We start from the raw sequence: 72,089 nt of genomic DNA, 5'->3' as shown, positions 1-72,089 counted from the left end.
AATGGCTTATACAAAATAATTTGGTTAAATAATGTAACCAATATTTTAAACCTAGGCAATTATGACACGTAACAAAATAACGAAGCCTACTATACATGCCATAATTCAAAAGAAATGTTTAGTTCAAATACCCAAAAGTATTGATAGTGTGGCAGATCTTCAACGATCCTTAACTCCCGAGCAATGCCGGACGATACTATAAGACAAAAGAGAGAAAAGAAAGTAAGCTTATATAGCTTAGTAAGTAAGTATATAAATAATAATTAAAGAATCTAATATGTTTACACATTAACTCAAGTGTATCTACTTTTAATTTCAATATTTACTCCACTTTGATTGAGTTGTCTCTCCTGGGTCATGTTCACTAAATAAATCATAACTCGAGTTACAAAACTCGAAATTCAAATACGTAAAATTTTCCTGAAACTAGACTCATATAACTTCTTACTAATGTTTTTTCTAGAATTTTTGCTCCATCCAATTAGTACAGTTTATTAGTTAAAGTTTCCCCTGTTATACAGCTCGACTGATCTGACCTCTGTTCACTACGAGTTGAATTTATCCCAATACACAATTCAAATAGCCATGAAAAATGTCTCATTTAAAACTAGACTCAACAAGGAATCTATACATATAAACTATATTTCTTAATTATTTTTGTACAATTTTTAATGATTTATCAAAGTCAGAATAGGGGATCACATAGTCAATCTGAACAAGTCACACACAAATATAAATATCTCAAAATATAGAGTTCCTTTGCTTTCTATGTTTCTTTTATATGAAAATAGACTTATTGAGATTTAATTTCATATCTTATTCAGCCTCTAATTAAATTTATACTATTTTTGGTGATTTTTCAAAGTCACGTCACTACTACTGTCCAAAACAGTATTATTGTAAATTCACTCTTTCACACTTTCTTTGTATTAACCTCACTTCGCATACATATCACAATTCATTTTCACCACATTTCATACATCACAAGTATAAGTCCATGATTACAATGCCACCGTAAAATTATCCCATTGAACAAATCGGATCAATCCTCGATACTTGATGGTTTCAGCACACTGCCCCATTATCATATTTCATATAATTCGGCTCTCTTGTACACATGGTGAACACTTAGTACCACCCATGTGACCTAGCTAATTTATCTCATAGCTCTCTTGTCTACATGGTGTCCTTCACTTGGAATCACACATGCGGCCTAGCTACATTTATCTCTCCCGTAGCTCTCTTGTCTACATGGGATACATCCCGTATCACACATGTGACCTAGCTACTACATAGTATCTCGTAGATTTCTTGTACACATGATGTGCACTCAGCACCATACATGTAACGTAGCTACGCTCCATCTATATTATTCAATCTTTCCGAATGTTCAACCGGGATTTCTCTCTCTATTACTTATTTCCATTCTTCCAATAGTTGATTTATGTTTCAAAATTAGCTAAAATACATATAATAGGCTGAAATATAAAAAAGTAAATGAAGTTAATGTATTATTTACATACAAACTTACCTCGGTGCAAAATATAGAAATTTTACAATTTAGTCCAAAACCTTTTCTTTCCCCCGTTCGAGATCGATTCCATACATTTCTTAATCTATAACAACACATTTAGCTTATTTAACACTCATACTATTTATTTCAATCCAAAAATCACATTATGGAAAAATTACATTTTTTCCCCCTAACTTTTACAAAATTACGATTTTGCCCCTAGGCTCGGGAATTTAATTTCAGCCCTTATTATTATGTTTTATGACATGCTGATCATTTTTCCCTTCTATGACAACATCAAATTCTCACTCTAACACATAGTTATGAACAATAGGTATTTTTACCGATTATGCTTGCTTTTGCTCGTTTTTTTGCTAAAAATCGCTTAGAAAAGATCGTTCTCCTAACTTCAAACATTCATATTCTACCATAAAACATCAAAATACATGCATATCATTCATGGGTAAAATTTTAAACATAAACCCTAGCTCGAAATAATGGTAGAAATAGGTAGACCGAGCTACGAGGATTTCAAAAATGTAAAGAACATTAAAAACGGGGCTTGAATGCACTTACTATTGAGCTTGAAAGCTTGGGAAAAACCCTAGCTATGGAGAACATGTAAGTTTCGGCCAAGCTTGAATGAAGATGAACACATTTTTGTGTTATTTTTCTCATTTTATTTCATTTAATATACAAATGACCAAAATACCCTTACTACTAAACTTTCTTAAAATTCCATCCATGTCCTAATTTTTGTCCATATAAATTATAATGGTCTAATTGTCATTTAAGGACCTCTACTTAAAACCCCCATTTCAATCAAGTACTTTATGAACTAGAACACAGTTTTTTTTTACCTATTTCAATTTAGTCCTAAATATCAAATTAAACACCCAATCGATAAAATTTCGCAACGAAATTTTCACACAATTATGAAATCATAATATAAACACTAAAACTTAATCAAAATAATTTTTTTCAACCTCGAATTCGTGGTTTCAAAACCACTATTCCGTTTTAGCCCTAAATCAGGCTATTACATTTACAAAGGTGAACTAACCATGCGACTTAATGATGAGCAAGTTAACTTCAGTGTTGTTGAATCTATTCAATGAAAGGACAAAGAAGAATGCCATATTGTTGATGTGCTACATGCTCTAATTGAGGAAGAATTCAATGAGCAAAGCATAGTACATTCTGAAGAGTTTGTAGTGACATTTGATGTCGAATCCTTAGACAATTGTGACAGCATAGTTGAAGCTAATAATCTTGAACTCAAGCATGGATGGCAGATTGAATCCTTAGACCTAGCCAACAGAACAACCCCTATTTTCAAACCTTCTATTAAAAAAGCTCCTACTCTGGAATTGAAACCACTACCTCATCATCTTAAATATGTCTTTCTAAGTGATTACAGTACTCTTCCAGTTAATGTCTTCACAACACAAGATGTAACTCAAGAAAAGAAATTAGTCCAAATTCTCAACCAACATAAACAAGCTATTGCTTAGAGTATTGCCGATATTCAAGGTATTAGTCATTTTTTTTACATGCACAAGATCAAGTTAGAAGATGAAAGTAAGCAATTAATTGAATAGCAAAGAAGATTAAACAAAAAGATGAAGGAAGTTGTCAATAAGGAAATCATAAAATTGCATGATGCTGGAATTATTTACCAGATTTCTGATAGCAATTGGGTAAGTCTAGTGCAATACGTGCTTAAAAAGAGTGGCATCACTGTGGTTCACAACGATAAGGATGAATTAATTTCTACACGTATTCCCACTGGATGACGAGTTTGTATGGATTATCGCAAATTGAATTTGGCCACAAAGAAGGATCACTTCCCACTTCTTTTCATTGACCAAATATTGGATCGGCTTACTGGAAAGGCCTATTATTGCTTTTTAGACCACTATTTTAGGTACAATCAAATTGCTATTGCACCGAAGGATCAAGAGAAAACAACCTTCACCTACCCCTTTGGTACTTTTGCTTTTCGTCGTATGCCTTTCGGTCTTTGCAACGCACCAGCCACATTTCAAAGGTGCATGATGGCAATATTCTCAGATATGATCAAAGACCCTTTAGAGGTGTTTATGGATGATTTCTCAGTCCATGGGAATAATTTTGATTATTGCACTAACAATTTGGATAAAAAAACTGAAGCAATGTGAGGACACACATCTTCTCCTGAATTGGGAAAATGTCATTTCATGGCAACTGAAGGCATTGTGTTAGGACACCAAACCTAAGGTGGAAATCATTGAGAAATTACCTCCACCAAAAAAGTGAGAAGTATTCGCAGTTTTCTTGGACATGCGGGGTTTTACCGAAGGTTTATTAAAGATTTTTTGAAAATTACAAAGCCCTTATGCTCATTGCTAGAACAAAATCAAAAATTTTTCTTTGACGATGCATGTCTGGACGTCTTTATTCAGTTAAAAAAATAGCTAGTGAATGCACCCATTGTCGTTGCACCAGATTGGTCTCAAACTTTTGAAGTTATGTGTGATGCAAGTGACTTTGTTGTGGGTGCTGTTCTAGGACAACGAAAGGGAAAAAATATTTCACGCCACCTATTATGCTAGCAAAACTCTTACAGAGGCTCAACTCAATTATACCACCACAGTGAAAGAACTGCTGGCTATAGTCTTTGCTTTTAACAAGTTTCGTTCCTATCTTGTCGGTACAAAGGTTACTATATTCACTGATCATTCAGCGTTAAGATATCTCTTTGCGAAAAAGGATATCAAACCAAGACTGATACGTTGGATATTACTGTTGCAAAAATTTGACATCAAGATAAAAGACCGTAAAGGTTCAGAGAATCAAGTTGTAGACCATCTGTCTCGATTGGAAGTTGGTAGCAAAGACAAAAACATACTTCAAATTTTTGACGAATTCCCATATGAGAAGTTATTTGCCGTAGATGCAACTCCTTGGTATGCGGACTTTGTTAATTATCTAGTGTGTAGAAAACTCCCATTAGGTGTCACAGGCCATAAAAAAGAAAGATTTCTTCGTGATTAGTGAAGTATCATTGGAATGAACCGTTTTTATTCAAGGTATGTTGATCGTGTGATTCGTAACAAGTAATAAATATTTATAATGGAGATCAAACCTGGACTAACTATTATCACGACGAAAAGGCAAGCGCACCTATAGAACAATAGTATAGTAATGGCAAGACCGGGATATCGTACCCAAGGGAACCAAAAGTACTAGTAATAACTATCTTTTTATTATTTAACCTAGAAATAAAGAGGGGTTGTTTATTAAACTAATTAACTAAACTAATTAACTAACTAAACTAAAGAAAAGAGAAAATTTGGAAAAAGACTTGAAGAAAAGTAATTGATAAAGACAACACCCAAGGAGGAATCCACCTAGATTTCACTTGTTATCTGACTCTGAACCAGACGATTTATTCACTTGACTTGATCCGTGAGACTCCCTAACCTATATATTATCTCTTTCGAGACTAATAACACCTAACCCTCAGTTGAATTAATCAAAATTTCTTTCTTAATTAAAACCACTAGGGAAGCAGTAAATCGATCTATGGACTCCCATATTAGGTTTCACCCTAATCTGGTAAAATCTCGTAACACTATTTCTAGGCATTCGATCAACTCCGCTTAATTATGCCAAATCTACTCTTAGACAGGGACTTTTGCTCCTCTGCATAAGCACATCAAATCATGAATTAATACCCGAAATATTAACTCAAGCATTAAGAACACATAATTAAGAGTAAATCAAGTATTTATCATACAGTTCAGATAATAATAACAAGATCCATCATAGGTTTCAACCCCCTTAGGTATCTAAGGGGTTTAGTTCATAATAAAATAAGAGTACATCTCAAAAGTATGAAAATAACAAAACATAAATAAAACTCTAAAACTTATGAAGGAATTCTGAGAGAGATCTTCAGTCTTGAAGTAGCTCCGGCTTTTGGGATGGGTCGTCTGGCTTCCTTTAAGTAATTCCCAGCGTGTGGTTCTGTACTCCCGAAAAGTTCTGGAGGAGAGCCCCCTTTCTAAGTCATACTTAGGGTGTTTATATAGGCTTTGGATTGACTTTCTTCTTCCCTAAGTATCATTTTCCGTGTAAAATACAACTCTTTGAAAAAGGGACACGCCCGTGTGCCACGGCCGTGTGACGTGTTTGCCAGGCTATGTTCGATAGGTGTTAGTGCACCAGTTCTATATCCCGACATAATGAAATGTTGCAGCAGCCAATTATGGAGGTTGAATTATTCGATGCTTGGGGTATGGATTTTATGGAACTATTTTCGAGTTCATTTGGAATCTTTATATATTAGTAGCTATTGACTACGTCTCGAACTAGGTTGAAGCTATTGCAGTTTCAAAGGATGATGAAATGACAGTGCTAAAATTTTTTCACAAGCATATACTCACCTTCTTTGGCACACCAAAGGTATTGATTAGTGATCAGGGTACACACTTTCATTGCAACCAAGTGGCAACTGCACTGAAGAGATATAGAGTTAAGCATAGAATGGCTACAACTTATCATCAACCAATGGACAAGATGAAGTATCGTATCAACAAATTAAGAACATTCTTGAGAAGGTTGTAAACCCTTCGAGGAAAGATTGATCTTTCCAATTGGATGATGTTTTATACACATTATGGATAGCATACAAAACTCTATTACGGATGTCGTCGCATTAATTGGTTTTTGGGAAAGCATGTCACTTGCCAGTTGAACTGGAACACAAAGCAATATGGGCAATTAAGCAAATGAACATGGACTATGAAGTGGTTGAAAAGAAAAGACTATTGGATATCAATGAAATAGAGGAGATTAGGAGAAATGCTTATGAAAACGTTGCAATTTACAAGGAAAAGACCAAACAATGGCATGAGAAAATTATTTTACAATGATAATTTATCATTGGTCAACAGGTTTTATTATTCAATTCTCGACTCAAATTGCACCTAGGTAAATTCCGTTCACGTTGGTCTAGACCTTTTGAAGTTGTCGATGTATTTCCTCATGGTGCAATCACAATTCAAGATTTACGTGATGTACACCAATTCAAAGTAAATGGATAGAGGCTGAAACCCGATTTTAGCAACAGTGATCAAAAGTAGCCAGAGACAATTAAATTAGTCGAAAAGTTTTAATTTTTAATTAGTACTCCGTGATTTTAGTTTATTTTATTTATGTTTTGTTAAAGTTTATTTTCATTCCTTTCTTCAGAATAATTAGGTACCATTGTCGACATATTGAAATCTTATTGTCAACGCATTCTATAAGTCTATTGATTGCGTGATATTCGTAACAGGTTTTAAAGATTTATAAATGAATCGTTCTTGAGACTAACTTATTATCATGATTAAGGCAAGTCTACCTATCGAACAGTAGTATAGCTCAGCAAGATCGGATTGTCAAACCCAAAGGAACTACGAGTACTAGTATTTACTTTCTTTTTATTATCTAGCCTAAAAATTAAGAGGTTTGGTTATCTAAACTAATTACTAACTAAGAATGTTTAGAAATAAAACTCGGGAAAATACTTTTGGGAAAATTCAATTGATGGAGACAATACCTAAGGAAAAATCCACCTAGACTTCACTTGTTATTTGACTTTGAATCAGACGATTTATTCATTTGACTTAATCCTTAGAAATCCCTAAGTTATATTATTATCACTCTCGAGACTAATAATGTCTAACCCTAGGTTGAATAATTGAAATCTCTTTCTAATTAACACCCTAGAATTGCATTAACTCGATCTATGGATTCCCTTATTAGGTTTTAGCCTAATCTGGAAAAATCTTGTCACCCTATCTCTAGGTGCGCAATCAACTCTGCTTAATTATGACAATTTTACTCTTAAACAAGTTCTATTCCTCCTCTGAATAAGAGCGTTAACTTGAATCAATATCCTGGAATATTAAAACAAGAATTAAGAACACATAATTAAGAACAAGTCAAATATTTATCATACAATTCAGATAATAACAACAAGATATGTCTTAGGTTTCATTCCCCTTAGGTATTTAGGGGGTTTATTTAATATTTATGAAAGAAAACATCTCGAAAGCATAAAGATAACAAAACATAAGAAAACCTAAAACTCCTGAAGGAACTTGAAGAGAGATCTCCAGTCTTGATGATGAATTCAGATCTTGAGATAGATCAATCGGCTTTCCTTGAGTAATTCCTTGCTTCCTACTCTACATCCCCTTCCTAAGTGCCTTCTCAAGTGTTTAAATAGGCTTTTGAATGCCTAAGAGCCCTAAAAATTGGCCTTTTCTGAATAGGACTAAACTTGGGCTCGGCAGGGACACGCCCGTGTGCGATTACTCCAGCCCGTGGTCAAGGATGTTAAATAGGCACGGGCGTGTGGTCTACCCGTGTAAGTCATGCTACGATCTTGCAAAATTGACACAGCCGTGTGACACACCCGTGTGAGGAAGTCCAGGCCATGTTATTTTCCCATGTGGGTCTATTTTCTCTGTTTTCAGCCCGTTTCTCGCTCTTTTTACTCTTCTATGCTCACCTAAGTATAAAACATGAAATTAAAGGATTAGGAGCATCGAATTCACGAAATCTAAGGAGAAATCATCCATAAATGCACTAAGCATGGGATAAAAATATGTATAAATTACGGTTTATCATCTGTACTGTAACAGCCCGTTTTTGGGTCAAACCAAAATAGTGGTTTCAGGACCAAAAATTTGAAGTAGAAATGTTAATTTTATTATTTCTTTAAGGTCTATAGTATGATTAAATGATTGTGTGAAAATTTTGTTAATAAATTTTATCGATAGAGTGTCCAATTTGACTAATGGGCTAAATTGTAATAGGTGCAAAATATGTGTTCTGGAAGTTAGAGGTTCTTAATTGCTATGAAATTTTCAATTACAGGTCCTTAAATGGTAATTATACCATTATACTTTAATTTGGACAAAAATGGACATGGTTCTATAAAATTTCAAAGTTTTAAGTGAAAGGCATTTTGGTCATTTGGTAAATAAAGACAAAAATAACTAATAAAAAGATGTCATCTTCCCCAATTTAGTCCCCCATGGTCGAAAATCACAAAGGAAGACATAGCTAAGGTTTGGCCAACTTCCAAGCTCAATTATAAGTCCGTCTTTGTCCCATTTTTAATGATTTTTACATTTTTGTAAATATTGTAACTTGATTTAGCTGTTCTAAGGACTAATTTGAAAGAAAATCAAAGTCTAAAATTTTACCCATGTTAAATATTTGTGTATTTTGATGTTTAATGGTAGAAAATGCATGTTTGGTGTTAGATAAACAACATTTACCAAGTGATTTTTGATGAAAATGTCAAATAGGGACCTATTTGTAAAAGTTGTAAAATGTATGTAAAAATGTGAATAAATAAAAAATATGGACTGTTATGAGCATGAACTAGGTTCGGCTAGGCTTGGGTGTGATGAAATCGAATGAAAATCATTTTTACGAGCTTAGGGACTAAAATATAAAAAGTTGAAAAGTTAGGGGTAAAAATGTAATTTTCCATAAGGTGTTTTTGAGAATAAATTGAATAATGTGATGATTGAATGAGTTAAATGTGGTATTATGGATCAAGAAAGATGAGGTTCTGACCTAGACCGGGGAAAGAACAAAGTGGTAGACTAAATCGAATTATTAGCCATTTTGTACCGAGGTAAGTTCGTATGTTAAAAATAAGCTTTAGAATAATTGTATTTAAATGCTGTAATATTGCATGAATTGTATATTTGATTATGTGAATGATTATAATTCTACGAACGAGTTTGATGATGAATCGACAAGCAAGAAATCGCGTTTGAACCTTAGGAATAGATAGGATACAAGTGACATGTCACTAGAGTCATTATGTGTTATGTGATTATGTGATCCGGGTGCTGGTCTTGTACGTCCTACCGATGGCTGAGTATACCGACATATGTTGTGGATACTTGACAGCTTGCGTGAGCAGCACCGTGTAGCTACGTCTTGACTGACAGCTTATGTGAGCAGGTCCGTTGATAGCTCTAGAGTGAGCAACTATGTGATATGAGACTTGGGTAGCTTTGGCTACATTTGTGGCACTTAGTGTGCAAATTTCCCAAGTATCTGACATTTTTTTCCTTAGTGGTTCACAGGTATGTCAAAGATGAGAATATGTGTAAGTTCATTTCGAGAAGGTTCAGGTATGTACGCAAGGTTCATGTTTATTAAATGCTTGAAATAATGAAAATGAGGTAAGTTTTGTGATGGAATGAATTATGATCATGAGACTATGGTAAATTCACATCTAATTATGTTATATTATTTGATTGTTATATGCATGGTAGGTTGTTTATTTCTTGCATACGAGCTTACTAAGCTACATAGCTTACTCCGTTTATTTTCAATGTTTTTATAGTGTTGCCAAGCTAGCTAGGATCGGAGATCATCGGAGATTCGAATCACACTATCAAACTTTCATTTTGGGTATTGATGATCTTAGTATTTTGAAAGTATGGCATGTATAAGAACTTGATCATTTTGTTATATGTGTTATTATGATTGGCCAAATGTATTGGCTTGTAATAGCTATTGGTTGATTTGGTACCTTGTTATGCTAATTGGCTCAATTTGGCTAACATGATTGTAAGCCTAAGTGTATTCATATATGTGCCAATGTCTTTAGTGATATGGTCATGGTATACTTGGTGAATGATGGAATGTGACTTATAACATGAATGTGTTATGTTAGAAATCTGATTTATTGGTGGGATGATTATCTTATGCACAAATAGGTGTCATGAAAGTAGCTAATTGAGGCTTAATGAATGTGAAATTGCATGATTAATGTTGGGACATAATAAATGTTGTGAGCATGATAGTGGATGGTATTACATTGATATGTATTAGTCTTGAATGTGGGTGTTTGGTTGTCCAAATATGCTATGTTATATGGCATCAAAGTTGTGGCAAGGTTTATGTTAATAAGGATATGCTAATAAGGGCGGCAAATGGCTTGGTAAATAGCCTTTATTTTATCCATACGAGTAGACACACGGGAGTGTGTCTAGGCCGTGTGTGACACACGGTCTGCCCCATGGGCATGTGTCTTAGCCGTGTGTCCCATGCACCTTAATTTTGAGAAACAGAATGCTCAGAATTGAGCACGTAGGTAGAGACATGGACGTGTGTCTCAGTCGTATGGATGGCACGGCCTCAAGCACGGGCATGTGTCTTGGCCGTGTAAAGTCTGCATTTATTTTGTGAAAATTTAATTATCCACATGGCCTAGCACATAGGCGTGTGACTTGGTAGTGTGCCACCAATTTGTTCATGCATTGCAAAATAGAGAGTTACACGGGTTAGGGACACGGGCATGTGTGACCACACGGGCCTGTCCCATATCCACACGGGCGTGTGACCCCTGTTTAGTGAAAAAATTTTCTAAGTTTTGTAAAATTTTCCCGAGTTGTCGGTTTAGTTCCGAACCACTTCCAATGCATGTTTTGGGCCTCGTAGGCTTGTATTAGGGACTTTATTATTAATTGCAAATGGGTTTAATTTGGGCGCAAATTTATGGCTGCGATTGTTTGTGTGGTAAGTCCGGTAATGCCTCGTACCCTGTTAGGGTGTTACATGTACTACCATTTATAACTCAATAGAATTTAGGGAAATTCAGATTCCACTGTTGGATCAAAAATCACTCAGTCGTTTGATCTTTCTGAGCGGGCACAATTTCTATTGGACACAACTATTCCCGCCAGCCTTATATCTCTCCTCAAAACAACATGCCTATCCATCTTCCTCTTTCACTCACTATAAATCCTCAGCCACTGAACTGATTATAAAGCATTCAAGCAACCATTTTTATTTCTTTTCTCTTCTAAAGATCATATCTTTTTAAATTTAAATTGTTCTCCCTCAAAAAAAGATGGCCAAAACAAGAGGTAGGTCAAAAAAGCCACCAAATCTGCTAGAGAACATGCGCCTACTGCTACCACAGTCCGTGAATTGGAATCCCCTAAGCCAGTGCAGACAAAGGACCCAGTAATCTTTTTTAATAAAGCGGCAAAAGAACAATTTCATGACAACATTATAAAGCAAATCTTCTACCCTGAACAGGTCATTTCCCTTTCGCCACAATAATTCTTGGGTAAGCAAGACTCCAAAACCATCTCAAAGTTAAACTAGGAAACTTTTTGCACTCATCCTGAAAGCTATTCTCCTTCACTGGTAAGTGAGTTTTATGCTAATCTCTACAATCATGAATTAGAGTTCATTTTCATTCGAGAAGTTTTAATACCATGGGACGCTGAAAAAATCAATGACCTGTACAAAACTAGGGTCAATGTTGACGAACACTCCGAGTTCATTGATGACATCACAAATGAAAAATGAGACCTGTTGGCAAGAGACTTGTGTGTTGAGGGAGCAGTGTAGATAGGTTTCTATCAAAAGAATTATACGATGCATCGTCACTTTCTGAAGCTACAAGGCAAAATTTGGTTTCATTTTGTCAACTGCAGACTAAAACCCTTTACTCACAACACCATAGTCACCCTCAAAAAATATGTCTAATACATTCTATTGTCAAGGGAAGAAAAATTGATGTAGGCGCAATACTTCACCAAGAAATTGCTGATTGCACCGCAAGGCAGACTGGGATATTGGTTTTCCCGTCACTGGTGATGTTATTATGTCAGCAAAGAGGAATCGTGCCCCATACTGGTGAGAAAGTCTTGGAAAATAAGGGCCCAATCAATGAAGCCTCTATAGAAAGAATGACTTTTGTCAAGGATAAGTCGATACTAAAAGAGGCAAAAACCAACAAGACAAGAAAAGGTAAAACCAAAACCAACAGGAAAGAACAAACCTGAATGCAGATACATTGTTATGATGCAAACTGAAAGATGTTGACAAAATGGTCAACTATATCAACAATAGGCAGATCATGCTTGTTGCTACAGTAGAGGATATGGAGAAATCCCGTAATTTGCTTTATACTTGTACTAGAGCCTGGAACAGTTCTATTGTAGCCACATTAGGCCAACTGAGCCCATCCCCACTACCGGATTTCCTAGTGTTTCCACCAATCATTCGAAATTATGACCTCTCTTCCTTGGATGACGACTTAGAAGACTGAGACAAATCAATGACGTCTCCACCCATTGTGCAAGTCTCTGATAATAAGAAAGAAGAGGAATCTAGGGACATTGAAGAATGCCTACGAAAGATTGACAACTATTTGAATATGGTATTTTTATTGATCAAGAGGACACTGTTGTTGAAAAGAAAGTTGCTACTGTAGAAGAAGAAGTTGTTGCCAAAGAAGAGGAAGTTGTTGCTGAAGAAGAAGAAGTTGCTGAAAATAAGAAAGAAAAAGAAAAAAAAAAGATATTGTTGAGAAGACTGTCATCGCAACCGAGTTTGTGGGTGCAAATATTGATAATTTAGAGCGAGCTAGTGCGAGACCGGTGAAAGTTGTTGAGGTAACCAGTGAGGAGCAATGCAATTTATTGGCAATAGTTGTCTACACTAGACCACTCTAGGTGGCCTCTCTTACACAGGAAGTATCTGATGATGTCAGGATAGATCCAGGAACTGAGGAGCAATCTGAGGACCGTGCAAAGCCCAAAGAAAAGAAAAGGAAGTGCTCCAAAGATAAAAAAAAAAAAAGAAAGAAGAAGGAGAAGAAAATAAGGAGAAAGAAACATTTTGTAGCCATATCGACGACCGAGGATAACTGAGTTAGTTTCTTTTAAGCTTTAGTTGTAGTATTCATGCATTGCATGTAGCTGTAGGTTTTATTTTGATAAGTATATATTGTCATTACATTTTATTGTCATTACATTTTCATGTTAGTGCATTGGGGACAATGCAAACTTTAAGTTTGGGGGAATGCACATAGGGCTTGGAAATGCACCCACATTTCAAAAAAAAAATTTTCAAAAATGAAGCATGCAAGGTTTAATTATAGTTAATGAAAATTGTTCAAAAATTTTTGTTACATTCGACGCTTAATTCTTGAATCATGTAAATTATCAATAAACGAATTGGATAAATTTGACAGAAGGTTGTAGCTTTAATTATTTGATGAATGGATTAGGTTGCACTAGTAATGGATGACTGCTATCATTCCTTAAATCTTGAATGAATCTGCTTTTTATAGCTACTTATATATGTATATATAATTATAAATTAGACACACTCCAAAGTGGGTGTAGTATGGAATGTTAAAGAGGGAACACTCCAATACTAGCGTTAGAAAAATAAATCTGGCCAAAGGTTGTGCTACATGAGTGTGTGTCGACACAATTACATACTCCTTGGGGGTTTGTTAAACTCCATCGTTACTTCTTAGGAACAAGGGTATAGTAATGCAACGATATCCTTTATTCCAAAAAAATGTATATATAATATAGAAATACTTAGTATTGTACAATAAATGTTGTAATGGTAGATAGAAATTAGGGTTCGAAGCATGATGCTAGCATTGATAAAGTTGCAACCTTATTCATTCATGTTTATGAATTGTCGATGCAATATTATTTCATCTAAATGTGATTCATTCATTAGGAATTTAGAGGGTTCAAGTTGCTAGAATGATCATTTACCTTAGTAAAAAAAATTGAACCTTGCTAGTTTCTGCTTTACTTAAGGACAAGTAAAAACTCAAGTTTGGGGGTGTGATAGCACTAGAAAGAACATAGGTTTTTCCCCTTACTTATTGATTAAATTGTTCCCATTTAGTTATCCTTAGCATATATTTTAGCATTTTTAGTTTAGTAAATTGCATTTTATAACTCAGTGAACCCTAACCTATTTTATCCTTAATTTTGCTACATTATTGCATTAATGTCACTGCATAAGTTAATTTCAGATTGCATCTAGAATTTCCCTCGCACGTGACAGCTATCCGGATAAAAACTAAAATTGCATGAGCTGTCCAGTCTAGTATAACCAACCTGTACATACAAGAACAGAATAATTCTGAGGAACGGACACCTGTACTATTGGAGGAGGGCATAAAAGGTGGACATGAGAAGAAAAGGGAAACTTTTCTTTTTCCGGATGATCCACTTTATCATCTTACCTTGAAGCTTGTGACCATGCCAACTTAAGCCTCTTACGGGTGAGCCAACGTGAAAACTAGACGCAGACTAGCTTCTGATGAGACCTAAGTACGAGACAAGAGGGAATAGAGAGATTCAGTCAGTTGTCTAAGAATAGAATTCTCCACTCGATTCTTTCTTATTTCTTTCTAAATACTGGTGATTACTCTCTGTTTTCTATTTGTATAGAAGTGCACATCAATTCTTGGTGATATATTATCTTATTCAATCTTGCTTTTATTATTTAATCTTAGGGTTTGAATTTTTTTAACACAGAAGTGTTATTACAATCACTGGCATTGAAAAGTACAGTAATAGTTTGAGCCAACAAGAATTACAACGGAAGTTGAGTGAGGATTAGAGGAATTTAGTCCATTTGTTCTTAATAGTACCATATTGCCATCATCGGAAGGTAGGGTTAGTATGCATGTTGAAGTCTCAGATTAAATAAAGGAGTGACGCTGGGTAATATATACATTGAATTTTATTGCTTCGACAATCACCTATCATTTAATACCTTGTGAGCACTTAGTATTCTACTGAAGATTCAAGTTGGGGATCGCAGTTTATCATTATCATATTTTATTTTATTGTTTTCAAGTTATTGTATTGACAACTCTTCTCACAATTTATCTCATTTCTATCTAATTGTTTCGTCGATATTAATAGACAAAAGACTACCATCCCTGTGGGATTGATATCCAACAAACTCACATCTGTCTACTATACTTGTATCGACAGTGTACGCTTGCACATTATTGCTGTGAGGTTAAAAAACCAATCAACAGGCGTGTCGTCTAGCCATGTGTCACACACAACTGACTCACATGCACATGTCTCAGGCCGTGTGGAGATGAAATTAGCCAAATTCAAGCCATTTCCAACACCAACTCATGCAACCACCTAAAAGCATTTTGTGCACATGATCAAGGCATCATAACATGACCAAAACCAACAGGAATTGACCAATTCAATAGTCTAAAGCCATTCAACGAATATGTCATGTAAGGAACCTCAAAAGCAAACATACAAACATACCTAAACATATGTATACTTGACCATATTTCATTCATGTGCATCAAGTTCAATACCTTTTCAAAACATATCCTACCTTGACTATATTGAAACTAATCCATCACATACCATATTGGCCATTAAAACCTGCATCAAACCATTTCTATATTAATACATACTAATAAGGCATCAAAAGTACTAAGATGACCCAAACCAACCAACATCACATGGTGCCAAAACAACTTATACATGCCAAGATCATCAACCAACATTCAACTAACATTAAACACAAGTCCACCAATACATGCCATTATAACCTTGGCCAAAACATCAAAAACTACCGATATAATTATTGGATAGTGTGATAGATCTTCGACGAGCTTCCAAATTGATTGAGATTCCGATTATTTATAAGACATAGGAAAGAAAACTACGTAAGCACATAATGCTTAGTAATTTCATAAAACTTGAACATAACTTACCATTTCAATACATAACATTAAGATTAAGCATAACATAATCCAACCACAAGCTTGGCACAAGCCTAAGCACCATCAACAACACATGTTCATTCAAACATAACTCACTAGAATTAACATAAGGTAAGCTATTTGTACAGGAACATACTTCTTTTGAATGTATCATTTTCATGAATATAAATATACTTCCATTGAAGCTTTCCATTTCAATCCTTTTCATAATTTCATGATATAGTTTATTTGAACACTTACCATTCTTTTCCTTTCATGCCCTTTGAACCATTTCGGATATCATTGGATACTGGGGAAAGCTCATACGAAGTGTGCTAAACATATAACCATAACCTTTCCTTTACATCGTTGCTCACACGAGCTATGAAATGGGTCTGCTCACACGAGCTGTAGGTCGGAATGTAAGCTACACGATGCTGCTCACATGAGCTACGGAGTATTCACAACAAATGAAAGACCTCAACCATCGGTAGGACATTCAAGACCAACACTCGAAACATAGAAACCTAATGACCTGTCATTTGTATCCTACGAATTCCTAAGGTTCAAACAGGGTTCGATAACCGTCATGGCATTGTTGGATATTCATCATTCAATTATATGAAAATTAACATAATAATGTATACTCGAAAATAACATTAGAAATTATTCTTATTCATACGAACTTACCTCGACGATTTGAGCGTAAAAACAGAGACGACTAATCCAAGGCTTTAGCTTTTCCCTGATCTAAGTTCGTACGTGGTCTATCTTAGTCTAAATAGAAAAATTCAATTCATTTAATACTTCTATTATTCAATTTAGTCCATATTTCATATTTTGCAAAATTACAATTTTACTCCTAATATTTTAACTTTTTACAATTTAGGCCTTAAGCTCGTAAATTGAAATTTAAGCATTTTAATCCTCATCTCATGCTAGCTGAATTCACTAGGGGCCCATATCAACACATACAAACCATCATTTCAAAAATTTACCATGAATTTTTATTACTTTTACAAAAAAGTCCCTAATTGACAATTTCATCAAAAATAACTTTACAAAACTTGTTTATTTATCAACAAGGTCTCATAATCTTCCATTAAACATCAAGAATCATGCAAGAAACCCTAATTCTTTAACAGTTTTGTAAATTAATCCTCGGGCTAGCTAGGTTAAGCTACAATTATCCCGAAAACATAAAAATCATTAAAAACGAAATCAAAAATCATACCATGCAACTGAGACTAATTTGTCGAACCCTAGCAAGCTCCCATGGTGAATTTGGTTGAGAAGACAATATGAATATGATACTTTCTTTTTCATTCTTTTATTTTATGTTAATACCTTATCCATAAATGTCCACTAACCCTTTAATTGGTCTATTTACCATCTAAGTCCATTAGATTAAAATTTTATAGCTGTTAAACACCTTTAACTAATAGAACTATAATTTTTTACTATTTACGATTTAGTCCTTTTCACATAATTAAGCATCCAAACGTCAAAATTTCTTAATGAAATTTTTATATGACCTTAATAACAAAGGCATTAAAATAATAAAATAATAATTTACTCATCAGATTTGTGGTCTCGAAACCATTATTCTAATTTCACTAAAAACGAGCTGTTACACTTCCACATTTTGACGTCACTAAAATAGTAAGTCACGTCACGACCTCATGTTGTTTGATGTCTTGATGTCACTTAATGTCGGTCAATGTTGGGACCAGGGAGGTTGGTTGTTGAGACATAGCCCCTATTTTTGGCAAAAAACAACCACTTGGTCCCAATTCAAGACATGCACATCTGCCAATTTGATTCAAGCCATAGCATACCATCATCATCAAGGGAAATTCATGCCAACAAATCACCAAACCAATTTCAACAGGATCCAAATCTATCATGGCCTTAATTTACTAAAAAATAAACCATGACATTTCATGCATTCCATTACAAACTTCACCTATGCCAAATCTAACAAAACATGTCTTTTAATTCCAATTACATACACTTATGTACATATACACATTCATTGCGTATATATCTTAAGCATGAGTTTCAACAATCAATATTAGATCACATTTCTTAACCATTCAACATCTAAGCCCATTTTGTTCCCGAACTTACATTTAATTACGTCAACCATATTTAGCCAACAAATATCTCAAGCATGAAAATAAAACCTACCATTTCAGCTAGGCATTAACCATTGCCAAATCATGCATTACTAATTCACATACCAGGTCCAACATTCTAACTCATCATATACCATATTCATCATAGATTTTTAACTCATCAAGTCTTTTATTCATTAAGGTATTTACCAAGACACTTATATACATTTCACAACCTTTAACTCAAAATGATCGTATACTACCGATTTGGTGATAGTGTGAGCTTCGAAATGATCTGACTTGATAATTTCGCAAGTTGACAATCTACAAGGAAAAAGGAAAACAAACAAGGTAAGCATATATAATGCTTAGTAAGTTCATAGGTATTAAACAAAACATACCTTATTCTTACCAACATTTCTAAGTTAATTTAACTTGGCAAACATTTGGCTAGACATGGTAATCAAAGCACCAACAATGTAAGGATTTACTCAAAATCAAAAACATATGATATCACTAGTACTTAACATGCAAATTCATGTCACATTAGGTAATAATCTCAAATTCATACTCAATTAAGGGATATAACATTCACATATATATATAAGGCAATACTCCAATCAATTTTTCTTACACAATTCATTCAATAACTTACCATTTGAATGTAAAGTTCATTTCATCCTATTTCAATTTTTCAATTGCATATAAACTGATTCACCCGATAAACCTTAGTAAACAGACTCAAATACTTAGGTATCTACTATAACCCCCCTAACCTGTATCCGTCGACAAAACAAGGTTAAGGAGTATTACCGGAGTTTGCAGTACAAACTAACAAAATTTCAAACATTTCATAACATATCAATAAACACATTAAAACCAATTCAAATTATATATATACCCTTATATGAGCCCTCGAGGCCCAAAATACGTGTTAGAAACAAGTCGGGACTAAATCAAAAACTTAAAAAAATTTTAAAAAATAGTAAAATTTTTCAACTCTGCAGAGGTCATACGGCTGTGTGGTCAGGCCGTGTGGACATTTGAAATAGAGACACACGATCATATCCCAGTCTGTGTCCGTGCCCGTGTAACTCACTGACTTGGGCCACACGGCCAAGCCACATGCTCGTGTGCTAGGCTGTGTACCCTTCGAAGTAACTTTACACACCCGTGTGCCAAGCCGTGTGCTAGGCAGTGTAATAGCCAGACTTACAACCCTTTGAAAGCTATAGGGGACACACGGCCTTGTCACATAGCCATGTGTCACACAGAACTGAGACACACGCCCGTATGGATGAAAATAGGCCATTTTACAAGCCAATTTGCTCACCCAAATAGGCATAAACCTACACCCAACATTGTGCATAACAACAAGCCATAATAAGGCACCCAAAACAAGCATAATCAAGCCTTAAACATATGGTATATTCGCACACAACCAATATGCCCTTAGGCACCTCACATGACAATTTATAAACATGTAACACCCCTAACCTGTATCCGTCGCCAGATTAGAGTTATAAGGTATTACCGATCATATTAAAATTCATACCATTATGCATTATATAATACAGCTCGACCCTAACATCACATCAGTGGGTATAATCATTTCATATATCAGAACCAAAAATTTTATCATTTATCACATAGTATAAATAAAATATATCCCAAAGTACATCAACATATCTTATACATATACCGAACATATGACTCATCGATATCTTTATTGTTGAGTATTAAACATATTCTTAAATAAGCCATGCACATGCATAAGTTACGTATTAATGGAAAATAAATTTCATTATTAGCTCTTGATTCCTACATGCAGCACCATACTGTAAATTTATATGTGATTCATGTTTTGGTACATTAATAAAATTTAATAAATCCATTCAATCATATATATATATCTATATATATATATATATATATATATATATATATATATATATATATGCATAAATAAAAACTCCTAGCGTTTTTTAATAGGGCTTATTAGCAAATCATACTTGAGGCTAAGTAAATAACTAATATATAAGGGCTGTAACATGTTACATAAAGGGCAAGCTCGTTACAACATTTTTAAAACTAAACCACAATTGGACACAATTAACTACTCCAGTATAAGCTCACAATATAATTAATTGAAACTTATTTCACAATTTAGCAAATAACTACATTTACAATTTAAATTCAATATAACATAGCCAAATATACCTTAAGGTTTAATACTAGTGCGCATTGACCCTAGGCACCAAAGCCACACTTTATTAATTAATTTCATAACAAGTAAATGACAAAAAAAAAACAATCATGGAATATTTTTCCTTATTTAATGCCATGCAAAACCAAATTATATATTTAATTCACACACCTATCCAAGGTTTCCATTACCGAATTAACAAACCAATTTCATAAATCTTTATTACTAAAAACATATTACATTAAAACAAAATATAATAAACAAGATCCACGTGCATACTTTATCTTGGTATAATACACATCCAAGCTAATCACCTTCATACCACATCCAAGATTTATAATTAAATTCAATACTCAAAACGCATAATATAATTATTTCCAACCGATGGCATATAGCAAAATAATTGAACCGACCTCAAACCATAGTCTAGCCAACCATAGTCTAGCCAAACCAAACTCAAGCATAACACTTAAGCCATTTCCGCATGGCTAAATTATACACGACCCAAAAATCTAATATTTTAAAATAAAATTCAGCCTATACATGCCATAGTTCAAGTTCGACTATTTAAATACCAAAACAGCAGATAGTATGATAGACTTTGTTGACAATCCCCAAGCTTGTAACTTAAATTCAAAATCTATAAAACAGAAACAAATATACACACAGTAAGCTATTATAGCTTAGTAAGCCATAAGCAAATAAACAATCTAATAATATAATTACGTCATAATAAATTTAGCCAAGTTATACTAATATAAGTATGCTTAGTCTCAACTTACCAAATTCATCCATGATATTTCATTTTTATACAAAGTGCTCATCTTGGCCAAAAGTCTGTATAATCAACATAAGTAATTCATATTTTATTTACAAAGCCAATATATCTTTAATCATTTGAATACACATATACTTATAATTATTACTCAAGCATCATAATATGTCATCACGTACACAATAAACAAATGGTTGAATACACTTACTTACATCAATAAGCATATCACATATCTTTTCGAAAACCAACACAGTACATATATATTTCCTTATCAAATTCGTTTACTATCATATGATTACATCTCCCATATTTATTTAATAAGTCATTTATATCAACCATTAATTACTTACTTACCTTACTTTGGCTTGGTAATAAATTAATCCATACCTGTACATAGCTCGTTTTACATATTCAAACAGAGTTTATCATTGCCTGATGAACCATTCAGAATCGGATAGGACACTCGGATAATCAGGTAAATTGTACAACACCAATGTCCCAGACATGGTCTTACATGTAGCCACATATCGATGCCACTGTCCCAGACAGGGTCTTACTCGTAAACAAACCACATACTGTTGCCATAGTCTTACTCGCACACATATATCAGAATCCTATGTCATGACATATGTATCCTAACTATTCCTAAGGTTCATCGGGGCTTTCGGACGTCGTAACTTGGTCGAATCGAACTCTGAAGTGTAGTAGTCAAATTTAATCATTTTCGGCCATAGTATATTAAAATTCTACATTTCATAACAATATATAAATATAACATTTAATTACCAAATAAACACGTCTATTTGTTTATAAACTTACCTCGGACGATACAAAACGAAATCGGGCAACTAGTCGACAACTTTCGTTTTTCCCCGATCCAAGTCCGATTTCTTTAGTTCTTGATCTAAACATATCCAAATTAAGCTCATTCAAACATATTTTCATTCAATTTAGTACAAAACACATAAATGCGCAAGTTACCATTTTACCCTTGACATTTATGATTTTTACAATTTAGTCCGTATTGCACAAAACACAAAATACACGAAATTTCTCCATACGCAAGCTAGGCCGAATATTACCCATATCCATACAAGCCCATATATTTCATTTATTTCATATTTTAGTCCCTCAAATTATTATTTTTTCAATTTAGTCCTAATTACTCAAAATCACCAAAAACTCCAATACAAAATATGTTAATCTAAAATATATATTTCATTTTACACCATCAAACAACAAAAATTACAAGCTATCAACAATGGCACAACTCAAAATATTCATCAAAATCAAAATTCAAGCATGGGTTTTGTAGTACTCGAAGCAACGATCTCAAAAACGTAAAAATCATCAAAAATCGAGTTAAACTCTTACCTTGATTGAGCTTGAAAAGCAACCGAACCTAGGTTTTATTTTATTTTTCTTTCTTGTTTTAGTTTCGGCAATGATAAAAATAAAATGGACATCGCTTTCTCTTTTTTTATTATTATTATTATTTATGTCTTATGTTATAATATTTTTTATTAACTTATGATTTAATTTACTTATTTATCCATACTAAAGTTATAACAAAACCATATAATATATGTCCACTACCGTCCATTTAATAAGTCAATGGGCTATTTACTACTTAAGGGCTTCCTTTTATAAAGCCAATAACAATTCGACCCTTTATACATTAAAGTACCAATTTTTAATTTACGCGATTAAGTCCTTTTATTAAATCGGATACCTAAACGACAAAATTAAATCACGAAAATTTCACAGATATAAATTCACACAAAATAAACACAGAAAATAATCTTAAAACATTTTTTTTAACTCGGATTCGTGGTCCTGAAACCATTGTTCCGATTAGGGTCTAAATCGGGTTGTTACAACTATCCCCCCTTAGGGATTTTCATCCCCGAAAATCTTACCGGTGAATAGGTTCGGATAACGTTCTCTCATTGTATCCTCTGGCTCCCATGTTGCTTCCACAACTCCATGCTTTTGCCATAATACTTTAACTAACGGAATCTTCTTATTCTGCAACTCTTTAACCTCACGAGTTAAAATGCAAATCGATTCTTCTTTGTAGGTCATATCAAGCTGAATTTCAATCTCAGATGGACGAATCACATGTAAAGGATCATATCGATACCTCCGAAGCATTGAAACATGGAATACATTCTGGATCTTTTCTACCTCAGGTGGAAACGATAATCTGTAAGCAACTAGCCCAATACGCTCTATTACCTCATACGGCCTAATAAACCTCGGACTCAATTTTCCTTTAAGACCGAATCTGAGTATTTTCTTCCACAGTGAGACTTTCAAGGGGACTTTATCTCCGATCTAAAACTCTATATCTTTACGTTTCAAGTCCGCATAAGATTTCTGTCGATCTGACGCTGCCTTCAAACTTTCACAGATCACTTTCACTTTTTGTCCAGTTTCTTTGATCAAATCCACCCCATGTATCTTATTTTCGCTGAGCTCAGTCTAGTACAATGGCGTACGACATTGACATCCGTACAAAGCCTCATAAGGTGCCATTTTGATACTCGATTGGTAGCTGTTATTATACGCAAATTCAATCAGAGGTAGGTATCGTTCCCACGTACCTTCAAACTCGAGAATGCAACATCTCAACATATCCTCAAGTATCTGAATGATTCGCTCAGACTGGCCATCTGTTTGCAGATGGAAAGCAGTATGAAATGTAATTTCGTACCTAGTGCATCTTGTAGTTTCTTCCAAAATTACGATGAAAACCTCGAATCTTTATCCGAAACAATAGATATAGGCACACCATGTAATCTCAAAATCTAAGAGACATACAATTAGCTAGCTTATCGAGTGAGTAGTCTGTACGTATCGGAACAAAATAAACCGATTTAGTCAATCTATCAACAACAACCCAGATTGCTTCTTTCTTACTCGGTGTCAATGGTAAACCAGATACAAAATCCATCGTAACTCTATCCCACTTCCACTCAGGTATCATGATAGGCTGAAACAATCCTGAAGGCACCTGATGTTCAGCTTTTACTTGTTGACAAACTAAACATCTTGCAACAAATTCAGAAATGTCTCATTTCATACCATGCCACCAATAAAGTTGTTCCAAATCATTATACATCTTTGTACTACCTGGGTGAACTGATAACTGACTGCTATGAGCTTCATTCAAAATTATCCAAATCAACTCCGAATTTCTCGGAACGCATATTTGATCTTTGAATCTCAAACAGTCATCAGCATCAACTCTGAATTCCAAATCAGCAACCGTCTCACACTGGGCTCGTTTTGCAATTAATTCATTATCAACCTTCTAGGCATCACATAATTGTTGAACAAGCAACGGTCTAGCTTTCAATTCAACCACTATCGAACCATCATCGAACATGTCCAAATGCGTATTCATTTCACGCAAAGTAAACAGTGATTTTCGGCATAAAGCATCGGCAACAACGTTAGCCTTTCCCGAGTGATAATCAAAAACAAGCTTGTAGTCTTTTAGTAATTTTGACCATAGACGTTGTCTCAAATTCAGATCTTTATGAGTCATTAAGTATTTTAGGCTTTTATGGTCAGAGTAAACATGATATTTCTTACCGAACAGATAGTGACACCAAATTTTTAAGGCGAATACAATGTCTGCCAATTCTAAGTCGTGTGTCGGATAGTTCTTTTCATGTGGCTTTAACTGTCTCAAGGCATAAGCTGTCACTCTGCCTTCCTGCATCAGAACACAACCCAAACATTTAATGATGCATCACTATAAATGAACAATTTTTTACCCGATTCTGCCTAAACTAGCACTGGAGCTTCGGTCAAAAGGGCTTTCAATTGGTCAAAGCTTTTCTGGCACTTCTCTGACCACTCGAACTTAACATCTTTCTGCAACAGCTTTATCATCGAGGCCGTAATCATAGAGAAACCTTTCATTAACCGTCTATAATAACCAGTAAGTCCCAAAAAGCTTCGAACTTCAAAAACATTCGGAGGTTTCCAATCCAGTATAGCTGAAATTTTGCTCGGATCAACCCGAATACCCGATGCTGATGCCACATGGCCCAGAAAACTGACTTCATTTAACCAGAACTCAAATTTGTTAAATTTCGCATACAACTGCTTATCTCGCAAGGTCTACAACACCAGTCTCAAATGCTCGACATGTTCAACTTCATTACAAGAGTAAACCAAAATGTCATCTATAAACACAACCACAAACCGATCCAGGTACGGTCTGAAGATCCGATTCATCAAATCCATGAAGACGGCATGTGTATTAGTGAGTCCAAAAGGCATAACTAGAAACTCATAATGTCCATACCTCGTTCTAAAAGCAGCTTTGGTACATAAGAATCTTTAACTCGCAACTGATAATAGCCTGATCTCAAGTCTATTTTCGAAAATACTGTAGCCCCTTTCAATTGGTTAAACAAATCATCAATCCGTGGAAATGGATACTTATTCTTTATAGTCACTTCATTAAGCTACTTGTAATCAATGTACATTCCCATAGTCCCGTCTTTCTTTTTCACAAACAACACAGGTGCACCCCACGAAGAAAAACTCAGTCGCGCGAAACCTCTTTCTGTCAATTACTGTAACTGAGCTTTCAATTCTTTCAATTCTGTAGGTGCTATTTTATACGGAGCTATAGATATCGGAGTCGTCCCAGGCATTAACTCAATACCAAACTCTACTTTTCGAATAAGTGGTAAACCCGGTAACTCTTCTGGAAACACATCCGGATACTCTCAAACAATAGGTACTGATTCAATGTTTCTTTTAGTCGCTTTACTGTCGAGCACATAAGAAAAATAAGCTTCACACCCTTTTCTCACATATTTCTGAGCTAGCATCGAAGATATCACTACTGGTAAGCCATACAAATCACTAGATTCAACACGAATGACTTCGTCATTCTGGCTCCGTAGATTAATGGTCTTTCTTTTGCAGTTCACAACAGCATCGTGTAAAGTTAGCCAATCCATACCCAGAATTATATCAAACTCATCAAATACAGCAACATCAAATCAGCCGGAAAGCACAGATCTCGAACCATCAAGGGACAATTTTTGCACACCTTATCAACCATAACACACCAGCCTAAAGGGTTTGACACTCTAATCACAAACTCAGTAGACTCAACAGGCAGAGTCTTGCTGAATATTAATGTATCACATACATAAGAATGAGTAGAACCAGGACCAATCAATGCAATTACATTAGTATCATAAAGAGTAAATGTACCGGTAATAACATCTGGGGATGAAGCCTCCTCTCGAGCACGTATAGCATAGGCTCTGGTAGGTGCGCGAGCCTCAGATCTGATTGTCATATCTTTAGTCCCTCTCTGACTGCCACTCGTATTACCAGTATTTCTGGGTGGTCCACCTCGGGCTGCAGTGTTACCCATTCTCGTATTCTATACTGAATTTTCTTCAGCTAACATTGGGCAATCTCGAATATAATGATCTGTCGATCCACATTTAAAACAGGCTCAATCATGCAACCTGAAACTACCGGGATGTCGTTTACCTCAGTGCTTGCACTCGGGTTGATTTGATCTGACATTACCCACACTCGCTACTAAGATAGCTCTCAAGCTCATCGGTGGTCTATTCTGATCCTGTCTGGAGTAACCTGAAGTGGCTTTAGAACGGCTAAAATCATCTCAGAACTTCTTTGATGCCGACTAGAATGATTTACCAAATGTTCTTTTGCATGCATCTCTAGCTTTAAAGTCAGCTTTTCTTTTCTCTTTCCCGAGCTCTTCAGCTTTGCAGGCTCGCTCAACAAGTACCACAAACTCTTTTATCTCAAGTATGCCAACCAACAGTTTGATATCTTCATTCAGCTCATCTTCAAATCTTTTATACATTATGGCTTAAGTAGAAACACACTCTTGGGCATATCGGCTGAGTCTTACAAATTTCATCTCATACTCTGTCACTGTCATCCTACCTTGTTTCAGCTCCAGAAATTCTTCACGCTTCTGGTCGATAAATCTCTAACTGATATATTTCTTACAGAACTCAGTCTGAAAGAATTCCCAGGTCACCTGCTCTCTCGGAACTACTGATACTAGGGTATTCCACCAGTGATATGTTGTGTGTCGGAGCAAAGATATAGCACATTTTAAACATTCATCTGGAGTACAGGACAACTCATCAAACACACGAATGGTATTATCAAGCCAGAACTCAGCTCGCTCAGTGTAATCATCATCAGTGGCTTTAAACTCTTCAGCTCTATGTTTTTTGATTTTATCAACAGGTGGTCTACTCAAATGCAACGCATCACTTACTTGAGGTACAGCAGGCACGAAAGATGGATTAATCAGGGGTGGAGGTTGTTGTGCAGTCGGGTTAGTCCGGATATATTGAGTGAACCAGTCATTCATCATTTGATAGAATGTCTAGCCTCACTTTCTGGATTACTCAAAGTCGGTCGAGAATCAGCCTGCGCTGTCCCTTGGGCGGGAGCAGGCGCTACACTCTCGACATTATCAGCTACAGCTATGTCGGGATCCATTTACTATATAAAAACACATTTCAAATGTCATAAGTCATCACACTATCACAGTATATAACTATGGCATGTATAGCTAGACTCACACGCGCTACGTTAGTCGTAGAACTGACTAAACCGTAGCTCTGATATCAATAAAATGTAACACTCCTAATCCGTATCCGTCTCCAGATTAGAGTTATAATGTATTACCGATCATATTACAATTCATACCATTATGCATTATATAATACAGCTAGACCCTAATATCACATCAGTGGGTATAATCATTTCATATATCAAAACCAAAAAAATTTATCATTTATCACATAGTATAAATAAAAAATATCTCAAAATACATCAGCATATCTTATACATATATCGAACATATGACTCATCGATATCTTTATTGTTGAGTATTAAACATATTCTTAAACAAGCCATGCACATGCATAAGTTACGTATTAATGGAAAATAAATTTCATTATTAGCTCTTGATTCCTACATGTAGCACCACACTGTAAATTTATATGTGATTCATGTTTTGGTACATTAATAAAATTTAATAAATCCATTCAATCATATATATATATATATACATGCATAAATAAAAACTCCTAGCATTTTTGAATAGGGCTTATTAGCAAATCATACTTGAGGCTAAGTAAATAACTAATATATAAGGAATGTAACATGTTACATAAAGGGCAAGCTCATTACAACATTTTTAAAACTAAACCACAATTGGACACAATTAACAACTCCAGTATAAGCTCACAATATAATTAATTGAAACTTATTTCACAATTTAGCAAACAACTACATTTACAATTTAAATTCAATATAACATAGCCAAATATACCTTAAGGTTTAATACTAGTGCGCATTGACCCTAGGCACCAAAGCCACACTTTATTAATTAATTTCATACCAAGTAAATGAAAAAAAAAACAATCATGGAATATTTTTCCTTATTTAATGCCATGCAAAACCAAATTATATATTTAATTCACACACCTATCCAAGGTTTCCATTACCGAATTAACAAACCAATTTCATAAATCTTTATTACTAAAAACATATTACATTAAAACTAAATATAATAAACAAGATCCACATGCATACTTTATCTTGGTATAATACACATCCAAGTTAATCACCTTCATACCACATCCAAGATTTATAATTAAATTCAATACTCAAAATGCATAACATAATTACTTCCAACCCATGGCATATAGCAAAACAATTGAAACGAGCTCAAACCATGTCTAGCCAAACCAAACTCAAGCATAACACTTAAGCCATTTCCGCATGGCTAAATTATACACGACCCAAAAATCTAATATTTTAAAATAAAATCCAGCCTATACATGCCATAGTTCTAGTTCGACTATTTAAATACCAAAATAGCAGATAGTGTGATAGACTTTGCTAACAATCCCCGAGCTTGTAACTTAAATTCAAAATATATAAAACAGAAACAAATATACACACAGTAAGCTATTATAGCTTAGTAAGCTATAAGCAAATAAACAATCTAATAATATAACTACGTCATAATAAATTTAGCCAAGTTATACTAATATGAGTACGCTTAGTCTCAACTTACCAAATTCATCCATGATATTTCATTTTTATACAAAGTGCTCACCTTGGCCAAAAGTCTGTATAACCAACATAAGTAATTCATATTTTATTTACAAAGCCAATATATCTTTAATCATTCGAATACACATATACTTATAATTATTACTCAAGCATCATAATATGTCATCACGTACACAATAAACAAATGGTTGAATACACTTAGTTACATCAATAAGCATATCACATATCATTTCGAAAACCAACATAGTACATATATATTTCCTTATCAAATTCGTTTACTATCATATGATTACATCTCCCCTATTTATTTAATAAGTCATTTATATCAACCATTAATTACTTACTTACCTTACTTTGGCTTGGTAAAAAATTAATCCATACCTGTACATAGCTCGTTTTACATATTCAAACAGAGTTTATCATTGCCCGATGAACCATTCGGAATCGGATAGGACACTCAGATAATCATGTAAATCGTACAATGCCAACGTCCCAGATGTGGCCTTACATGTAGCCACATATCGATGCCACTGTCCCAAATAGGGTCTTACTCGTAAACAGATATCGGAACCACATATCGATGCCATGGTCTTACTCGCACACATATATCAGAATCCTTTGTCATGACATATGTATCCTAACTATTCCTAAGGTTCATACGAGGCTTTCAGACGTCGTAACTCGGTCGAATCGAACTCGGAAGTGTAGTAGTCAAATTTAATCATTTTCGGCCATAGCATATTAAAATTCTACATTTCATAACAGTATATAAATATAACATTTAATTACCAAATAAACATGTCTATTTGCTTATAAACTTACCTCGGACGATACAAAACGGAATCGGACAGCTAGTCGACGACTTTCATTTTTCCCCAATCCAAGTTTGATTTCTTTAGTTCTTGATCTAAACATATCCAAATTAAGCTCATTCAAACATATTTTCATTCAATTTAGTACAAAACAATAAATGGGCAAACTACCATTTTACCCCTGACATTTATGATTTTTACAATTTAGTCCGTATTGCACAAAACACAAAATACACAAAATTTCTCCATACCCAAGCTAGGCCGAATATTACCCATATCCATACAAGCCCATATATTTCATTTATTTCACATTTTAGTCCCTCAAATTATTATTTTTTCAATTTAGTCCTAATTACTCAAAATCACCAAAAACTCCAATACAAAATTTGTTAATCTAAAACATATATTTCATTTTACATCATCAAACAACAAAAATCATAAGCTATCAACAACGGCACAACTCAAAATATTCATCAAAATCCAAAATTCAAGCATGGGTTTTGTAGTACTTGAAGCAACGATCTCAAAAACATAAAAATCATCAAAAACCGAGGTAAACTCTTACCTTGATTGAGCTTGAAAAGCAACCGAACCTAGGTTTTATTTTCTTTTTCTTTCTTGTTTTAGTTTCGGCAATGATAAAAATAAAATGGACATGGCTTTCTCTTTTCTTTTCTTTTTTATGTTTTATGTTATAATATATTTTATTAACTTATGATTTAATTTACTTATTTATCCATACTAAAGTTATAACAAAACCATATAATATATTTCCACTACCGTCCATTTAATAAATCAATGGGCTATTTACCACTTAAGGGCTTCCTTTTATAAAGCCAATAACAATTCGACCCTTTATACATTAAACTACCAATTTTTAATTTACGCGATTATGTCCTTTTATTAAATCGGATACCTAAACGACAAAATTAAATCACGAAAATTTCACAGATATAAATTCACACAAAATAAACACAGAAAATAATTTTAAAATATTTTTCTGACTCAGATTCGTAGTCCCGAAATCACCGTTCCGATTAGGGTCTAAATCAACTATTACAGATAAACTAACATATGTGCATATTTACATCAAAACTTACCACGTAACTCACTTACCAAAACACACCAAATGGTACCAGTTAATCACTTAATCACTAGCACAAATATACATATATGCTTTCTACAACAAAGCACCAATTTACAACAAATTATATGACATATTTAATATGCACATTCAACTACCTTTCTATCTTCCATCATTCAACCATATCAAGTCACATATCAACCATTACAAGGCTACTTATATATACATCAAAATATACCATTTCACCAACACAATGCCAAAATGCAAACCAACCAAATGGTCATTTCCAACAACCAAAACACATATAAGCCAACATTAACCAAAATAACCAATACATACTAATATAACCAAAATTAAACCAACCAAAAGTACCAAAATAGCTGATGGATAGTGTGATATAGCTCCGACAAGCTTCCAACCCGAGCAAGCTTCCGATTCACTATAAACACAGAAAATAGCACAGAGGAAGCATTTAAGCTTAGTAAGTTCATAAAACATAGAATTTAACTTACCATTTGATCAAATGATAGGTAAGTAGCAAAACATATCCCAAAACAACTTGGCCAAAAGCCTAAGCACATATACACCAACCACATTAGTCATGTAAATTCATTTATGAATCAATAATCATGGATGAGCTCAACAATTAATCAAGTTTCCACATACATGTAACATTCATATCATGTATCTATATATCATGTAAAATCATTTCCATATAAATACCTGTAATAGTTCTTATCGAACTCATATAATCTTGTAACAAAACATTGCCTGCTGAACCATTTAGAATATCATTGGATACTCGAGATAGCTCACACATAGTGTGCTAAACTGTAATCTGTCAAATCCTGTACATGTAAGCTCATACGAGCTGAGAATTGGTAAACTTATACGAGCTGTGGGGTGATACGTAGCTACACGATGCTGCTCACACAAGCTGTGGAGTATCCATAACACATGTCGAACCTCAGCCGTTAGTAGAACTTTCAAAACCACCACCCAAATCATGTAACCCTAATGACATGTCATTTGTATCCTACGAATTCTTAAGGTTCAAACGGGACTCAGAAGTCATCGTACGCCATCGAATATGGGATTGGTATTTATACATAGAAATTATACAAACACACATATATATAATTCAATTAAAACATATAAAAACACAATTTAATTACACGAACTTACCTCGATGAGTTTATGTAGATACAGAGGCGATTAATTCGAGATTTTCCCTTTGCCCCGATCTAACTCCGTACGAGGTCTGTGTTGATCTATATAGATAAATTTAACTCAATTTAATATATTTCTCATTCAATTTAGTCCAACACATATTTTTGGAAAAATTACCAATTTGCCCTTATACTTTTAATTTTTTTACAATTCAGTCCCTAGGCTCGGAAAATGAAATTCATGCAATTTTACCCCTACCCAAGCCTAGCCAATTTTTATACATGCTTATAACAGGCCACATATTTCAAAAATTCACAAATTTTACCATGAATTTATCACATTTTTCAATTTAACCACTAATTGACAATTTCACCAAAAATCCCTTTACAAAAGTTGTTTATCTAACAACAACCATTCATTTTCTATCATCAAACTTCAAAAATCATATATATTCATCAATGTTAAAACCCTAATAGTTTAAAAATTTTACAAATTAGTCCTCGGGCTAGCTACATTAAGCTACAACGATCCCAGAAACATAGAAATAATAAAAAAGGGAACAAAAATCACTTACCAATTGAGCTAACAAGCTTGGATGAATATCAAGCTTCAAAAATGTTTATTTCTTCTTCTACATTTGGTTGTTGTTGAGAAAGAAAGATGAAAGCTTTATTTGTTTTATTTGTTTTAACATTAATTTACTTTTTTACTAATTTAACCTTTAATAACTTTAAAAATTATACAAATGTCAAGCCAACATCTTCCACTAATTCATTTATGGTCTAATTACAATATAAGGACTTCCACTTTAAAGTTCTATAGCTATTTAATACCATTAGCTATTAGAACCCAACTTTTGCACTTTACGCGATTTAGTCTTTTTTATTAAATTAAGCATGTAAATAGCAAATTTTCTTAACAAAATTTTTATATGGTAATACTATCATGCTATAGACCATAAAATAATAATAAAATAAATTTTTTGACTTCAGATTTGTGGTCCCAAAATCACTGTTCTGATTTCACTGAAAATGGGTTGTTACATCTACACCATACCAGTTGCTCGTTGAAGTTGAATATATACATGTCAGGTTACTCGTTTGGGCTAAACCTTTATAATGACACATCATATTACTCATCTGAGCTAAACATGTGTCACATATATCTAGGAATTCACAACAAATGCTGGGCCTCGATAACATCTATAATCAATCTCGTTCAAGCGCATACAAGACCCTGTTGGCATGCCAATTGTATCCTAACCTTTACTAAGTTCACACGGGCATCTTTTACACATATAAACATCATTTTTCAATTTAGTCCAATTTTAGTTTGATTGCACCAATTCATAACTAAACATACATATATATATACAATTTAAATACATAACAACCTAAGTAAATAAATATCATATGAACTTACCTGATCAAAACACCAAAGAAGTTGGTTCTTTAGGGACTAATCAACAATTTTAGCTTTTCCTCGATTACCTCTAGTTTGATCCAATTCTTAATCAATCAAGGGTCGAATGCTTTGAGCTTCAAAAATGGTTTTTCCTTAGGTTTTTCTACTTTGGACGGTAAGGAAGAAAAAACTAATGAGAAAACTCCACTAATTTTTCTTTTATACCTTGTTTAAAAGTTAATTAACTTAGTTTAATTCAGCTAATTATGCTTTAACTAGCTTAATTAACCATTAATTAGGAATTAGTGGAAACTTCCATCACCTTTTACTATTTTCTATTACAAAATGGATTAATTACCCTTTTGGACCTTTGGCTAATTGCAATTTAAGTCCCTAAGTCTTTGACCAATTAAAAACCTATAGCGATTGGATTTTTATAATTTAATCCTTGCACCTAAATTAACTATTTAGTCGACAAAATTTATGGGCCAAACATTATTTTTTATACCAACTCCATAAATATTCACATTTAATATTTATGAACCCGATTTATGAAAATGGGGTTTTAAACTAGTATTTTGTAGTACTATTGAAAATTGGGTTGTTACTAATGCTACTAAGGTAAATACTACTGCTATGTATTTTACAGATGTCGCTCTTTTATGGTGGTGTCGTAGATCCACAGATAAGAAACGAGGTAGGGTCGCTGTTGAAACTTGGAAGGAGTTTCAAATTGAATCCAATGGGCAGTTATACCTAGAGTATGCTGAGAATGAGGCTTGGGCTAAATTGCACTAACTTATTCAATAAGCCATAGTTAAAGAGTATGTGAAGGAGTTCAGTAGACTAATACTCTAAATTTTTTATTTGGGTGAGAATGAGGTATTTTTCTCCTTTTATGGATAGGTTGAAGCCTTAGGTAAAGCAAGAGTTGCAACATCAAAGGGTCAAAGAACTTACCAAATTCATGCCTATAACAAAGTCTTTAATTGAGCTTGTTCGAGGAAAAACAAGTTCAAGTCCTCCAAACCCAATGAGGAGGGCAACGGTAGGGTAGATGAAAAAGGATAGGTTAAAACGCTAATGGTGGAATTTGTGGTAATGAGAAACCATATAATAGGAACTTGAAGCCCAACAACAAAATAGAGGAGCTAGTGAAGTCCTTCTTATGTTGCAATTCACATAAGATGTGGGACTATCTAGAGCGATCTAAGTTGTATGTGATCAGTGAAGAAGATGAAACAAAGCTTGATGAGGAAATAGTATTAAATCTTGGATCATTGATACTCTATTCTACAAAAGTGAATAGGGATTACAAGCATAAATGATTGATGTTTGTGGACATCAACATCACAGGTCAAAGAATGAATGCTCTTGTTGATATGGGGACATCAAACTTGTTCATATTGAAAAATTTCGTGAGTAAACTTGGTCTCTCAGTTAGCAAATCGACTAAGAAGATTAAGACTACTAATTCTAAAGAGGTCCCAACTGTGAGAGTAACACAAGGAGTTGAACTATAGATCGGTTAGTAGAAAAATAAAGAAGACTTTGAGGTAATTCATTTAGATGATTACAACTTTATTCTTGGCTTGAATTTCCTTGAAAATATTAATGTTTTTTTGGCTCCTTTTGATGATTGCATATATATCTTGGACATTCGTCAACGACAATGGGTTGTGCTAGTGAATTGTGATGAGAAAGGTAGAAGAAGTTATTGTCAACAATCTAGCTAGTCGAGGATGTTCATTGTGGTAAGAACGTTGACTTGGTAGATCGAACTGTTAAGGAGACTTCATTGGAAATATTAAAGGGGCAAAAAATCGATATGAAGCCTGTTGAGTTATCAATGAGGCTACCACCTATGTGAGAGGTGTGTTGTGCATCAAACTTTGTAGGAAAAGTGGTGATACAAACTGGGCAGTCAAAATGAGTAAATGTTATGACCAAGGTATATCTCAAACACTTTCTTAATGTTTTTCATTATGACTTACCATTGACTTGGCAAAGATATAGGACCCTTTCAGAGTTCTAAAACAGGTAAGCCGATGGACTTACAAACCAAAATTAGCGGCAGTACTCAAGGTTAACATAATGTTCAATGTGGGTGTGCCAAAGTCTTTTTGTATGGATCAAAGGGATCTTGATCGAGGCAAGTCATAAGGGGGTAAGTAAGAGTAGTGGGTTTTTGTGAGTGAGATGTACAAAGGAGAGAAACAATTTGAGTTAAACGACAAGAAAGATATAAGTTGAGGCAAATGTTTTGGGTGAAACTACTTAACAGAGAGAATGGTTGGGGAATTAGCGTAGGCATCATAACAGTTCTAAGACGAGTTAGATTAGTGTCATTTTGAGAACACAACAAGGGCATTGTGAGATGGATAGGGGAGAATGTCAGGGGCCACAAATCAAAACTTATGACGAATTCATGCAAATGTCCCATAGAGGTCAAGTAATTAAATGCGGCTCATTTGACTCACTTAAACTGGCTCGATTCGTGGAATATATGAAGAAACTCATCTACTTAAAGCTTTGGTGACCTAATGAAACACTATAGTAAAACTAGAGTTACCATGGTGAATATTTTGTAATATTAAGGGATAAGATTGTATAATGCTTAAATCCCTTAAGACTATCATCTTGTAGATAAGCTTTGATTTCAATATGTAATTTAAACTATATCATTGGATTTGGGGAGCTCAATTATAAATAAATATCTTCCTTCTTATTTGTAATCATTTCATTTAGAGTTATTGAATATATTTGAGAACATTTTCTTAAACACATTGTGTGCATTACTTTCTTATGGCTTTTCAGTTCTTTCATTGCTTTTTTGTTTTGAGTTTGCTTTCGCTTTATTTCGGTGCGTTAGAGAATTAACTTTGTGAAATATCATCTTTTGAGAGTTAGACTGGCTTAGGCAGATTTGAAACTAAGATTTTGTCTAAGGTCGTGTGGTTTACAAGACTAAAGTTCTAGCCCCGTGACTAGAAGTGTTCATGGGTCAGGTCGGGCCAAGTCGAGTCCATACAAGGTGTCTAAACCAATTTTCCAAGCTCAGGCCAGGCCCGACTCAAAAAATGAGCTTATTTTTTGCCCAAGCCCAACCCGATTTAAGAAAGGTAAGCCTAAGCTTAACTTGACCCACCCATATTTGAATTTTTTGGATTATTTTTATTTAAAATAAATTTTTAAAAAATATATAATACACTAAATGTCTTGAAAAATGCTAAAATGAAAATTTTCTAACACATTAAAAAGTATTTATATTAAAAACACTACTATAAATATAATAAATTTTTATTATATTAAAAATAAAATAAAAATAATAAATATTTTATTGCATTAAATATATTTTTAAAATTTTATATTTTGAGTTGAGTTATTTAGTTGGATAAATTTTTTAGGTCGTGGGTAATGAATTTAATAATTCTTGGATTTGTGATTTAATATATATAATTATTATTTAACATATAATTAATATAATATTTTTTTATAACATAATATATTGAGACCGGTCCGATTAGGTTCAGGTAAAAAATCTTTTCCCAAAGCCCAACCCATATAAAAAACGAATCATAAATTTTATCCAAATTTATTTTTTGAGCTTCATATTTTATCTAAATCCTTCCAATTTTTAAATAAGTCTTTAAACTTGGATGGATAGTCCAAGATGATTAAATTCGTTGATTCACTATAGTATAGGGGCTAATATAAATTTAGCTAAGCTGGATTCAGGCAAGAAAATCTTGCCCAAGCCTAAATTTATATAGAAAACGAAAATTAAATTCTATCCAAATCCATTTTGTGCGCCTCTTATGTTATCAGGATCTCTCATTCAGCAATTTCAGCCGTCACACTGGAAGATGATTAAAAGAGGGGCTAATATAAATTTGGCCAAATCCAAAATAAATACTTGAGAAAGTGACATTGTTTTAGGAGTATACGTAAGAAAAACTTCCAAAGCATTATCAGTTTTCTTCACTGAAATCTCACTCATCTGTTTTACTTCAGAGTTCAAATAAAAGTAAAAACCGAAAAAAAAATGGTGTACAGATCTTTGGATTCGGTCACCGTTAAAGATGTGGAAGCGTTGGGGATATCGTCTGAACTTGCACAAGAAATTCACAAGAAGGTGACGGAGATCGTTCGTGATTACGGATCTGCTACGCCGGAGGCTTGGAACCGAATTTCCAAACATGTACTTACCCCTAATCTCCCTTTCTCTCTCCATCAAGCCTTGTACTACGGTTGTTACAAAGACTTCGGACCCGACCCCCCCGCTTGGATTCCCGACCCGTGAGGATTCCCTCTTTTTTTTTTTTTCTCTGTTAGTTATTAGTGTACTTTGATCTTCAAGTTATTGCCTTTTTTTAAGTAATCTAAGTAATTAGTTTAAATTGTACTTTACAACTCTGCCAGAATTTTTCCTTTTTTGTACTTTATAGCTGAAAGTGAAGAAATTGCTAAAAGGAAGTGAAAAAATCTCAAGTAGTCAGTTATTTTGTTCATTCTGGCAATCATCAAAATTAGGAGCTACTCTTTTTACTGATAATTCAGTTTAATTTTAGTATACCAACAGTGAAGAAGCTCAGATTTGATTGGGTTTAACAAAAAAAATTCAATTTCTTTTATAGTTGCCAACTGAACTGAATGAGTGATTGAAAATTGTATTTCTTGGATAGAATTAAGTAAAGAAAAGAATTGAACATTAATCTGTTTTAGTTAATTGATTCTTTTTCATCTAATGGCTAGCCTAGAATAGCTTCAACTAGATGATGCAGCTTGTTTAAATAATATTTCCGCTTTTCACTTAGTTGAATCAAGAGGGATAACCCTAATTTAGGAAGAATTGTCATTTGAGCAACATTGATGTATTAATACTGGTATTGTGTTTTATTATGTCAATTCATGGATGGATAGGGAGAGTGCATTGTTTACAAATATTGGCCGTCTGCTGGAGAGACATGGAAAAGAATTCTTAGGCTCGAAATACAGGGACCCTATATCAAGTTTCTCTCATCTTCAGGAATTTTCGGTCTCAAACCCTGAGGTATGGTTGTTATGGTTTCAAGCTCACATTTCTTTGGAAAACATTAAGGTATTTGATGATTTTGAATTTTGGGTTATTATTAAACAAATATTTTCTCCTATATTTTGATATGCCAGGTTTATTGGAAAACTGTACTTGATGAAATGTGCATAGATTTCTCTGTCCCTCCTAATTGTATCTTACAGAGTCCATCTGAAGAAAGCCTCACATTAAATCCAGGTGGTAAATGGCTTCCTGGAGCTTTTGTGAACCCTGCAAAGAATTGCTTGAATGTTAATAGTAAGAGAAGTTTGGATGATATAGTAATAATATGGCGTGATGAGGGAGATGATGATCTTCCTGTGAAAAGCATGACACTTAAGGAATTGCAGACAGAGGTTTGGTATGGTGCTCTTCATCTTATAGATATAGTGTTTGTTCATATTTGCTTCTATTTTTGTTTGTTTGTGTAAGAGTGAAGTTTAGACGTAAGTTTCTAAATGGTTTAACTAGATACTTGCATTCACTATTGAAGTTTAAAAAGTATAGCTTGAGATTAGCAAGTTCAAATGGAAATGGTATTGAGTAGTAATATTATTTATTGCTTCCCCATAAGCCAAAATAAGAGCAAACATTAGCATTCTTGTAATTCTGTTCTATGCTGTAGCATCAATTTTTTTCCTAGAGTTGTCTTGTAGTTTTTAAGGATTTTTTGCCTGACTAGTTTGCTGATCAAATGAATTCAATGATTTTTTATATACATTGTGCACTTTAGAGCTTGTGATTTTGAATATATATGTTGAAGTATGACAGAAACAGATAATATTTTAAAATTTTATACTTTAATTTTGTTGGATGATTCTACTTACTAGCATCCGTGGGAATAGTCGCATATGAACTTAGATTTTCTGAATTTGATAAATGAAGAGCTTTGATGTTGTAATGAAAATTCTCGTTCTTAATACTTCTATTAACTTTGCTATCATATTAACTTGCAGTCCTTTGTTGTTTTAAATTTGTAGGTTAGTTGCACATGCACTCAATGCTCTGGGTTTAAACAGAGGATCTGCAATTGCAATCGATATGCCAATGAATGTCTACTCTGTGATTATCTACCTCGCAATTGTTCTAGCTGGCTATGTAGTTGTATCGATTGCCGATAGTTTTGCTCCACTTGAAATATCAACAAGGCTTAAAATATCAAAAGCAAAAGCCATATTTACTCAGGTTTTCCTTTCTTCCTTTCAGCAGATTATAGAATATTTGTTTCTTGTATTTCAATCTCTTTCGAATATTTGCAACTTGTCTTTTTGGAGTTCATGTTGTTATTGTGCTTACATGGCATTTTTTACTTTGAATTAGTCCATGCAATGTATGGCCCAATATATGCTCTTTTATTAGAAGGGAAAGTTGGTGATTTTTTCATAGAAGCTTACCTTTTCAGATAATAAATAGCATTAAGAACAATGCCTCCTTGCTTGACTTCATAATCCTTAACCATAGTGTGTTCATTTTTCTGATGAAATGTTCCACATTCATTGATCTAGTTAGACATTGCATCAACAATAGTTAGGTGCTAGCTTTTTCTGTACAGGCATGCATGTTGGTGGCACCTCATTGATGGTACTTATGTGACTAGGAGCTCAAATTCTAAGCAAATTCGAAGCAGTGATCTTTAACCGTGTATGAAATTTTTTGAATTGGGTAGTGGGAAGTCAGACCATCCTGCTCAAGTATATTTGTTAGCAATTCCTTTTTACCTTCATTTTGCTTTTTGTCTTTTCTCTTGATAATTCATCTTGTATGCGTATCATTACTACTGTTATATCTAGAACACTTTTCAGGATCCTTTTTTGATATTATTATTTTTTGGTCTTTCCTTTAGTAACTCTTTTATCTCTGACTTGGTCCTAAAGGTTTTTGTTGGTTTTTTAGTCTTTCCAGATCCTCACTCAAGTACATTTACTTGATCTTCTCAGTTTAGTTCTTTTGTTGTTTTATCTCAGGATCTTATTATTCGCGGTGAGAAAAGCTTACCTTTATACAGGTGCAGTACTTTAAACTTTGTCCTCACCTATTTAAGGTGGTGCGTTCCTTTATATTTATATTTCTTATTTCTAATGGAAGTTATCTCACAACGTAGCTTCCATTCTGCAGTAGAGTTGTGGAAGCTCAGGCACCTATGGCCATTGTTTTACCAGCCAAAAGCTCTAGTTTCAACATCAAGTTGCGCGACGGTGATATTTCATGGCCTGAGTTTCTGGAAAGAGTTAAAAAGTTAAAGTGAGAACTCTAGTTCTTCTGGCTAATCTACTGTTATCTTTGTGATTCATACCTATGGTCATCTGTTGTCATTCTCCATACCGTTCCACCATTTTTTTGTGTAGTTTGCTTTGAGGCCATATCTGATTGATGTCCATGAGATATCGTTCATTTTCTCTATTGCAGAATTGATATGTTGTTTTTTAAATTTAAATAAGCAAGACATGCTACTTTAATGATGGTGGATGTTTCAAGTGTATTTACGTAAAATGGTTACGTGTTGTAGAAGATTCTTACCTGGGATGAATGAAAAGTTAGCTGGGCTTGGGGTGGTTATGCAATTTACCTTGGTAGCAATCTTCAGGACCAATGGGCACGTTTGGATGTTGATAATACTAAAGCAATCTTTTGGAGTGAGATCAACTCTCTCTAGTAGCTTCTTGAAACTCCATATTCTAAAGTTTTGCAAATTATGGCCTCTCAAAATAATGTTGTAGGAAAAGACAAATTTATATATTATAAAAATTGCAATTTACTGAGATAAAGTAGATCCAAATTAACCAAATTCTGGCCCTGTTTTCATATTGGTCTATTAGGTGGTTGATATTATTGTAATATCTAACATTTAGTTGTATTTATCATAAAATCACTTGATTATCAATTTCTTTATTTGATTGCATGTAAAATTTCTGCAAGACTTTAAGCTGTATCTGCCCGGGTCAATTTTTTTTTTTTTTTAAATCTCAAATTGCAGGGGAGATGTTTTTAAAGCAGTAGAACAACCAATAGAGGCATTTACAAATATCCTTTTCTCATCTGGAACTACAGGTAACTTCAAAAACTCCTTATTTCTTGTAATTCCTTACAAACAAAATGTCATTTAAATAGGTAAGGTGGCCTAAAATCATGGTGATAGTGTAGTTTCTAAGTCCCAAATGAAAAAAGCTTAATTTAGTTAAAAATAAATAAAAACAGCCTAATTTTCATTTTAGCATATTGGCATTAAATGTTTGTCGTAGCAAACTTCCATATAGGTCGTGGCATGAGAAACAATTTTGGTGTAGTTATGTTTCGAGCAGTGTCCTAAATGTAAATTAATGGTAACTTTTGTGTTTGCTCGATATTCAGTCAACCAATCTCACTTGGGTATTATTATATACGTTGGAATATACCAATAAAATTCAAGAGACCAATTTCATACATTTGGTGGTAGGAGAGAAGATAATAAAGGAAAGACTTGCCATTATGTCTTCTGAGTAATTATCAAACATGGTATTTTTGTTTATCTACATCACATTAGTACATCTGGCACTTTAGTTTCAACATCCCGAGCCAATTGATTACCAAAAGTAGCGTCAAAATCAAGAAAGAAAAGTAAAATGATTATTTAAGTGTTCAAAAGTACAGAAGAGAGGAGAGAATTCTATATTCCGTATTCACCACAAGGCAAAATTTATACAAGTATTATTATGTGTATAAAGGAAAGAAAATAAAATCTCCCCAAATCTTTACAAATTAGTTATTTACAAAGTCCTATAAATGTGCTATGTATCGGCTTTTCACACTCCCCTCAAGTTGGAGCATAGATGTTGATCATGCCTAGCTTGTTGCATAGATTATCAACTTGATTTCCAATTTAGTGCCTTTGTAAACAAATTTACAAGTTCTCCTGTATAGCCAATGAAGATTAAGTTATCCAAAATCTTCTCAGGAATGGTTGAAAATCAACCTCGATTTGTTTGGTTCCTTTATGATAGACTGGATTTGAAGTGATACAAAAAGTTAAATCAACTTTTAGTGTAATTCTACTGTTGAAATTGTTGAACAAAAGAACAGTAGGATAGGACTAAGTAGTTAATTAATAATTTTTTCCACTTTTCCATAGTTTAAAGCCGGCTGAAGGTCAGTAAAAATGAAATTGACTTGCTAATTGAGCTTATTTCTTGTGTAGGTGAGCCAAAGGCAATACCTTGGACCAATGGGAGTCCTTTCAAAGCTGCTGCAGATGCATGGTGCCACATGGACATCCGCAAGGGTGATATTGTTGCATGGCCAACAAACCTTGGATGGATGATGGGTCCTTGGTTAGTATATGCTTCATTGTTAAATGGTGCTTCAATGGCATTATACAATGGATCTCCCCTTAGTTCCGGCTTTTCCAAGTTTGTACAGGTAGTAATCTATTGTAATTGTTTCATTAAAGTATGATTGTCCTTGACTCGTATAATCAGCTTATAGAATCTTGACACACACGCATATATATATTTATATAACTCCAGTTGGTGCAATCTCGTCAGACCATTCAATAACATAATAAGTAATTGGCTCCTTTTTGGCTTCACATCCTTTTTTGCCAACACTTGTTCTGGGATGAAACAGTATCCAGTTGTCTGAAGATGATTTAATTATGAAGATGTCATAGCCTATGTATTATCTCTTTTTTTTTCCTTTTAGTTGAACAATAAAACAAACACAAAAGAAGCACCAAGGGAGTGCTTTTGTAGAATTTTGTATCTTATTCATCAGGGAATTTACGTATTTTAGTTAAACTTGTCTAGGATGCAAAAGTAACAATGCTTGGTGTCATCCCTAGCATTGTCCGCACTTGGAAAAGTACAGACTGCATAGCTGGCTATGATTGGTCATCCATCCGGTAAGTTGCCTTATATACTGAACCTAGTTTGTTCTTGATATGGTCAAATCACTTGAGAGTATATTTTCTTATAAGGAAGTTGACCTGCTGTGGATTTTAATCCAATATTGATTCTTCCTGCTTTTTTGCTGTTTTTCTGAAATTGGCAGTTGCTTCAGCTCCACCGGTGAAGCATCTAATGTAGACGAATACCTATGGTTGATGGGGAGAGCTTGCTACAAGCCTGTCATTGAATATTGTGGTGGCACTGAAATTGGTGGCGGTTTTGTTTCTGGATCATTTCTACAGCCCCAATCATTAGCTGCTTTCAGTACTTCAGTCATGGGTTGCCGTTTGTTTATTCTTGGCGACGATGGCCATCCTATTGTAAGTTCCAATCCAACCCTTGTTAATTTTCAGTACCTATGGGGAATTCTACATGTTTAATTATAAATGTAAAATTAAATGCAATTAATTACTTCAACTTTGATTAATTTTCAGCCAGAGGATGCACCAGGGATGGGGGAACTGGCCCTTGGTCCTCTTATGTTTGGTTCTTCAAGCACACTGCTAAATGCCAGTCACTACGATGTTTACTTTAAGGAAATGCCTTCATGGAATGGATTGGTGAGAAACTTGTGGTTCACGGCATCTTTTTTTATTTTTATTTTGGGTGCATCATCTTCTATATAATCTGTAGTCCTAAGTCTTAATGGTGCAAAATGATTCAAAATGTTCAACCCACTGCAGTGAGAATGCGCTGATTATACTTGTATAGCATCTATCTTAATTAATGGATTTTTGAAATGTAAAGGGTAAAGCCAATTCGTGTTACCTAGACCCAGAGCTTAGTGTCAAACACAACTCTCGGGTATGGATAGACATGAAGAGTTGGAGTAATATTTATCCCTATCTTACAGGCCTCCACTGTGTTATATTCTCTTGCAATTAAAATCTGTCTGAATTTACCTTTGCAGATTCTCCGAAGGCATGGGGATGTCTTTGAGCGCACCTCTAGGGGATACTATCGAGCACATGGTCGTGCTGATGATACAATGAACATAGGGGGTATCAAGGTATTTATTTGATACTATGGAATATCACCTGTGGTTTGAGGTTTAAACATTCCAACTATAGAAAGATTGCTATTTAACTCTTGTACTGTAATGACCGGGATTTGGAATATCTTCAAGTCACATACCTTTACATCAAAGGTATTGTTTTCTTTGGGCATTTATAGATCCTTCAAGACTTCGTTGCCTAAAGATGCGGCTCCCTTGGTTTAAATCAAAGAATTATCCCTTAAGAGAGTGTATCGATTAAACCAGTAACATGGCTATAGTTATTTTCATTAGGGTGAAGATTGTTAATGCACCAAATTTTAGACTTGTGCACACTATGAAGTACTGTTGTCTGGCGCTTGTTTTTGTGGTTTAATCCTTTTGAGAAGAATGTCTTACCAATATTTGCAACCTTGATGACTGCTGATTAATTGAGCAGGTTAGTTCGGTTGAGATTGAACGCATCTGCAATGCAGTTGATAGCAGTGTACTCGAGACAGCTGCCATTGGGGTGCCGCCAGCAGATGGTGGCCCCGAGCATTTGGTAATTGCAGTTGTGTTCAAGGATCCAGATAATTCAACATCAGACTTGAATAAATTGAGAATATCTTTTAATTCAGCGGTTCAGAGGAATCTGAATCCATTGTTTAAGGTAAGTTTGCTGTTCTCTTTTGCATTAAAATAATGCAAAGATAATTCACCATTGATCTTCCCAAAGTAAGATAAATTGTAAATTTGTAGGTTTCTCATGTTGTTAAGATAAATTGTAAATTTGTAGGTTTCTCATGTTGTGGCCCTCCCATCTCTTCCAAGAACAGCTACTAATAAGGTTATGAGAAGGGTTTTGAGGCAGCAGTTGGCTCAAGTTGACCATAATTCTAAACTATAAATGCATAATGTAATATATACATTGGAGAGAAGTACCTGCATCAATGTAAAACTAAATTATTACATACTTTTGGTTTTTTTTTTCTTTTTTTTTTTTGAATATTTTAATAAACTAATCGGTAGATTTTAGCATACAAGTATACTCTTGTTCATAAAGCTTCAAACTCGTATGATATTTTTAACAATTGAAAATATTGTTAGGATTTGAATTCTTTTGATTTATTTAATATATTTTTATTGGGTAAACTACATAAATGATCACTAAATTAAAGTTAAAATTATATTTTGGTTGTGTAATTATTAAAAATTACATTATAATCGGATTATTACATTTTAGTCACTTGTTTATTAATTTCTATTTTTAACGAAATGGTGATATGTTGCATTAATTTAAATGTTAATTAGCCCTTGGATTATAGCTTAAACATCTACTTTTACTATTCTTCCGAGGTAATTATAAAAATCTAAAAATATCATAAAATTTTAATTCTTTTAGAAGTTTGTAATTTATTTTTAAAATTACAATTATGTGAAAATTTAAAAAATAAAATTTTCATAAAAGTCTAATCTAACTTAATTGTATTTAATTCTATATTTTCCAATAATTTGAATGAAAAGACATTGTCATCTCTTGAGCTCATTAAACTACGTAAACTTAATAATTCAAGTACTTGTGTTATATTTATATATTTTTGTGCCATAATCGTGATTAAATTATTTTATATATCTTTTATGATTTAATTTAAATTAGAAAGTAATAATTCAAACTTAAAAAATTAAATTTGATTTTCTCATATTTATCTTTCAATTTTCATTTGTTGGTTTATTTTTATTACTGAAATAAAGATAAAAGGAGTTTTGAGATTAAAACTAAATTTTCATGGAACGCAATACAACCACCTTACCATGCAAAAACTAAAGACATTAAATTAATATAAATAATATTTTTTATACTCAAATAAGCTTACTTAAATAACATTATGATTATAATTACCACTCAGTCATATTAAATTGTTGTCCTGCATTAGGCGATACTTGTCCACCACTTCTTTCACCTTTCAACATTCCTCTTAGTGAACGTGGGAAACAGATTTTAACTGTTGTCTGCAAAGAAGTGGGAGATAGGAATTCTTTCCTAATACAATGTATCTTCTTTTCTTTTTCTGTTGTCAATAATTCCAAGAACAACATATTGAGACTCAAAATGAACAAGTATAAAGAAGAGGATCACTCAAAATGAACAAGTATAAAGAAGAGGATCACCTTATCGTAAACTCTTTAAAAGTGCGATAAAGTTTGATTTCCATCCATTCAGCAACACTTGGTAATTCATTGATGAAAAACACGACATAATGAAATCAATTCATCTCTCACTAAAACCCATGAAGGACAATACACATTTGACAAAGTTTCAGTTAATCTTATCGTATATCTTGTTCATGTAAATTTTTTAAATTTATAGATTCTTTTTTTCCTCTTTTCATTTTCATGATCGATTGTAATATTTTTGTACTAACAAAGGCATTATAACATATTGTTGGAGATCGACCTAATTAAGGAACGAACAAGTAAAAAAAAATAGCAGAAGAAATTGAGAAATTGAGCACATAAATTTAATGTGGAAAAACCCCTCCAAAGGGGATTAAAAAAGCACGGGCAAAAATAATTTTACTATAATAGCAAAAGAACAAAGAGTACAAAAAATGAAAATAAAAACTAAACCCCGAAAACCCGAAAATAAAGAACCCTTAAAACGTAAACACAAAATTCTCCAAAAGTGTTATGAGTTCTAATTTTTAATGGGTGTATTTTCTAAGGTTGTAAAAGAGCCTGTTTATAGGCTAAATTCATAGGTCAAGTAATAATAAAATAATCTAGACTAATCAGAATTTGATTGTAACAAATAAAGAGAGTTTAACTGGAAGATTATTTCTCAAATTTGACTAAAATAAGAGTCATACTCAACAAATCTCCACCTTGAATCATATTTCCACAACACCATATTTGTCAAAGCCCACCATGGGCCTATCTTGAACTATGTAGGGAATTAACTGAGTCGAATCTATGTTTAGAAACTGGAAGACTTCTAGCCTTCGACTTGTATACTGCCAAATCAAAACGAACTCAGGTCTGATTTCCACGAGCACAGTGCTTTAACTTTTCAAAACTTGCATCCAAAAGAGAAGCTCTCTTCAACGAAATGGTCATACATTGTCCCCCCTATGACCAAGTTACCTCCGCTCCAAACGAGTTAACTTCGACTCCATAACAGACGAGGGACATCCAATTTCATTGGTCACTATAGAACCTTCCAGAATATAAAGACTACCAGTCATCTTACCTTTTAATAAAACAAAAGCCCCACGAAACACCTTAATGCCGCTGGACTTGTTGTTGATTCTACAACCTTTCGAGTCTAAAATACTTAAGGAGATAAGATTATTTCGTAAATCGGGTACATACCTGACATCTGAGAGTGTCCTAATCATCCCATCGTGCATCCTAATTTTAACAGTACTAATACCAATTACCTTACTGGATGAATCGTTTCTCATGTGCACAACTCCACCTTCAACTGAACTATATGTGGAGAATCATTCTCTATTGGGACACATATGGAAAGAACATCCTGAATCTAGGATCCACTCGGATGTAAGCTTGGAGTTATCACTCGTTGACACTAACAAGAAATCATCACCGCTTCATCGGCCAAATTAACATCAGCTACATCTTCCTCATTACTCTCAATAGCTCTTTTATTTCACAGTTTATAGCAATCTGCTTTGACATGACCTAACTTTTTACAATAGCAACACCTTTTGTCTCGCTTCTTTGATACTACATAAAAGGAAGTTGGTATATGCCTTGCTATCTGAACCAAACTCACTGTCGAGTTTGTCTTTACTCAACAAATGATCCTTCACATTCTCGAACGAGAGTTTGTCTCTGCCATAAATCAGGATCTCCTTGAAAGATTTGTATGAAGGGGGTAAAGAACACAATAATAGCATAGTTTGATCTTCATTGTCAACCTAAACCTCAAGGTTCTTTAAATCATTTAAAAGAGTAATGAATTGACTAATGTGATCTCTAAGAAACTCTCCTTCGTTCATACGAAACGTAAATAGACGTTGTTTCAACACTAAACGGTTAGCTAGAAACTTAGTCCCATAAAGAGTTTTTAACCTTTTCCACAAGGCAGATGAGGTCTTCTCCATCAATACCTCTTGCAATATTCTATTCGTGAAGCACAAATGGATTGCAGACAAGGCCTTTTCATCAAGCTCTTCCCATTCTAACTAATTTAGATTCTCGGGCTTTTTCCCAGTAATGACTTTTTTCAGGCCGGCCTAAACTAAAATTGTCATTATCCGAACTTGCCATAGATTGAAATTTGTGATACCATCAAACTTCTGAACGGTCTGATCTACGAAAATTGAATTAGCTTTGATACCACCTGTTGGGGATCGACCCGATTTTGCAACGAACAAGTAAAAAAAATATAGCAGAAGAAATTGAGAAATTGAACACATAAATTTAATGTGAAAAAACCCTCCAAAGAGGATAAAAAAACCACGGGCAAAGATAATTTTATTATAATGGCAAAAGAACGAAGAGTACAAAAGATGGAGATAAAAACTAAACCCTGAGAACCTGAAAATAAAGAACCCTCAAAACGTAAACACAAAATTCTCTAAAAGTGTTATGAGTTCTAATTTCTCATGGGTGTATTTTATAAGGTTGTAAAAGAGCCTATTTATAGGCTAAATTCATAGGTCAAATAATAATAAAATAATCTAGACTAATAAGAGTTTGACTGAAATAAGAGTCATATTGAACACATATTCATTTTGTTTTTCCAAATAAAAACATTTTGGAAAGGAGACATTACTTCCCCAATTATTGGCTTTAGTCTATGCACTAAAGTTTTTGCAATAATCTCATAAACCAAATTACACAAATTGATAGGCATGAAGACAGTTTTAGGGTAGTTACATTCTATTTCTGACACTAGATGATGTAAGTTTTTATTTTTATTTATTTCAAAATACCCTTCTACATAAAAGTTTAAGGCCAAGTTTGCTTAAAAAATAGAGTAGATTTTCTATCCGAGTGATCAAAGGGCCCTCGTAGCAATTGTTTCACCACCAAAAAGTTTTAGTTAATGTATTTTCAATTAGGCGGGTGGTCGAATTAATTAGACCATCGATTTATCGATTCAACTAAATGGGTAATTCAATTGATTCGTATCGATTCTTGAATTAACTAATTTAAAATTTTTTCCCGCTTTGATATCCCGGCTGGTCCGGTTTGGTACAGTTTGATTTAGACAATATTGGTTTTTGTTAAGACTGGACCGAAACCTAAACCGAACAAACAATACGGTTCGGTTTTTATTTGTTGGGTCGAGTTTTTTTTTTTTTTTCATCCGTGCCCTTGCGCCTTGTCCCCTAATAAAACACAAAGTCCAGCAAGAAATGTATTTCCTCTCGAGAGGGCTCCAGCAGCTATCCATTTCCTTTGCTGGAGAGCTTCCCAGTCCTTTAAAGTTTCATTAAATAAACCAATTTTAATGTCGTCGTCCTCGCTCTCTAATCCCGCTCTCTCCACTCCTTTCATCTGCCACAACCTGTAAGCCTTTATTTCGTTTTTTTCGAAGCTAAGGATTTTTATTTATAATTAGGTTTTCAATTTCTTTTAATTTTTTGCGAAATTTTTGTTTACAGTCGTCTAAATCAGAATACGAAGGATGGGATAAATTGTTTTCCCTCTCTTAGAAGGCATAGAGTCCCAAGATGTGCAGTGGATATGCCTTACGGAGGTAGTTTTTCTTTTTCTGCTTAATTAATGCTTTATATGTCCTAATTATTACTCTTTTGTTTTTCTTGGTTGGTGTTGCTTTGTAATTTTTATTTCTTAGTACTTATTTTCTGCCAATATTTTTTGGTGTAACTTTAGCTCAAAAATTTGTATTTTTTTTAAATGATAACAATTTACTGTGAATATATCTAAGCTTTGAATACCCTTTTGCAATTAAACGGTCTAGTAGCAAGATTGTTTAATATTATATTGAAACTGGTATAAATGGACGGTACTGGATATCTAATTGTTCTTATAAATGTTTTAGAGCTTTGTTGCTTTTGACTCTTCATTTTTCTTGAAGTACTTGGTGTTTGAAACCCGTACAAATTTTCGGATAAGTATGAGGATAAGATCCTCTGAAGCCTTCGAAATACATGGAAAATCTAAAAAAATAACATATTTGTGTCGGGCATATATCCGTGTGGGAGTAACGTAGTCTGAGTCCTGAGATTATCTTTTTATCTGTAGACCTAGGCTGGCTAGTTCATCAGCTATTACCGGTTCAAATTGGCTACAGATAACCTAAAACAAGGAAGAACAACTGCTTGGAATGAAATAAGTTATATCTTGTCAAAGCATGGGTTGATGACTTTTGTTGTGTGGCCATTCAGAATTTCTTTTGCTTATGATGGGAAAAACCCTTTAACCAAATTATGGAGCTGCAGATTGATTCCTTACCTTTGCTAACTTTGTGCCACAAGCATTGCATAGCCATTTGCTTTGCTACTGTGGTCATTACTTATCTCATTTTTATTCCAGCTGCCTCTTTGAGGCTTTATTATGGATGTCGTAAATGTTTCCGGATGTGACCCACCATTAATTATGACACGAAAAGGGACATGATGTGGTGACATTGTATCATTTCTGACTGCATTTTGATGTGTTTTTTCCTTTAGGTAATGCTCCAACTTTTCCTCGAATAAGAGTCTGGGATCCGTATAAGCGGCTCGGCATTAGTCCTTACGCTTCAGAGGAAGAAATTTGGTCCGCGCGCAATTTTCTCTTAGAACAATATGCTGGACATGAGAGAAGTGAAGAATCAATTGAAGCAGCATTCGAGAAACTACTTATGGCCAGCTTCCAGCATAGAAAGAAAACAAAGATTAACTTGAAAAGTAGGCTAAAGAAGAAAGTAGAGGAGTCTCCACCTTGGATAAAAAACTTGCTCAATTTTGTCGAACTTCCTCCCATGGAAGTTATCTTCCGAAGATTGTTCCTATTTGCCTTCATGGGTGGCTGGAGTATAATGAATTCTTCCGAGGGTGGACCTGCCTTTCAGGTTCGTTCATTTTTTTTTTTTCATTACCTTCAACTTAATGATTACCAAATCGAAACCTCGCAAAAAATCAATTATTATCGTGATAAAAGGATAATTTTATTCTTCTTAATGTTGTGAAGGGAAAGTGTAAGTTGTAGCTCCCACATTGAGATATGGCAGGATAAGCTGCTTTACCGTGATGATGGTGTTATATACTTGTTGTTTTAAAGGCTTTAAATCTGTCTAAAGGAATGCTGAAAAAGTCTTTGTTTTCCTTGAAGTCTTGTCCAATACCCGTGTATCCATGACTTATTAAGACATGAATGTGGGGGTATGATTCTCTAAATATATGGGAAAACCGAGAAAAAATGAGCATACTTGTGTTGGACGCATATTCATATCAGACACTTACTCTTGAGATTGAGTAACATTGGTTTCAAGTTAACCCCGGATACTTACCTTGACGGAAACTAGTTAAAGCTTCGATATGAATCCATTCTCTCTGTTTCCTTGGAAGCTTGAATAATCCTCTCTATCATGGCTTTGTTGACTAGTTGAAGGTGGCTACCAAAAAGGAAAAATGAAAGAATTGTAGTAATGGTGGTAAATAAAAGAAATAAAATGGATTAAATAGGTTAAGTTCCAAATTCTGTAAATTTGCATATTTCCATGTAGTTGAAACTTTTTTTCTTTCGCTCATTATACTGAAAAAATGTTGTTTTCTTAATGTTATTGTTTGGTTACTGTCATACGCAGGTAGCTGTATCTTTAGCGGCCTGCATATATTTCCTTAATGAAAAAACAAAGAGCTTGGGTCGGGCTTTCGTTATCGGGTAAGCAATGGATTTCATGAATTTCTTTTTATCATGTGTTAAATCCGATCTGATTTCACCTGATCATTGCGTCACAGACTCGGTGCTCTTGCGACTGGGTGGATATGTGGTTCCATCTTCGTTCCAATGATTCCGACAGTTCTAATTCACCCAACATGGACACTGGAATTGTTGACTTCACTGGTGGCGTATGCTTTCCTGTTTCTTGCATGTACTTTTCTGAAATGAAAATAAAAAAGCTGTTATGTTAGGAAAGTTTTGAAACTAAGATTGAACTCCATTTTTACATGAACCTTTAATTTGCAAACAATTCTTCCTTATTTCACTTAAATTATGTACTTCCGATTTACTTCAACCGTACAACGTGGATGTTTACAAACTTTCATCCATCATTACTTATTTTACTACTTCGGTTATTCCGTATTGAAAGTAATATGTACACCACGACTTGAATTCATGGTGGCGTGGATGGGAAGACCAATAGGTTAAACATTGAGATTTTTATTTTTTATTTAAATTTAATGATGAAAATATATAAAAGTTTAACTGCCTTTTGAAGAAAAAAACTTGTAAAACTTTGTGGTGATATGTATATTTTGTATTTATTTAATTAGTCACCTCAGTTAGTAGAATGTTTTTTATCATCCAAATGAATTTTTAATTATTAGTAAAAAATTATCATCCACCTATAAAAAATTATAAAATAATTATTTAATTATTAATAAATTTTTCATTAATAATTTTTCAGTTATTTAATTATTTAATTATTTTTAGTCATCATTGACTTACGATGACAAATTTTAAGATTCATATAGTAATAATTTTAATACTTAATATTTATAAATTATGTCAATTTAATTTTATTTTAAAAAGTTTAACTCTCAATATGTATAAGTTATGCAATTTGATTTTTTATATAATTCTTTTTATGATGTTAAAGATTAATTTTAAAAGAAACGAAATAGGAGGTGAAGTATTACTTTTAAATTTTGAAAATTTTTAATTTTTTGGTAAAATTTTCAAATTTATTTAGATAATTTTTAACTAAAAAAAGTAAAATTTCGTGTTACCATGCCACATGAACCTTACCATGCCACATGAACCTAAGCGTTGAATACTTTGAACCTGCATCTTGCAGTGCACACATGTCTGACAGACACCTAACCTAAGTACCTAACTAGTTTCCCTCTTCCATGGCTGCCTGCCTCCACCAAACCCCATGTCCCAAAATCTAATACCCAAACCAAAACACATTTTTCTTTAATTTAACGTCAATAAATTAATAATCAAATTAAAATAACAATGCTTTTCTCACAACTCTCCAACCCACCTCCACTACAGCTTCATTCCTCTTTCCTTGTTTTTCATCGCCGCTTGGCGGACTTCTCCACGTTCTTTCTTTCCCTATTTATACTGTTTCCGTCACTTTCTTTCCTTCCAAACACTCTCCTTTCCTTAATCTTACATGGCCTTAACTACCCAAACTTGTTTCCTTCAAAATCTATTCCTTCCTTCGCCTTCTCTTTCCCAGCCTTCTGCATTTCCTGCTCCGGCGGCTCTTCCTTCTCGAAAACTCCGCCCCATTTCTGTCCAGTGCTCCCTGGCTTCCGCCCCCTCTGTGGCGGTGACGGCGTCCAAGGAGTGCAAGGTGAAATCGGTCAAGGCTAGGCAGATCATTGACAGCAGGGGTAATCCCACGGTCGAGGTTGATTTGATCACCGACGGTCTTTATCGATCAGCCGTTCCTAGTGGCGCATCTACCGGGATCTATGAGGCCCTTGAGCTCAGAGATGGTGACAAGAGTGTCTATGGCGGCAAAGGTGTGCTCTTTGCCGTCCAAAACATCAATGAAATTTTGGGTCCTAAGCTTATTGGCATTGATGTCAGGTAAAGCTTAAAGCACCTTTTCCTTAGAAACAAAATATGCCAACAGCTGAAGTACTTAAACCCAAAGTATTTTCGTTTAACTGGTTTTTTTAGGTATTGAAGTTAACTAAATACTTTGTTTGACCTTTTATTTTTCAAGAAATCAAGCGGATGTAGATGCTGTAATGCTGGAAATCGATGGTACTCCAAACAAGTCAAAGCTTGGAGCTAATGCAATATTGGGAGTGTCATTGAGTGTATGCAGAGCCGGCGCAGGGGCGAAAGGGATGCCATTGTATAAGCATATCCAGGAGTTGTCAAGAACAAAGGAACTCGTTATGCCAGTTCCAGCTTTTAATGTCATCAATGGAGGAAGTCATGCAGGAAATAATTTGGCTATGCAAGAATTCATGATACTACCTGTCGGTGCAGCCTCGTTTGCTGAGGCACTTCGAATGGGGAGTGAAGGTTAGCTAAGTAAATCCGTTGTCTATGTTAATTGATGTAGTTGTATTTCATTGGAACAATCTTTTATCATTTGACATGAAATTTGGTTTTACGTGTATAGGTTTATGATTTAGCTCTAGGAATTCATGTTCTTGTAATTAGTTTGAAATTCTGATTAGTGGCTATTATTTGTAACTTAGAATGTTCTTTGGTTTGTTGTTTAAACCTATCTGTGCATATGTCAAATTAGTTGATGAAGCTTTCTTCTTTTTTGGGGTATAGTTTATCACACACTTAAGGGTATTATCAAAGCAAAATACGGACAGGATGCTTGCAATGTTGGAGATGAAGGTGGATTTGCTCCCAACGTTCAGGACAATAGAGAGGGATTGGTTTTGCTAATGGATGCTATTGAGAAGGCCGGTTACACTGGAAAGGTAAGAGACATACCCTTTTTTTCTGTTTTTATTGTTTTCCCATATGCTAAACATGACCCGAAAATATAAAAATTGCAGATCAAAATAGGAATGGATGTTGCAGCTTCGGAATTCTACACAAAAGATGGGAAATATGACCTAAACTTTAAGAAACAACCAAATGATGGAGCACATGTGCGTTCACCTCAGAGCTTGGGTGAACTCTACCAAGAGTTCGTCAAAGATTTCCCTATTGTGTCAATTGAAGATCCATTCGACCAAGATGACTGGAGCTCATGGGCTTCGCTTCAGTCTTCCGTCAATATCCAACTCGTTGGAGATGATTTGTTAGTCACAAATCCAAAGAGGATATCGGAAGCTATTCAAAAGAAGGCTTGCAATGCCTTGCTTCTTAAGGTAAACATCTAAGCTGGTATGAAACCACTCTTTGCTTGGGTTTTCTTTTACCTAGTTTTTACAGTACTTGTCTTCTTTGTCTGATTCTACCATTCTCACCTACTGAATGAATACTTTGATCTTCATTTAGAATAGAACCCAATAACGAGCATCAATGTGGCATACTTTTTAATTGTTATTTGCATTGATAGAATCTATAAATTATGCTATTGAAAGCAAGATTCAACACTTATAAAATCCAATGTACAATGGAACAAATAATCTTATAGAATCTAACTGTCCATTGTGAGAAAATTGGCTGCTCTATTTATCTCATAGCTGCCAAGCTTTTTATGTAATCACCATTGTGACTATGCTATGTATTGGGTTCATTTGATGGATCAGTGGGTTCAAATGAGCATGCATGGTACAAGGTAACATGGTTGATTACTGAGATTGCCATTCAAATGTGCAAAATGCCTTTTTTTTTTTTTTTTTCCATTTCTAATACATCATTTTTTTGTTACTATGACAGGTTAACCAGATTGGAACAGTGACCGAATCTATTCAAGCAGCACTTGACTCAAAAGCTGCAGGATGGGGAGTGATGGTCAGCCACCGAAGTGGTGAAACAGAGGATAACTTCATCGCTGACCTTTCTGTTGGTTTAGCTAGTGGCCAGGTACATCATTCGAAATCATTAACCCGTAATAGCAATTTATCAGCAATGCGTGTTTTTTTTTCAAATTTTTCCAGTGCTAGATGGTGAGGGTGGTTGTTCTGTTGTATAGATCAAGACTGGAGCTCCTTGTAGAAGTGAGAGGTTGGCCAAGTACAACCAGGTAATTTGGGCTTTTCTTCTCCTGTGTTCCTATTTTTTGTACTCTTTCATTTTTCTTTAAGTACCCGTGCCAGATGCCCTCTGTCTGACACATATTTGAGTATGTCCTTCCAATGATCCCTAAGTACATGAAAAAACTTGGAAAAATTAATCATATCCGTGTCGGGCATATGCCCCATATTCAACACAACCAACTCCATGAAAACCAAATGATTTCTAGGGTTAATGTAGATTTCTTTTCTATTTGGTATAATTGAACATGACCATGGAAAAAAGGGGTTTCAGACCCTGGACTTTGGCCATGCTTTAGATGCTAAACAACTACCGTAGTTAATTTAAAAACACTTCTAGTTTATCGAATTGATGATAGTTGAAAAATCATCACACTGGTAAACAAAATACCTTGGTCCAACATGGAGATGAGAATATTACCTTCCAATGATCTTCGAAATACATGAGAAAAAAAAGTGGAACATACTTATGTCGGATTCATACCCATATCTGATGCTCAATCCTGAATACGAGTAACATATTTCTGTAATTAGTTATGAAGGAATCATCTCACATTCTCCCACTCTGATTGCAGCTTCTTCGCATTGAAGAGGAACTCGGAAATGTCCGCTATGCTGGTGAAGCTTTCAGATCTCCTTAGAGGAGTTAACTTACAGGAACAAGTTTGTGCACCAAATTAGTATGGAGAAACGTTTTAACGAGCTCTAGTAAAGTGAGGCCGACCTTTAGAAATTTTCAGGAACCCTAAGAGCTTCTCAAGGGAAAAAAACATAATTTGATCATCTAGGATAGATTTCAGTTTGTGGGATCTGAATAATCAAGTTTTGGTATAAGTTGTATTTGCAGTGTTGAATGAAGACTTTGATTAGATGTGATTCTCTGTAATTCTGCTGAACCTTGTAAAGAGGTATTCAAAAATAAATATATGTTTGGATGTTGGTGTTTTTCAAATCTGCAGCCGCATGAGTCAATCGGGTTAAATCTTGAGTTTTAACTAGACCGCTCTATGGGTAGATTCTTTCTTAGAAGATTCAGATGGGTTAATATGGAGTTTACTTAACATGTTTGTCTAAAAAATTATATATTTTTTAAAGTTAGTTTATATCAGGATTCATTTATTGTGTCATATTAAAAACTTGTAACGTGTCATATTAATTAAATATTTTTAGATAAATGCAGCAACATATCACAAGTTTTTATTGTTTTAAATTTTCACTTCCAATTATTTAAAATACTCATTTACTAACTTTTATATTTTAGTTATGTTTTTCTAATTTTAAAATTTTATCACAAATAATTGATTTTTTACCAGCATTATTTCATTTATTTGCAAATCATTACCAGTATTTAATATTATTGTTAAAAGTGATTTTAAATATTTTGATATATGAATAATTTGAATATATAATTTACATTTTAAATATTATTAAAATAAAACTATTTCAAATTTAAATATAGAATGTTATATATTTGAAATAAATTTCAATAAAAATAATTGTATATCCAATATAAGTATTACATAAAATACATTTAATTGTAAATAAAGATTAAAAATGTTCTTTGGCTCCAAAAGTGCTTTTCTTAAAAACAAAAGTTAAAATAAATATTTTTGCTTTTGAGTTCAACAGCTTTTTGATTTTAAAATTGTTTATTTAGTATTATGTATAAGTCTAAAAATATTTTTAAAAAGCAACGAAAAATAAAACTTTACTCATTGGTACTGTTGCTATTGTAATAAAAGGGGAAGGTGGGTTCGATCGCATTTGCATATACTTTTCTTCAACTTTAAGGGTTTGAAAATTATAAGTAAGTAAACATTGCATAACAAAAACTAATTTAAAATAAGATGTGAAGTGGCGTCTTACGAGTTTTTACAGTTTCCCGGAGTCAACCAGAAAACCAACTAATTGGGCTATTTTACGATCTCTGTTGTAGCTCTGACTTACATCGGGCATATATTGGGGATTTCAATTATCATTTTTTCTTTGGATGATAAGAGTGGGGGTGCGGCATATCCGTCAACTTAGTTGGAAGGGTTTCGGGATTGCATCTCAGATTGTCTGTTGTTTGAGGTCCCGTTGACTGGGTTTTGTTTACTTGCGAAAGGGGTAGAGGCACTACTGCTTGTGTTTTGGAACGGTTAGATCGAACGGTTGTTAATGATGCATGGGCATATCATAAGCTCTTTAATTTGGTAAGTGCTTCGTCAGACAATTTCCTTATTAAGCTTATGTTGTCTATTTTTCGAGTTGGTCCTCGGGTTAGGTGGTTGAAGATTGAAAATCGGTGGCTGTTGGAGGACGACTTCTTGAGTGTGGTACAATAAGGTTGGACCAAGTGCTCTTCCTTTGCTTTAGTCTATCTGTTGGCTTGTTGTAGCTCACGATTGGGCGAGTGGTATTAAACGCTTGAGTGCAATTTTACTTCTTGTATTAAACTGGTTAAACGGCGGTTAAGCTTGGCGAGGGTGCATAGGATTGATGCACATGTGGTTGAGTTACGACGGGGTGTGAATACTTTGCTTGCTTAGGAGTCAGTTTATTGGAGACATCGTTCTAAGATCTTCTGGATGCATTATGGGGAGTCTATTTTGAAGTTCTTCCATGCTCAAGCTTTGAAGCGTCGTGCTGTTAATCATATCTTGGTGTTGGTCGACGATATAGGTTAGTCTCACACAGATGCAATACGGATGGGTAATGTTGTTTCGCATTTCTTAAATCTATTTGTTGGTTTTGATAATATGGCTTTTGCAGATTTTGATGACTTACCCTCTATGGTAAGTGGGTTTGATAACGATTCTCTTTTAGCTATTTTTAGGCAGGAAAAATTCTGGCAAGCGGTATTTGAAATGCTCCCGGATTAGGCGTTGGGCCCGGATGGATTGAATTCGGCTTTTTCCCAGAAGTGTTGGTCTGTAGTCGGTTTTCAGGTGTTTGCGCAATGCACGGCTTGGCTAGAGAGTGGAATGTTTTTGCCATCTTTAAATATTGGCCCATTTCCATGAAGGATCTCCAACCTATAACTCTTTGTAATCTCGACCAGGTAAGGAGGTGGTCTTGAAATCTGTGGCTCAGGTTATTCCTACTTTTTGTACGAGTGTTTTCTTTTTCTCGTTGGGTACTTGTGAGGTGTTTCAGCGGATGATATATTAGATTTAGTGTGGTAAGTGTAATATTTTTGTTTAAATATACTTGTATTTTTTGAACAAATTAGTTTAATAAAATTACATTAATATCTTTTAAATATTGTCCTTAAACGATTTTTGCACGCAAAGTAAAATAGAAGCAAATATTGACCCATTGATTATTTAATGTTTAATTAATATTAAGTAGTATTACATGGTCAGATCGTAATACGGAAAGGCAATTTATAATAATGGATAATCTAAACATGTCCTCAATTTAATTGGAAATGAACAAATCGATTAAAAGGCTAATATGTCGTCTAACAAGTTCAATCAGAGAGATATCTTGTCTTAGGTATCGAAGCGGATGACTCCGAGAAGATAGAAACATAAATGTAACTAACTGGACTGAAAATATATTGAACATGACCCATGTAGAATAGATCTTAAATTCGTTTATGGATTTTTTCACTTGTGATGTTCATAGTGTGACATACATTAATCTTGAGTAGATGATGGATTATGTATGCGTGACTTATACACTTTGAGATAAATGAAAGTTTAAGTTCAAACAGATAAGGAATCAAAAGCTGGTGCATTGGATATACAACATTATGCAATATGTAACATCATTGCATAACAGTGGAATTCATAGCTCAATAAAGGGTAAATGATATCCTCTCATTAGTATTACATGATAGTTGAAAAGTACACATGACCATAAGTCATTTTTCTTTTTTATAAATGATTTAATTACTACTTGACAAGAATTGATTTTACATGAAAGAAAATGTAATCATTATTGTGAGATAAAATAGGATCATATTGGGAGAACTATGCATCCTAAAGAGATTAAAGATATCCTATGAGGGTAACACACTTATTACAATGTCATTGGATGAGAACTTATTAAGTAGCTTTTGTAATGATATATAATAAGGGAGAGCTCAGTCATGATACATTAGTAGAATAACTTTGTGACTAAACAATGTTATAATTAATAGGCGAAAAGTCGAAACTCAATTATAAATTATTTGAACCCTAATTATATAAGTCCAATCAGTTCCTCCATTTCTCGAGATAGCTAGAAATAAATTGCATATAGAACCAATGAATAAATGGAAATGAACAGAAACAATGAAGTAAAAAAAATAAACCGCATGTATCACTATCTGCAATAAATATGTTTTCTCGCAAAGTATAAGAAATGACTTAGGAATTAATTTAAGGTTCTTCAAATTATTATTTTCTTAATTTTAATTAAATAATTAAAGTTCAAGATAAAATTAAATTAATTAATTAATTGTGGATTTGACTGAATAAGAAAATTAAATATATTTTCTCATAGATTTTAGTACGATAAAGTTGCAATGATTTTAACGAAATTAGAATTAGGTTGAGAAATTATTTAATTGAAAAATTAATTTAGTCAATTTAATTGATTAAATAATAATTATTTTGAGTAATAGAAATTAAATATTAGGTTGGATTAAATTATAAAGTGTTGAGTTAAAAAAGTCAGATTAAAAATCCAAGAAGCACACATAATTAGACTCAACACATGAGAGACCCAATTTATCCCTCATGTAATAGTTAGATTATAAGGATGTGTTGCCCCCTAATTAGACTTATTCAAATAATATTATTTATCAAGACTTGTTGAACCTAAACTTTTGTAATTCTACCTATAAATAGAGAGTATTGATCCACCTATTTCATACATCAATTTGAAGAATTCATTATTTTCTCTTAAAGGAAGTAGAGGTAATTTATTTACAAGAATAAATTCTACTTTCTAAGAATATTGAATTGTTGGTTTTTACGGAGAGAAAAATTACTTTTTCACTGAAAGTAAAATAAATCGTTTCGATTTCTGTGAATTGGTTAATGTAGTTCGTGCCCACACTCGATACAATTTGTGATTTGAGAGTGACAGAGAAAATTGTTCGATTGAAAATCAATATCAACTTGAGTCTGCCTCACACAAAGCATATGTATTATTTTAGTTTAGGTTTATTGCTACAAATATCATAAATAGAGGTGAGCGTCTGATCGAATCGAATGAAAAAAATTCTAGTTAATAGAGTTGACAAATCCTATTTTATCATCTTAATTCGACTGGAATTGAGTCGAGTGAGATGGAATTTGAATCGAATCTAATCGAATATATTTGTTCGAGTTAAATTTTAAAAAATGACTTTGGATCTTTGTAACCACTGTCACCCACCGTAACCAAATTTGTCAATTGTAACCAAATTTGTTATTATTAACTTTCATCATCACCTCATAATTTATTTATTAATCTTTTATATACTGAATTAACTTATTTGCTTACTTAGTTGCTTCATTTATCTTTTGATTCTTGTCACTATGTATTTTGAAATTAAAAATATATTAAATGTAAAATGTGATTTTTAATAAAAGTTATTTTAAAGATAAAATGTGAAATTGACACCTACATAAAAGTTTAACACGAATATTTTATGTCACTATCAATAATTTAATTTTAACGAAATTTAGAAAGATTCAATATGATTAAACAATTCAATAATATAAGTACTACAAAATGTGAAATTTAATTTAATAATATAAATAATATATATGAATAAAATTATTACTTTTTAGATTTAGGGATTTTTTTGGATAATTTTGATTTTTAGTTTAGGGTAAAGGGTGAGAAGTAAAAGTTTAAGGAGAGTAAAATTTTAGGGGAAAGTAAATGGGGGGAGAAATTTTGGAAGGAAAATATTAAAAAAAATTTGGGGGGAGGGAGAATGGGTTTGGGATAGATGGGGGTGAGATGAGAGGGGATCATAAGTTTTGAAGGGAAAGTGGGAGGAAGTAAAAATTTGTTACACTTGTTTTGGTATTCTTTAGCTTTTAGAATTTGTCCTTCTTCGTTCTGAATCACTATTCCAAACACGATTTCTTATTTTGTTGATGATATGCAGCATCAAAATTAATCTTGACATGCATGGTCTCTGACGATCTCTAATGTTCAGTTTCAATCATCCAAACAAGTAACTTCCTCTTTATTCCTTCTGATTCCAACAAGTAATTTTCAATAAAGTGCTTCATGTCTTCCAATGATTGTTGTTTCCTTTCATGAAATAGTTTATTTCAATAAAGCGCTTTTATATTTTTTACTTTCCTCTTTGATAATTGTTAAATAGAAAGTACATCCATTCTTTAAACTATACATGACTTTGCTCTTGTGACCATTCAATCTGTAATTTTGACCAAATTTCTGATGCAGTAGGGCAGTCTCTAAAAACATGCTTGAGATTCTCTAGACTGCCCTAACATTTTGGACAGTTTGCCGAACTTACCAGCCTTTGCTGATATAGATTAAGTAGAGTTGGTGTTGTGCGGAAGCGTGTAGGAGAGTAAAATTATTGTACTAAAAAATCACACTAAGTTCAATTCCTAGGAAAGATAGGTGGATCACAAGAATCGCTTAAGTACCAGGTTTTTCCTAGCCATAATATCTTTCTATCGTAATTTAATAATATAATAAATCACTACAATCAAACTCACAAAATATGCAAAATAATACAATAAAGAACACTAGAATTTTAACGAGGTTCAGCAAATTTTGCCTACGTCCTCGGGTATTAACAAATGTATTTCACTCTAAAATACAAGTGAAGATTTACAAAGAGAGAGAAAAATACCTTAAGTAGAGAATGGAAAATGTGGGTTGATAAAAAATGAGAAATGGTTAGGCCTATTTATAGTGGAGGTTCAGGGATCAACTAGCAAAGTCACTATACAATTAGGGACCAAATTATCTCATGCCAAATCTCAATCCCACTCTTGGTGCCTTAAATCTCAGATTTCTAGTGCCAACATTTTGATACTCATATCTTTGTCTTTCCAAAATATGGATAATTGCCAATAATCTCCACCTTGAAGATTTATTAGGATAATCTTATCTTCACTCAATTCTTTTTGCCTTTGTCAACAATACTTGATAGTGCCTTCTTCAACTGTTAAACTTGCAGGATATTGATCAAGTTCAAACAATGTTCGAACTTGGTTGTTGTTACCACCTTGTTCATCATATCTGCTGGATTATCTACAGTCTTAATCTTCTGAAGAAGAATTTTCCCCTCATCAATAATTTCCCGCACAAAATGGAATCGTACATCGATATGCTTTGTACGTGCATGATAGACTTGATTCTTTGCTAAATGAATAGCACTTTGACTATCACAATACACATTAATATGCTCCTGAACCAATCACAAGGTTTTAACCATACCTTGTAACCAAATAGCTTTTTTTACAGCCTCTGTTATAGCCATGTATTCGGCTTCTATGGTTGACAACTCAACTGTAGACTGCAGTGTAGACTTCCAACTTATTGGTCCTCCAGCAAGTGTAAATACATAACCGGTGGTTGATCTTCGTTTATCCAAATCACTGGCATAGTCAGAATCAACGTACCTAATAACACCTTTACCAAGTGTAGTATCCTGCTTGAACAGTAATCCAACATCCATGGTCTTCTGAATATACTGTAGAATCTATTTCACAGCTTGCCAATGTCCTTTTCCAAGATTATGCATATACCTATTCACTGTACTAACTGCCTGTGAAATGTCGGGTCTTGTACACACCATTGCATACATCAAGCTACCTACTACATTAAAATACAGAACTTATAACATGTATTCTTGTTCTGTATTCGTTGAAGGAGCTAGTTGTGCTTAAAACTTGAAATGAGAAGCCAACGGGGTACTTATAGGTTTTGTCTGCTCGTTCATGCCAAACCGCTATAGTACTTTCTTCAAATATTGCTTCTGAGACAAGCTAACTCTGCCATGAGCTCTATCTCTACATATTTCCATGCCAAGAATCTTCTTAGCTTCACCTAGATCGTTTATCTCAAACTCAAGGTTGAGTTGAGTCTTCAATCTCTCAATTTTAACTTTACTCTTAAATGCTATCAACATATCGTCAATATATAAGAGCATGTATATGAAAATTCCATCTTGTAGCCTCTGAAAATACATGCAATGATCAAATTTACTTCTTGTATACCTTTGCCCTTTCATGAATTGATCAAATCGATTGTACCACTGCGTCGGAGATTGTTTCAATCCATAAAGCGACTTTGTCAGTTTGCAAACCCAATTTTCTTTATCAGCAACCTTGAATCCATCTGGCTGAGTCATATAGATTTCCTCTTCCAAATCACCGTGTAAAAACGCAGTCTTCACATCGAACTGAACTAGTTTAAAATCATATTGTGCAACCAAGGCTAGCAAAATCTGAATAGACGAGTGCTTTACAACTGGAGAAAACACTTCATTATAGTCTATTCCTTCTTTCTAAGCGTAACCCTTTGCTACTAATCTAACCTTGTATCGAATTTCATTTTTACCAAGAAATCCTTCCTTCTTTGCATATGCCCATTTGCATCCAATTATCTTCTTTCCTTTGGGCAGTGTCACCAACTCCCAAGTCCTATTTTTTTGAAAAGACTGCATTTCTTCATTCATAGCTTGCTTCCACTTTACACCATTAGGGTTACTTCTTGCTTCTGTATAAGTAGAAGGAACATCATCATTTGCAATTGGAAGTGCATAGGCCACCATATCATCAAAGCGAGCAGGCATACGAATCTCTCTTCTTGGCCTTCTATATGCAATTGAATCTTATTGCTGTAGAAGTTTTTGGGTCGAAACTTCTTCATCATTTGTTCCTTTAATATTAGTTGGATCATTGTTAACCTTTTCAAGCTCTACCTGCTGCAAAGTACTACTGGTTTTGTCATCCTTTTATCAATCCTTGTTCTTCATCATGGTTGATTCATCAAAAGTCACATCTCTACTGAAAAGAATCTTTCTTGTATCGGGACACCAGAGACGATATCCTTTACTCTACCAGTTATACCCAAGAATAATGCTTTCTTTGCTCTTGGGTCTAACTTAGATTCTTTTACATGATAATATGCAGTAGAACCAAAAACATGTAAAGAATCATAATTAGTAGCAGATTTACCAGTCCACATCTCCATAGGAGTTTTTCCATTTATTGCAGCTTATGGCAAATGGTTAATTAGATGGCACGCATATGTAACTGCCTCAGCCCAATATTCCTTGCCCAATCTAGCATTAGACAACATACATCGAACTTTCTCCAGTATAGTCCGGTTTATACATTCTGCCACCCCATTCTGCTGTGATGTATCTTGAATAGTGAAATGTCGCACAATGCCCTCATATTGACATACTTGTAGAAATGGATCATTCTTGTACTCCGTACCATTATCTGATCGAAGTCGTTTGACCTTTCGACCAGTCTGAGCCTTCACCATCTTCTTCCATTTCAGAAATGCATCCAAAACTTCATTTTTTCTTTTCATTAGACACACCCATACTTTTCTTGAATAATCATAAAAAAAGTAACAAAATAGTGCATACCTCCCAAAGAAGCCACTTTGGTAGGTCCCCACACATCACTGTGAACGTAGTCCATAATCTCTTTTGTATTGTGAACTGCTGAACCAAATTTTACCCTCGTCTTCTTGCCCAGAACACAATGTTCACAGAATTCCAATTTGCAAGAATTTGCATCTTTTAACAAGCCTTGATTTGCCAAATTCTGTAAAGCTTTTTCACCAGCATGTCCCAATCGCATATGCCATAACCTGGTAGCCTCTGAATCTGCATCTTTCGTAGAAACTGTTGATGTTGATCCAATAACTGTACTTCTATTTAAATAGTATAAGTTATTCCTTCTTGTACCTTTCATCACCGTCAATGCCCCAGCTATTACCTTTAGTAATCCATCTCCGAAAGTGATTGTGAGCCCTTTAGATTCTAGGACCCCTAATGAGATGAAATTTTTCTTCAAGCAAGGTATGTAGCGAATATCTATCAAGACTTGGATTGAGTTGTCGTGATTCTTCAATTGGATTGTACCTACTCCCATTGTCTTACTAGCACTATCATTGCCCATAAAAACAACTCCACCTTTTAGTTCTTTAAGACTAGAAAACTAGTCCTTATCATGACACATATGGTAAGTACATCCTGAATCCAAAATCCACTCATCTGTATGACATGCCATTGCTATGCCAACCAAGCTAAAGTCTGACTTCTCATCATGCTCCGCTACACATGCATTAGAAATAGCCTTGCGCTTTTGTAACTTAGGACAATTCTTTTTCCAATGCCCTTTCTCATGACAAAAAATACATTCATCTTTGGCAGGTCTCCCTTTGGACTTTTCCCTTCTACCAGGTTTGTTGCTGTGTGAACGACCTCTTACTGTTAAGACTTCTGTAGTTGTATCTCTGTGATCCTTTTTATCTTTTTTTCGAGTCTCAGATCTATACAATGCACTACAGACTACATCAAATGTGATCGTATCCTTCCCATGAAGCAATGTGGTAGTAAGATGATCATATTCATCAGGAAGGGAATTCAACAACAATAATGTCTTTTCTTCATCTTCAAATTTCTCATCCAAATTTAGCAAGTCTGCTAAAATTTTATTGAATGAGTTCACATGATCATTCATCGACATACCGGGTGCATACGTGAATCGATAAAGTTTCTTTTTCATATAAAACTTATTTTCAAGACTTTTCGTTAGAAACTTTTCTTCCAGTATATTCCACAAATTCTTCGCTGATTCTCCCTCATGACAGAGTACTTCTGCTCTTTGGCAAAACCATAGGCAAATTGTACCACACGCCTGTCTATTGATCTTGGCCCACTCATTGTCATCCATCTTGTCAGGTTTTTCTTCAAGGGCTATGTCCAGCTCTTACTAACATAAGACATCCAGGATCTCACATTGTCACATACCAAAATTATTCGTACCATCAAATTTCTCTACTTTAAATTTTGCATTGGTCATAGTAGTCTTTGCTAATGACGATGCCTTTGCCATTTTTCTCCTCAATCCCAACTACTGTATATGCGAACAGTACCATTAATGTGAATAGTATCATGGATGAACAATATCATATACGAAAATAGTATCGTAAACGATCGTATTTCCCAAGTATGAATCTAGCTCGGATACCAATTGTTGTGCGGAAGCGTGTAAAAGAGAAAAATTATTGTACTAAAAAATCACACTAAGTTCAATTCCCAAGAAAGAGAGGTGGATCACAAGGATCGCTTAAGTACCAGGTCTTTCCTAGCCAGAATATCCCTCTATCGTAATTTAATAGTACAAGAAATCACTACAATCACACTCACAAAATATGCAAAATAATACAATAAAGAACACTACAATTTTAACGAGGTTCAGCAAATTTTGCCTATGTCCTCGAGCACTACCAAATATATTTCACTCCAAAATACAAGTGAAGATTTACAAATATAGAGAAAAATGACTTAAGTAGAGAATGGCAAATGTGGGTTGATAAAAAATGAGAAATGGCTAGGCCTATTTATAGTGGAGGTTCAGGGATCAACTAGCAAAGTCACTATACAATTAGGGACCAAAATTTGCAATTATCTCATGCCAAATCTCAATCCCACTCTTGGTGCCTTAAATCTCAGATTTTTAGTGCCAACATTTTGATACCCATATCTTTGTCTTTCCAAAATATGGATGATTGCCAATAGTTGGTAGATAATTATGGATAGGTTTTCATACAATAGTTTTAATTTTTGAGGGTAGATCTAGTAGCCATAATTTCTTGTATATCGGTCTATAATTATTTTGGTCAATTTATAAATTTGTTTTGTTGCTTTGTAATAAGATTTTGTAACCACTCCGGACCGAATAGTCTCCTAAGCCTTCTCCACCCCATAACAAATTTTCCTCTTGTTGATCAACTGGAAGGAGTATACACAATATTCTTTCTGTATCCTCAACACAAAAGGTATTTCTGATTAAGTCCTATTTCCAGGAGTTGGATAATTGGTCTATTAAATTAGAGACCTACTTGATAATTTGATCTATTACTAATGTTTGCACCTTATGGTCCACAGCACCTGGTATCTATACATCGGTCTAAACCGATATTTAACTTCCTGATCTAACACGCCAACATACCCTTTTCTCAAAAAGTCCCTTGGTTGACCAAATACTCTTCCAAGTATAAGATGGTAAGTTTCCTAATTGTGTCGTCATAAAGGTTGAATGTGGATAATATTTAGCTTTTAGCAATTTTGCTAACAAAGAATTTGGGTAACACACAAATCGCCAACCTTGTTTTGCTAAAAGTGCCATGTTAAATTTTGATAAACATCTAAAACCCATTCCTCCATCCTCTTTCAATTTGCCCAATTTCCTCCATTCACACCAATTAATTCCCCTTTTATTATGTTGCTTCTGCCACCAAAATTGCCCTATTATTTTTTCCAATTCAACATAGAAAGATTTTGGTAACAAAAAAAAATGTCATAGGATAACTAGAGATCGCTTGTAAAATTGACTTAATAAATACTTTCTTAGCACCATACGAGAGATGCCTTGTACTCCATCCATTAATTTTACTAAGCACCCAATCCTTCAAGATTTGAAAAGTTCTCTTTTTATTCCTTCCAACCATATTAGGTAGACTCAAGTATTTTTCAAGTTTCTTGAAGTTCTTACCTTTAATATATATGCAATTTACTCCCTCATTTGCTCTAAAACATTTGAGCTAAAACAAGTAGTTGATTTTTCAAAGTTAATACATTGACCCTTTCATATTCACATAGAACTACTTCTAAATTCCAGGCTCCCCTTTCTGTAGCGTCTCTGAAAAGAATGCAAACGTCTACAAATTATAAATAAGTAATGACCAGTATTTTGCAACAAACTCTTACCCCTTTAATAGTTCCTTCTTGTGATGCTAATCTCATTAATGACAATAACCTTTCACTACAAATTAAAAATAGATAGGCGCTTAGGGGGTCTCTTTGTCACAAACCCCTTATTAGTTTAAAACGTTCCTCTATCTCTTTATTTAGACATACCAAATAGTTTACTGTGCTAATGCATCTTAAGACTAATTCCACAAAAGGATTCGCAAAGTCCTTCTTTAACATAGCTTTTCAAGAAAAACCCATTCAACTCTATCATATGCTTTGCTCATATCGAGTTTTAGCGCTAACCCTCCTTATTGACCTATCATTCGTTGTTTGAGAGTGTGCATTAGTTCATACCCAAGAAGGATATTATCAGTAATGAGTCTTCCCGGGATAAATTTACTTTGGGCTTCATTAATACATATATGTAAAACTTTTTTGGAGCCGATTTGTGACTATTTTAGATATAATTTTATAGAGGATTGTATATAGACTGATAGGACGAAAGTTCTTAAGATTGGTTGGGTGGGCCACCTTTGGTATAAGAACTATATTTGTCAAACTAATTTCTTCAAGGGAGCCCCATTTATTCAGAATATCAAGACAAAACTTCCTCACCTCATATCCTACAGTATGCCAAAACTTTTTTAAAAAATAATGCCAGAAAACCATCACTTCCAGAAGCCTTCGTCGGCCCTATGCTTTTTAATGAAAGAACAATTTCTTCCATTGTATATTCAGTAGTCAACTCCTGATTCATGCTTCTTATCTTCCATCTTTAATCAATTTGCCTTAGCCTTTTGCTCCCAATATCTTTCTTCTTTTTAAATTTCCAGATTTAATTGTATTTTTGTGTCAATTAAATCTGCTAAGTTTTTGTCTATTCTTTCCAAACCATCAAGTTCTTCTAATTTTGTGAACAGTCTCCTTGATAACTCCTTTCTTAATTTTTTTTTTAACTCCATTGCCCATATTTGTAAATCTTTACCCAAAACTGCTAATCACTCCACCACACTCCCCCTTCTTTGCTCCCATAGCCGTTTCACCTCTTCTTCACAAGAATCTTCCATAGCCCACCATGATTCAAATCTGAAGTCAAACTTTTTCTTGTTCGCCTGTTCAGGTTTTGTTTGAAACAATAGAGGGCAATGAACAGAAAAAGAATGTGACAAGTTTCCGATTGTGTATTCAAGAAATAAATTAATCCATTCCAAATTCGCCACCCCTCTATAAAGTCATTCTCTGCTATTCGTTTTTGGAAGGTTTCTCCTTTCCCTCGTAAACCAACACCCTGCATACCATGCACCTTCAAGGTGACAGTCTTCTAGTGTTGCCCTAAATTCCTCTATACGTCTTTCTTCCCTTGGCAAACCTCATTCTTTTTCAAAAGAGTAAAGAATCTTATTAAAGTCCTCACATACCAACCATGGGTTAATTTACTCTCTTCCTAACCTTCTTAAAATGTATCATGCTTTACTTCTTTCTTAGGCTTCTAGGGGCCCATAGAACCATGTCATTTTTCACTTTTCCCCACCTTCATCTTCTTCAATATCAACATCAATATGTTTGATAGAATAACTTCTTAAGCTTATAGATAATTCCCCTTTCTACCCTATACTCAAATCACATCTCGTACCTAAAGTTGACACACCAATCCCATTATGATAACCACATCGTCGTTGTACTATTTCCATTTGCTTACTATCCAACTTTGTTTCCATGAGGAAGTCAACCTGGGGATTATGTTTCTTCAATGTGTGCTAAAGTCTCCCAACACCCTGTGAACTCGCCAATCCACGGGCATTCCAGCTTAATATTTTCATTGCGTCCAATCGTCTTACCTATTGGTAGCCGCCGATATTTTTTTTTGTAAATTTTCTTACGTTTCTCATTCACTTCAGCCATGAAAGTACCTATAGATTTCTCTAAAGTTTGTTTATCTGGCCTAGGCCTTTTCTTTCCCTCGTTATTCACTAGAGGAAACTGTTCGCTATCATCCTCCATATCTACTATCCCCGTCCCTCCATAAATTTTGATTCCTTTCCCTTTATCTAGTGTTCCTATTCCTTCCAAATTGAACTCTAAAGTAGATCCCATGAAGTTGTGATTTTGTCATAGGTCAAAATTTCCTACCGACCTTCCACTCCTTCCTGCAATTTAACTTCCCCTAGACTCCCTAAAATTACCCCCATTATTATCCTCCCTCAGCCAAAAACTCGATGTAATCTTCACTCTTCTTTGTTGTGCCTTCAGAGACAAATCCCAACCACACTCTACTTCATTTATCCCGATATTAATTCTTTCTCGATAGAATCTATCTCTATGCCCTAAGCAACTGCATAAGAAGTAAAATAAAGACAATTTTTCTGTATCTAAACTTCACATAAACAAAATTTGATTGTGATGCCATAACTTTTTTCCTCCTTTTTAGTGGTTTTCATACATCCAACTGAACCCTAATACACATAAATATTTTGTAACTCTAATTTGATTGTCTTGTATCATATTCCAAGAATTTACCCACAAAATCCCCAAGATGTTTTGCCATATTATCTGAGAAAGAAACCTAGTGGGAGATCATGCACTTGTACCCAAAAATCTGTGAACA

General features: G+C 34.1%; 3 protein-coding genes and 1 long non-coding RNA gene across 4 annotated transcripts; 3 read left to right on the top strand and 1 right to left on the bottom strand.

Annotated features, from left to right (window-relative positions):
- Nucleotides 1-37,492: 37,492 nt before the first annotated feature.
- LOC108473820 (probable acyl-activating enzyme 17, peroxisomal) lies at nt 37,493-45,867 on the top strand. Its single transcript, XM_017775594.2, has 14 exons — nt 37,493-38,082; nt 38,707-38,836; nt 38,953-39,218; nt 39,838-40,042; nt 40,822-40,862; nt 40,973-41,098; nt 41,832-41,905; nt 43,029-43,249; nt 43,636-43,730; nt 43,880-44,096; nt 44,211-44,336; nt 44,687-44,785; nt 45,210-45,422; nt 45,549-45,867. The coding sequence occupies exons 1-14, from the start codon at nt 37,829-37,831 to the stop codon at nt 45,657-45,659; spliced, it is 2,178 nt and encodes a 725-aa protein (XP_017631083.1). The 5' UTR covers nt 37,493-37,828; the 3' UTR covers nt 45,660-45,867.
- Nucleotides 45,868-50,119: 4,252 nt separating this feature from the next.
- On the top strand, nt 50,120-52,943 carry LOC108470788 (protein CHAPERONE-LIKE PROTEIN OF POR1, chloroplastic). The gene is made up of 5 exons (XM_017772255.2): nt 50,120-50,290; nt 50,386-50,480; nt 51,418-51,800; nt 52,536-52,612; nt 52,690-52,943. Exons 1-5 carry the CDS (start codon nt 50,232-50,234, stop codon nt 52,838-52,840), a joined length of 765 nt encoding a protein of 254 aa, XP_017627744.1. The 5' UTR covers nt 50,120-50,231; the 3' UTR covers nt 52,841-52,943.
- Nucleotides 52,944-53,747: 804 nt separating this feature from the next.
- Nucleotides 53,748-57,541, top strand: LOC108473985 (enolase 1, chloroplastic). Its single transcript, XM_017775822.2, has 7 exons — nt 53,748-54,499; nt 54,639-54,946; nt 55,208-55,362; nt 55,441-55,758; nt 56,273-56,419; nt 56,529-56,579; nt 57,165-57,541. Exons 1-7 carry the CDS (start codon nt 54,078-54,080, stop codon nt 57,228-57,230), a joined length of 1,467 nt encoding a protein of 488 aa, XP_017631311.1. The 5' UTR covers nt 53,748-54,077; the 3' UTR covers nt 57,231-57,541.
- Nucleotides 56,425-57,085, bottom strand: LOC128292888 (uncharacterized). Its single transcript, XR_008282860.1, has 2 exons — nt 57,011-57,085; nt 56,425-56,698 (listed from the first exon to the last, which is right to left on the bottom strand). It is a non-coding gene; the product is annotated as an uncharacterized LOC128292888 (long non-coding RNA).
- Nucleotides 57,542-72,089: the final 14,548 nt, after the last annotated feature.

This window comes from Gossypium arboreum, chromosome 1, assembly GCF_025698485.1.
Source record: "Gossypium arboreum isolate Shixiya-1 chromosome 1, ASM2569848v2, whole genome shotgun sequence".
Classification (NCBI taxonomy): Eukaryota; Viridiplantae; Streptophyta; class Magnoliopsida; order Malvales; family Malvaceae; genus Gossypium; species Gossypium arboreum.
The sequence above is the reverse complement of the archived record's forward strand: the minus strand, read 5'-3'. Positions and strand labels throughout refer to the sequence as shown.

Excerpts from the sequence above, each read along its gene's own strand:
- LOC108473820 (XM_017775594.2), top strand. The coding sequence starts at position 37,829 with ATGGTGTACAGATCTTTGGATTCGGTCACCGTTAAAGATGTGGAAGCG. Across the intron at positions 40,043-40,821 it reads CAAAAGCCATATTTACTCAG|GATCTTATTATTCGCGGTGA; the intron begins GTTTTCCTTTCT and ends GTTTTATCTCAG. Across the intron at positions 41,099-41,831 it reads GAAAGAGTTAAAAAGTTAAA|GGGAGATGTTTTTAAAGCAG; the intron begins GTGAGAACTCTA and ends CTCAAATTGCAG.
- LOC108470788 (XM_017772255.2), top strand. The coding sequence starts at position 50,232 with ATGTCGTCGTCCTCGCTCTCTAATCCCGCTCTCTCCACTCCTTTCATC. Across the intron at positions 50,481-51,417 it reads AGTGGATATGCCTTACGGAG|GTAATGCTCCAACTTTTCCT; the intron begins GTAGTTTTTCTT and ends TTTTTCCTTTAG. Across the intron at positions 52,613-52,689 it reads GGTCGGGCTTTCGTTATCGG|ACTCGGTGCTCTTGCGACTG; the intron begins GTAAGCAATGGA and ends ATTGCGTCACAG.
- LOC108473985 (XM_017775822.2), top strand. The coding sequence starts at position 54,078 with ATGGCCTTAACTACCCAAACTTGTTTCCTTCAAAATCTATTCCTTCCT. Across the intron at positions 54,500-54,638 it reads CTTATTGGCATTGATGTCAG|AAATCAAGCGGATGTAGATG; the intron begins GTAAAGCTTAAA and ends TTATTTTTCAAG. Across the intron at positions 56,420-56,528 it reads TTGGTTTAGCTAGTGGCCAG|ATCAAGACTGGAGCTCCTTG; the intron begins GTACATCATTCG and ends TCTGTTGTATAG.